Below are 72,089 nucleotides of genomic sequence, written 5' to 3' on the forward strand. Positions count from 1 at the left end.
TATTTTATAGAATTAAAACACTTTATACTCAAATGTCAAAACATTTACTCGAATCAATGAACAGCATTAATAAAGCCCCAGTATTACAGATCATTAACTAAAAAAAGTTGGTTTAGGGTTTAGTTACCCTTTAAACAAAGTTTAGTTTTCTTGTACGGAATGTTTAAATCTTCAGCCAATTTTGTAGAAATTACGGTAATTTCTGCACCTGTATCAAGCAAAAAATCAATCTCGTTCTCTTGTATGCTACCTTTCACAAAAATTCTTTGGTCATTGTGATGGATTACCGGGGAAAGGTAGCTACTCACAGCCCCAACAATTCGTTTTTTTCCTGGTCTTGTTGTGCTCTTAGAAGAGCCTGAACGAGCTGTCCTAAAGTTTCAGTGGACACTTGCGGAACTACATCAGGGTTGTAAGCCGGCTGAGAAGGAGCAGAATTATGCATTCTATTTCTTTTATTATCATGCCACTTCTTCCTACATTCTTTCTCCCAATGCCCTAATTTTCCACAGTAGTGGCATGTACTTTCGTTTTTAGTCCATCTATTGTCTTGTTTCGTTGGGTTAAACGTAGCTGCTGCTATTCTCACTTGGGTTTTAACATGAGCATCCCTTTCCCATGTAGCTAACCTGTCTAGGTTACTTCTGAGAGTTTCGTTAGCCCATGTAACATGTAGGAATGGCAAGGCTGATCTGTACTCAGCTATAAGACCATCTGCCCAAATACGGATTAGAGCTCCTCTATCATCTAGTACTTTTTCAGAATCCTCCACTATTCCACTGTAAGTTGCAGCTGCCTGACAAAATCTTTCAGTGTATTCACTTATAGTCTCTCCTTTCTTTTGTACACATCTAGTAATTTTCGACCAATCTATTTTGGGTCCTAAGAGATTTTTTAGGATTTTCACAACACCTTCTCTCAAATCACCCTTACTGGCATGTTGCAGTTCGGAAGTAACAGCAGACTCAAAACTGTTGAATTCAGATTCAGTTAGAATTTGTGACATCAGCTGTGTAACTTCCGGCAACGACATGTCGTAAAGATGCATTTTACTGATCAATGCCCTTCTAAATTCAGAAAATTCTGTGCGTGCTGAGGGTAAACTCTGGGATAGTCTCTCGATATCTTTGGGTCCTAGCGCTTTGGCAACAGCTTGTATTTGGACAACAGAAGAGTTGGGAGGAACACTTTCAGTTCCCTCAATTCCCTGAGACCTTCTCCTTGCCCCACACACCTTCACTGAATCTACTGGCTTATCAGTTACTGATTGGATGTCTACATCTGTTTCAAAGAAAGCTTTTAAGTCAGGATAAATGTTATCCGGCTGACTAAATTCTCCCTCATCAGTTTTTTCTGCATCTTTGTTGCGGTGTAATTTCTTAGTCAAAGAAGATATTCTAGCCCGGAGCTCATTGTTCTGTTTCTCCAGCTCTGAGTTGCGTTTAGACTGTTCTGTAGCTATTGCTAAAACAAATTCTCTGTGACAACAAATAATGCCTTTCACATTGTTCTTGCGAATACATGCTCCTAAAACTTTTTTACATTCATCAATCGACCAAGTCTTGTCTGGATGTATCTCATATTTCTGCATTAGTTCTTGCTTAACTTTCTCTGTGACAATTAAATCCATCTGCACTCCTAACTGTGATTTGAAATCACTTTCGGTCCACAAAGGAGCTGCGAGACCACCTTTTTCAGTTGTGGGGATGATTCTAGCACTTTTCCTAAACATTTTATGAATTTATTTGTTACCACACACTCACAAACACTGACTTCTCTGATAATTTCTTTGTTACCACACACTCACACACACTGACTTCTCTGATAATTTCTTTGTTACCACACACTCACAAACACTGATTTCTCTGGTCAACAAACTTGTTAACACAGCTCAACTATTGTTAACTTTCTTTGACAAAACAGAGGACAAACACAAATATTAACTAAATGTTAATCTTCCCTGCTTGAAACAGAGGGTGACTCATCTCTAAAAACAAACTTTTTTAGAGGGTAACACAAATATTAGCTAAATGATAATCTTCCCTATTTAAAACAGAACAATTATTAGCTTGTGAGGCTAATCTCTTCTGCCTGAAAATAGAGGATAACTTTCATCTCTAAACAAACTTTTTAGAGGGTAACACAAATATTAGCTAAATGCTAATCTTCCCTATTTAAAACAGAACAATTATTAGCTTGTGAGGCTAATCTCTTCTGCCTGAAAATAGAGGATAACTTTCATCTCTAAACAAACTTTTTAGAGGATAACTTAGTTAACCAAACCTTACAGCCGTCCGTTAACTCTTCCCTGGCAGCCAGAGGATAAACTCATTTGTACTGGTCTTTAAGGTTCTTTTGGATAGATCAGCACTCACCATAACCCTTGGTTGAAAGATTCAGTCTGGAAAATCTTTGCTCAGCTGGAAGTTTCGCTCTGGATTCCAGTCTGGAACGTAGGCAGATCTTTATCTTTGAGCTTGAAGTTTCAATCTGGATTTCAGGTGAGGAAGCTGGAAACTACTCACAACTCTGTTGTGAACTTCTGTTGTTTCTTGAAGTAGAGACCAGGAGACGTCGGGATCAAAACAGAAGTGATTCTTTTAATGAGAACTCTCTGTGCTGCAGGTCGTCCGAAAACAGTCTGATTTAACAGTACAAAATAATGCAATTTATCTACATTTCAGGGGGAGGGGTTATACCGCAGAGGAGGAGACACTCTGAACAATATAATGCAAATGTTGTATAGGTAAAAAAGACACACCCTACTATGAAATCCCTACCAGTCCCATTGAATCAGCATAACTATTCGCATGCTGGCCAGGAACTCCAATTCCAAGAGCCATCCCAGAGCCATTAAAGACAAAAGGGGCAACGTCTGGGCTCCGAAAGGTGGGATCTCAGTGATCTGACTCATTTAAAACACAATAGAGAAAACAGGTCTGGCAGGAAAGGAGACTCTTGCTAGAGCCTCTGAAATCAGTAAAACAGGTCTGGAAGATTTGCATAGCGGACTAATTCATCTGATATCATCATTTTGACCTAAAATGCTAAATGCAATGTACTTTCTAAAATTTGTAATCTCACAATAAGCACTCATAACTGATGCAAAACATGTAAAAGAACAGACAGAGCACGCTCTAAACGCTCTTCAGATCGCATAATTTAGTGGGAAATCAATAGAAATGGTTTTCTGTATGATGAAATATTTTTCAAACGTGAGAATAAATGTTATGACAAATAAGCCGCAGCAGACGTGAGTGAATTCATGTTGATATTCTATTCAAATGGTCAAACATTACAGATCGATTATATTGCACTCCTGGCATTAATTAAAAAATGAATGTCACTGCAACCTAGTTTTATCATAAACAATGGTCAAATATCGACTTTCTATATATATATATTAGTAAAAAGAATCATTGATGTGTGTTCAATAAATACACTATATTTAAAACGTTCATTTTAAAACTTAGGGAAAAAAATATTTGAAAGAAAAAAGTATAAAGTATGTATAATTAAAGTAAGTTATTCTTACCCTGTAACTGCACGGATAATTACCCCTTAATTAAAAAATACAGTATAAATAATATGTTAATTTTCCTGATAGTTGCCCCTTTATTCCCCCAATATTACATATTGTTCCCTTATACCTACTCGTACTTACTTTATAGTTACACTATAATTACCTAAAGTTATGCTGTAAATTCTCTTTACTTATGCAGTACTTTCCGGGCTGTAATCTAAAGCATTACCAAAAAAATATTTGAAAGAATAAAGATTGCTTGAAGTACATGGCTTTACTGTAGTTACAATAAATATGTGTTACTACAGTAAAATTGTTATTAAATTGTATTATTAAAGGGATAGTTCACCCAAAAATGAAAATTAGCCCATGATTTACTCACACTCAAGTCATCCGAGGTGTGTATGACATTCTTCTTTCAGACGAATAAAATCTGAGTTATATTAAAAATGTTCTGGCTAATCCAAGCATTATTATAGCAGTAATAGTTGCTCTGTTTTTGAAGTCCATAAAAATGCATCTGTCCGTCATATAACTGCTCCGTGCGACTCCGGGGTGTTAATAAAGGCCTTCTGAAGCGAATCGATGCGTTTGTGTAAGAAAAATATCCATATTTAAAAATGTATTAAATTTTTTTCTATGGCTCTGCATCAGCCGCGCCATCACTTCTGGCGAATAAGGTCAAAATACCGTCGCGATCATAGATATATACATAGATTCCTCATTAGTGCCTGCGGATCGGTCGAATGAGGCATCTACGTATATATATCTATGATCGCAGCAGTATTTTGACCTTATTCGCCGGAAGTTATGGCGCTGGGAATACTAGATGACATTCGTTTGATAAGAGGTAAAAAAATTACATAAATACTGTTGGGTTTCTCACAGAAACCGATAGTTTCGTGTCTTCAGACATCAATGTGTCGCAGGTTTAATAAGGATTCGTATGTCTGTGTGTTTTTACTCTCATTGCTCTCATACTCTAAAATATCCCGATTAACATCATTATACGACTATCACACTGCAACGGCTGGAGTTAAACATCTTCATCTGTGTTCTACTGAAGAAACAAACACACCTACATCTTGGATAAACATAAACATTTAGTTTTTGGGTGAAATATCCCTTTAATGTCATATTTTATGACGTCAGAAACTCACCTGAATTTTCTGAACTCTCCTCATTTGGGTCTTGTGAGCAATCGATTATATTTCACATCCAGCTGATGATTCATACAACATTCAGACATTTAAAAAATGCATCAATTAAAAAGTGACGTCAAGCTCATTTGTCATTGTTTATTTTTTATTATTTATGCACAAACAATAGAGAAAAATCACATGAATTATGACATTTACATGCTCTTAATAAATCATGTTTGTGAAAGGTACTTTTCAACTGAAAGGTAATTTTGACAGTAATAAAAATGATTGATGTGATTACAATACAAGCTGATTTCCATCAGCACAAGTAGAGGGAGAGAAAAGCACAGACACACACACCATCACACACACGGTTCTTACTGTCTGACCAAAGAAAGTTACAAATGCCAAATTTTAGCATTGATTATTGTAAATGAAAATCATATTTAGTCAGTTCTTTGTGAACAAAATCTGCTGTAAAAGGATGAGCTGTATAAGGCAGCCCACTGTAATGCTTGAATGCAGACATGCCCACATCACTCATCTCAATGTCCACAACATCTCAACAGGGTAAGTTTTAGGTTAAAAAAAAACAACAACCCCCAAAACATAACATTAAAATAACACAAATTAATGCCCATATATATTCCCTGCTGCTGTGGCCGTTCAAATGATTTAAAGCTTGTTTGCATATCGCTCTTCTTAAAATGTTATGCATTTAGCCTTATGTGACGTCTGTTCACACAAGACGTATTTAGTTTTTTCAATTTTTTAATATATATTTTGTTTGTTGGAGAGTATTTAAATGAATCATACAAGGTGATTTACTAAGGTTTGCGCTCGTCAATTTACTGGTGTTTGCGCCATTATTTACAGAGCAAAAAAAGCACCTTTTAAACCAGATGCTAACTGGTAGATTATGTTGGTCATTATGGAAATGATCCGGCTGTGTCTGTGTTCTTTAATTTGCATGTCGTCAGTAGATCACGCGCTGAACTTTCCACTTCCATCTGCGTTTTTTTTGGAATTTGCCTTAATTCGCTAATTTGCCCTGTTTAGTAAATCTGGCCCTTAATGATTTGATAGTGTAGTTTTGGTAGTAAAATGAAACGTTAATTTTCTTACTTGTAGATCAAGACAAATGTATCTGCATACACTAATCTTCCATACTGATTAGTGGTGGCTATACTTGACAATTCATAATGATGTCAGACCCAGTAAACCCCCCCTCCCCACTCCCAGTAGGATTATATAAAATATGTAATGTAAAATTAATATGAAAGTATATAAATTGACTAAATAAACATTCAATCGATCACTACTTTTTACTTTAAGTACATTAAAAATCAACTACTTTTATACTTTTAATTGAGAAAAATTTTAAAGGAGTACTTTTACGGGAGTAAAATATGATATGTGTACTTTGTCCACCACTGGAAAATATGAGACTGTTACTGACTTATCATGCAGCTCAAAGCATTATTGGTAGAATCCTGATTTTTGATTCTAAATAAACCCAAAACCCAGGATAGAGCGGCTGAGTGAATGTGGTCTGGACTGTGTGGAGGAGGCTCGTTGTGTCAGAGACGCTGTAGAAGGACAGAGTTCCTGCACTGTAATCCACATACACTCCTATTCTACGGTTTGCATCTAAACGGACATGAGTCTCTATGTTATTGTGTAAGAATCTGTATCTTTCAGGAGAGCAGAACAAAGTCCAGGACTGATCATTACGTCCAAACACACATTCATTACTCCGTCCCTTCCTGCTGATGCTCTTATATGACACTGATATAAACACTTGATTCCCACTCCACTCAACCTCCCAGTAACAGCGGCCACACATACTCTCTCTACACAACACCTCAAGATGTCCATCAAATCTGTCTGGATGATTAGGATACGGCTGGACCGTGTCAGTGTAAGTAACCACGGTGTTCCTCTCAGACAGACAGAGATTTTTAAATGCTGTGTTTTGATCCAGAGTGAACGGATGGAAATCTGATGGAGATAAAACAAACCACAATCAGGAATGATATTTTAATGTACACTGTAAAAAAAAAGTTTTGATGCTCGTTAAATGCACTTCAATTAAAATATTTTTTTGTCATGAGAACTCTCGGAGAGATCGGTATGGAAATAGAGATTGGCATGGCATCTTCCAAAATAAAAGCGTAAATTTACTAGGGCTGTAATCAACCAAAGAAAATCTTGGTCGACTGAAGTCCTGAAATTTTCGACTAAAAATCGACTAAAAATGACGTTAGGAAAAAAAAAAGTTAAATTAATTAGCTGCGCACTGTACGCAGTACTTGGTAGCCTTGTTGTCTGCATAAATGAATTATAAATAAACATATAAAACTAGTAGGCTATTTGCAGTATATTAAATCGTTTTTGAGCTGATTATTTTGGACTGAAGTGAGTCTGACACACGAGTCTTGTCAGCTCTGACAGCATCACGTGCACCTGCGCAATATCATAGCCTATGATTTCCCAAAATATAGTACTATTGTCAACTAGATATCATCACAAGAACTTTTGGGGAACATGCAACATAATTTAGACAATTGTTTTTGTCATATGTATTATAATAACTGACAGACAGTATAATTTCAGCCGCTCTGTGCAGCTCAAACGTTAGGAGCTCAGCTGAGCTCAGCTTCACGGCTGAGACACGAATAGACTATTAACTTAAAGCTTTTACTCTTTAACACAAAAGGCACGTCCACTTTAATAAAAAATGAATATTTATTAAACAAGCCAGATCAAGAGCAGAAAAAACGCTCTCACAATTAAATAAATAATATAAGTTACAGAAAACTAGCCTTCTTCAATCTGTCTCTCCTCCAGTGGGTTGGGCTAATCCAAAAGTGAAAACAATGGGGGTGTTTTGAAGACAGACTGTGACCTGTGAAACAGGGGTGCTCTGAAAACCCCCCCATTAGCAATTAGTGCTTTCCACCTGATCAAATGAACGCGGCGCGGCAAAACTGATGAAATGAACGCGGCAAAACGGACAGTACAGATCCACTTTTGCGGCACGACTGAAGCGTGGTGTTGTGACGCTTCCACTCATGTGTGTGTTCAGATGGGCGTTCCTCAAGTTTACCGCTATGGGCGTGCGTTTGAGCCAGCGGGGAATGAAAAACAAAGGATCCGCGAGAGACTTCTCTTCCCCAGTGGGTTGGGCCAATCCAAAAGAAGTGAAAACAATGGGGGTGTTCTGAAGGCAGACTGATACCTGTGAAACAGGGGTGCTCTGAAAACACCCCCATTAGCAATTAGTGCTTTCCACCTGATGAAATGAACGCGGCGCAGCAAAACTGATGAAATGAACGCGGCAAAAACTAATGAAATGAACGCTGGAAGAAATCGACCAATCAAAATTTTGGTCGAGCCAGAACGTATCGACCAATAATCGACTAATCGACTGGGAGATTACAGCCCTAAAATTTACAATCTTGAGCATGCTTTAAAGGCGTCATGAAATGGCTTTTTTCATCAACGTTCGCGTGGTTTTTACATTCAGAAACGCCATAATGAATGAGTAATAGGCTATTTTCTGCCTTGGTCTTGAGGCTCTCTGAAGAAACACTCGGTTTTGAAGACTTGAAAGTAAACGCCCACGGCTAGGATTGGATAAGATTTGTATATTTAATGAGCTTCTGCTCCCCTGTCAGTGACAGCGTGTGGCAAACGGCAACTGTAATGAATCGCCCAGCCAATATCTTTATCAAACAAACACAATGATTTATCTCTCATCCACCCGTCATTGATTGGAATGTTATTTCAGTGTAGATCATCAGTGAATATAACCGCGAACCGTACACACACATGCGCGCATTGGCTGGCCGGGGATAGCCCGTCTGAAAAGCACACAGCCCCGGGACGTTGGGCTTTGCGAACTGGCGTTACAAGTCTGAGTCTGATCCCGAATTAACCAATAACAGCTTTTCCAGCCTGTGACAGCGTGCTAAGGTGTGTCATCAATAGATATCAAACGATCTGTAACAATGCAATACTAACACATATGAAAACCTGCAAATCCCCCAGTGAGCCTTCTTGCACAGGTTCTGTGCAAGATCAGGGAGGACAGGGAGCAGGTCCTTTTGGTCGCCCTGTACTGGCTCGGCCGGACCTGGTTCTCAGAACTAGTACTCCTTGCGACAGCCCCTCCCTGGTCGATCCCTCTGAGGAAGGACCTCCTGACTCAGAGACGGGGCACCCTTTGGCACCCACGTCCCGATCTTTGGAACCTACACGTGTGGGACCTGGATGGGACGCGGCAGGTTTGAGTACCCTGCCACCTCAGGTGGCGGCTACCATCACTTCCGCTAGGGCCTCGTCTACCAGACAAGCCTATGCGTTGAAGTGGAACCTCTTCGTCACCTGGTGCTCTTCTCAGCGAGAAGACCCCAGGAAATGCCCTATCGGGTCCGTGCTCTCCTTCCTCCAAGAAGGGTTGGAGCGAAGGCTGTCTCCTTCCACCCTGAAGGTTTACGTAGCTGCTATTTTGGCTCACCATGACCTGGTGGACTCTAAAACGGTTGGACAGCACGACCTGGTTAGCAGGTTCCTGAGGGGGGCGTGGAGACTAAATCTGCCTCGCCCTCCTCAGATGCCCCCTTGGGATCTTGCAGTGGTTCTATCTGCCCTGCAGAAGGCTCCCTTTGAGCCCCTGCAGTCTATAGAGTTGAAGTTCCTTTCAATGAAAGTGGCGCTCTTGATTGCCCTGGCTTTCATCAAGAGGGTAGGGGATCTGCAGGCATTTTCGGTTGACAAAGTGTGCCTGGAATTCGGGCTGGCTAATTCTCACGTGATATTGAGACCCCGGTCTGGATATATGCCCAAGGTTCCCACCACTCCTTTCAGGGATCAGGTGGTGAACCTGCAAGCGCTGCCTGTGGAGGAGGCAGACCCAGCCTTGGCACTGATCTGTCCAGTACGCGCCCTTCGCGCTTACATAGACCGGACGCAGTGTTTCAGGACCTCAGACCAGCTCTTTGTCTGTTAAGGAGGGCAGCAGAAAAGGAAGGCTCTCTCCAAGCAGAGGTTGTCTCACTGGATAGTGGACGCCATTGTCCTGGCATACCAGGTTCAAGGCATGCCGTGCCCCCTTGGGGTAAGAGCACACTCCACCAGGAGTGTTGCTTCCTCTTGGGCTCTAGCGCATGGCGCCTCGCTGACAGACATTTGTAGAGCTGCAGGCTGGGCGACACCCAACACATTCGCGAGATTCTATAATCTCCTAGTAGAGCCTGTGTCCTCTCGTGTACTCGCCCCAAATGGCCAGTAACTGGACGGGTTCAGGTGTCATCGCTTGCTGCGCCATTCCACTCCTCGGACTGGATGCGTCTCCACTCAGGTGAGCTTCTCAGCAGGCCCTGAGCTCCTCCAGCACTGTTGATGCCGACACCAGAGTGCATGCCCGGTTGGTCAGCCCTCTTGTTCCGGCTAGGTGCCTCCATGTGCATGGTTCTCCCTTTGGGCAACCCCCACATGTGTATTTCCACGGTAAGTCTCTTGAGCACGTGTCTTCCCTTGGCAAGCCACCTTGCCACCCCTGGGGTTGAAATATTCCACCTGCGGCTGGATACCTCAGTGTTTTTCCACATGTAGTCCCTACGGGGGTCATATGTGTATTACTAAGTCCTCCCTTCGGGCAGGCATTGTGTTGCATTTCTCCACATGGGATATGCTTCCCAGTGTACCTTGGTATTGGCGTTGAGCCCAGTCCCTTGTTCGCGCACATGGGATATGCTTCCCAGTGTACCTTGGTATTGGCGTTGAGCCCAGTCCCTTGTTCGTGCTCAGATTTCACGCCCTTTATACCCACGCGGTGGGGCGGCGTTGCATTATGCAAATTCCGCAGACCCATGGCATTTTCATGCCATTGGCTCATTTTGTAGATCTAAAAGGCGATTGGCTTCTACAACCCCAAATCAGAAAAAGTTGGGACAGTATGGAAAACGCAAATAAAAAAAAGAAGTGATTTGTAAATTTACTTTGACTTGTATTTCATTGCAGACAATATGAACACAAAATATTTCATGTTTTGTCTGGTCAACTTCATTTCATTTGTAAATATGCATCCTTTCCTGTCATTCAGACCTGCAACACATTTCAAAAAAAGTTGGGACAGGAGCAATTTAGGGCTAGTAATGAGGTAAAATGGTTAAATAATGATGTGATTTGAAACAGGTGATGTCAACAGGTGATTGTAATTATGATTTGGTACAAAAGCAGCATCCCAGAAAGGTCTAATCCTTTAGGAGCAAAGATGGGCCGAGGATCGCCAGTTTGCCAACAAATGCGTGAGAAAATTATTGAAATGTTTAAAAACAATGTTCCTCAAAGAAAGATAGGAAGAGATTTGGATATTTCACATTCAACAGTGCATAACATAAATAAAAGATTCAAGGAATCTGGAGGAATTTCAGTGCGTAAAGGACAAGGGCGCAAGCGTAAGCTGAACAACCGTGATCTCCGATCCCTCAGGCGGCACTGCATCAAGAATCGTCATTCATCTATAAGCGATATCACCACATGGGCTCAGGACTACTTTGGCAAACCTTTGTCAAGTACCACAATACGTAGTTACATCCACAAATGCCAGGTAAAACTGTACTGTGCCAAAAGGAAGCCCTATGTTAATAGTGTCCAGAAGCGCCGTCGACTTCTCTGGTCTCGGAGGCATCTGGGATGGACCATCACACAGTGGAAACGTGTACTGTGGTCAGATGAATCAGTATTTGAGGTATTTTTTGGGAGGAATGGATGCCGTGTGCTCCGGACCAAAGAAGAAAAGGATCATCCAGACTGTTACCAGCAACAAGTCCAAAAGCCAGGGTCTGTCATGGTATGGGGTTGTGTCAGTGCCCTTGGCAAAGGTAACTTGCACTTCTGTGAAGGCACCATTAATGCTGAAAAGTACATAGAGATTTTGGAGCATAATATGCTGCCTTCAAGAAGACATCTTTTCCAGGGGCGTCCATGCATATTTTAACAAGACAATGCAAAACCACATTCTGCACACATTACAAAGTCCTGGCTGCGGAGGAAGGGGGTACGGGTACTTGACTGGCCTGCCTCAGTCCCGACCTGTCTCCAATAGAGAATGTGTGGAAGACCCCGTACTGTTGCCCACCTTAAGACTTGTTTGCTGGAAGAATGGGACAAAATTACACCTGAAACACTTCATCACTTGGTGTCTTCAGTCCCTAAACGTCTTTTAAGTGTTGTGAAGAGGAATGGCAACATTACAAAGTGGTAAATGCTTTACTGTCCCAACTTTTTTTGAAATGTGTTGCAGGTCTGAATGACAGGAAAGGATGCATATTTACAAATGACATGAAGTTGACCAGACAAAACATGAAATATTTTGTGTTCATATTGTCTGCAATGAAATACAAGTCAAAGTAAATTTAGAAATCACTTTTTTTTTTTTTTGCGTTTTCCATACTGTCCCAACTGTTTCTGATTTGGGGTTGTAAGCGAAACCCCCATTTCGTCAGTAACTGACGTAACGTCTCTGTTCCCTTCCTTCGGGGAACGAGGGTTATATACGTAACCGAGACGTTCTGTTGTGTTGCTTATTTTAATACTTTGTAGTCTTATTTGTAGCTTATTTGTAATTTATACTGTCATAGTAATTAGTTCAAGAATCTTGGGGTCTTGTTCACGAGTGAGGGAAGGATGGATCGGGAGATTTACAGACGGATTGGTGCAGCTTCTGCAGTAACGCGGTCAATGTACCGGTCTGTCATGGTGAAGAAAGAGCTGAGCTGTAATGCTGCGTTCACACCGAATGCAAATAGAGCATCTGGAGCGAGTGATTTCCATGTTACTGTAAAGACGCGTTGACGCAGGTCTGAAGGTCCTGCGGCGCGGAAAACGCGAAATGAAACGCACAAGTGATTTTATTTTTATTAAAATCTGAACTTTGGCGTCTGTTCGCGCCGTGTTAACCAATCAGGAGCGTACTCGCTGCTGTCACGTGATGAAGTGACATGATAAACTAATGGCAAGTCAATAGCGGATGTGAAAACCCAGCGTAATTTAAAAATACTACTGTCACAAAATGTAGTTTTAAGACTTTTTCAGGCGAAAATTTGTTGTTTAAAGCTCAAATCTGTGGTTTATTTATAAAGAGAGCGCCTATTTGAACATGTGATCTGGTGTTTTTGGAGTTGTGAGCTCCAGTGGATCAGCGGCACTCAGCGCTCATTAACCCCGGCGAGAGCAGCCTTTCCTCGGCCAGTCCTTCTGCCGTCTGCTGCTGGCTCTGATGTCCTGTAGTGGTTTAACATGAGATATAATTCGTCTTGTGTGGATCTAACGGCCGATCTTTGGTCTCATGAATCTATAATTTGTTGTCTGCCAAATCAATTTGACTGAGGGCAAAGTGAAGTTTCATAACTTTATTTTTTAGGATATTTAACTTTACCGGTGTAGCCGACTAGCGCTGACTTTGTTTGACTGAATTGTTTGCTTTATTTATTGTATAGCTTCTTATACCTTTTACTTATACTTTTACAATGGCTATTATTGATCACACATAAACTGACATTTCACAAAAAGAGACAGGGTTGTGTTTTATGTCATTTTTCATTTTATTACAGTAATAATCATATACAGCTCTGGAAAAAATTAAGAAACCACTTAACATTGATTTCTCAATGTTAAGTGGTCTCTTAATTTTTTCCAGAGTTGTACACACCTCCTGATGCTAATGAGTTAAATGACTGAAAGAGCTCCTCCTGTGTTAATCAGGTTAATTATCTGATCGTGCTCCTCCCGAACTTTGTTAATAAAACAATTTATTGTGGTGTAACAGAGGTCCAGTATATTACTGTCTATGGGTGGACATGTAATGTTCTGTCTGTATTTAGCAGTTCATTGGAGAGATTTGTTTTATTAAAGTCCCGAGAATGATTTTAACAGAGTCTGTGTATTGTTGCTTTGTGTTTGTGATTTGATCAGCCAGTTGTTGCAGTGCAGCACTCAGGCACGCTTGAGGTGCGGTGTAAACACTCACGAGAATGAACAAGGAAAACTCCCGCTGAAAGTAGAATGGCTTACAGCGTTTCACCCCTCCAAACTACTGAGTTCAGGTGTTCAATCCCTTCATGGCCACAGGTGTATAAATCAAGCACTAGGCCTGCAGACGCTTCTACACACATTAGTGAAAGAATGGGCCGCTCTCAGGAGCTCAGTGAACTCAAGTGTGGTACCGTGATCGGTGGCCACCAGTGAAATAAGTCCATTCGGGACATTTCCTCACTACTAAATATTCCACGCTAAACTGTTAGTGGTGTTATAACAAAGTGGAAGCGATTGGGAACAACAGCAACTCAGCCCTACGAAGTGAAATCATGCTTCTCTGTCTGACAATCCCATGGATGAGTCTGGGTTTGGCGGTTGCCAGGAGAACGGGACTTGCCTGACTGCATTGTGCCAAGTGTAAAGTTTGGTGGAGGGGGGGTTATGGGGTGGGGTTGTTTTTCAGGGGTTGGCCCCTTAGTTCCAGTGAAAGGAACTCTTAATGCTTCACCAAGATATTTTGGATAATTTCATGCTCCCAACTTTGTGGGACCAGTTTGGGAACGACCCCTTCCTGTCCCAACATGACTGACCAGTGCACAAAGCGCCGCTTCATAAAGACACGGATGAGCGAGTTTGGTGTGGAGGAACTGGAGTCCTGACCTCAACCCGATAGAACACCTTTGGGGTGAATTAGAGCGGAGACTGTGAGCCAGACCTTCTCGTCCAACATCAGTGTCTGACCTCACAAATGCGCTTCTAGAAGATTTCCCATAAACACACTCCTAAACCTTGTGGAAAGCCTTCCCAGTAGAGCTGAAGCTGTTAGAGCTGCAAAGGGTGGCCGACTCCATATTAAACACAGATTAAGAATGGGATGTTTGTTTGTGTGATTGGATCGCTTATTGTGTGCTTGTTTGTGTGTGAGGTTAATCTAGGACTGCACGATTAACCGAAATTACACTGAAATCGTGATTTGGCTTGGTTTTAGTTAAATAAATATATGCGCAGCATATTTCATGGTGAAATGCACTATGAATGTTCAGAGCGGATCGATTGGTTTGCTGTAAACGCTGCTCCATCTCTGCAAGCACTGCAAGCTGGAGTCACATAACGTGCATTTGAAAAAGCAACACGCATCAAACATCTTTCCAAACATGTAATGAGATGCGTTTACAAACCTGTTGTCCAACAAAAGAGATAATTCAATGACTTTTTACTCCAAACTCACTTCATAGCGTCAGTCATGTGTTTGAAATAACTTCCTTTTGTGATCTGATGTGGCTTCATATCATAGAATGAGGCAGAAATTTTATTATTTTATAGTATTATAGTTCAGTGATGAAGGCTATGTTGACTAGCATTGGCTAAATACACTTTATAGAATACAGATAAACCATATATTGTCACAGTTGTAGGTTTCATCAGTCAAAACAGTCAAAAACCCCATGCAATCTTATTCATAAATGACAACGATTCCGCTATGTGCATTACGCCTGTGTTACATCAGATAAGGAATGAGTGGGTCAGCTGTCACACTTCCGATGTGAACGCTCTCACAGTGCATGTCCACTGGCTTTTCAATTTAGAAATGTGTACGTTGGGTAGTACACGTATGCTCAGTATCAGCTGCTCGTGCTCAACAGTTCTCTCAGCAGAACATGTTCAGAGAACTGTTGGAGTTACTAGAGCAGCATATTATACTTCAGGATATTGGTTTATTTCGAGTTGGAGGGACTGTCAGGCATGTCCGAAAGTGAGTAACTTTAGTAACTTGTGGAAAAGCGCTCACTCGAGACACGACTGTTTAGAACGATTCTGGTCTGATTTGGTTAACGGGTAAAAAGCATTTGCATGAGAAGGTGATCATATAATGTAAAGGGAAAAACGGATGCTGCATTAATTGTGTTTAAATAAATGCATTAAACTGAAAGAAATTAATTGTATACATTAACACGTTAATTTTGACAGCACTAATCTAAATATGTGTGTGTGCGTGTGTGGGTGTGTGTGTGTGTGTGTGTTTACACATACATTTGTTCAGTCCTGCTGTAATCCTGATCACTCCTCCATGATTCACACTATAAAAAACATACACGTGTCAGTAAATACACACTTAATCAGTAAACAAACACACACACACACACACACTAACACACAGATTCACACACAGATTTACTAACATATTCACATATACTAACTATATACTCATCCACACACACACACACACACACACTCACATTCATTACACATTCACACACTCTCTCACACACTCACACACAGATTTACTAACACGTTCACATATACTCACTATATACACACAGACACACACTCACATTCACTCACTACACACTCACATTCACTCTCTCTCTCTCTCTCACACACACACACAGACACACACAGACAGATTTACTAACACATTCACATATACTCACTATATACTCATCTACACACACACACACACACACACACACACACACACACACACACACACACACACACACACACACACACACACACACACACACACACACACACACACACACACACACACACACACACTCACACTCACATTCACTCAATACACACTCACATTCTCTCTCTCTCTCTCTCTCTCTCTCTCTCTCTCTCTCTCTCTCTCTCACACACACACACACACACACACACACCATTACTACACACTCACATTCACACACTCTCTCTTTCTCTCTCTCACACACACACACACACACACAGTTTTACTCACACATTCACATATACTCACTATATACTCATCTACACACACTTACTACACACTCACATTCACTCACTACAAACTCACATTCACACACACATATGCGTTTTGATTATCAGTGGACTATAGACAAGACTTGACAATTCTGATTCGACTATGTAAATCCTTAGTTGGGGACACCTCTATTGTTATTATTATTATTATATATTGCATAAATGTTAATTAGAATTCAGTAAACTTGCACTAAAACATAATAAAACGTATTCACTTATACACTCTTCCTGCTTAACATACTTGAGATTGTCCAGTCTGCTGTTTGAATGGTTGAGTGTATCACGGAGCAGCTTGATTCCTGAATTTCCTGGGTGATTGTAGCTCAGATCAAGCTCTCTCAGGTGTGAGGAGTTTGAACTCAGGGCTGAAGACACATGATGACAGCCTTCCTCTGTCACCATACAGCCAGACAACCTACAAACACACACAGCAACAGTCCACATAACATTAGTTTGGCAGTTAGACGTCACTAACACACAGTCATTTGAGTGGTAGCTGTTATTTTCTGTATATTTTCATTATATTTATAATGCAATGCTACTCGAGCTTTTATAATTATGCAGAATATTGTAAAATATATTTTCTGTCTGATTTTTTGATCCAAAGCCAAATGAGATCACATAAGGTTATTTAAAACATTTGACTTGTGATATAAAGTAAGTTTGGAGTAAAAACATGGTTTTAATCTCATTAGCTAATTGTTGTGTTTTAAGAAATTGGTGTTATAAATCATAAATTATAGTTTAATAAATCATAAATTGTTGTGGCAGATAATATAGATTGTTTTAAGTTATCTGGTCTACCTTTATGAAGCAACTCTGCACTGTGCCCAAGCAGAATTTCCCCTTGGGGACAATAAAGTTAACTAACTAACTAACTAAGCAAAAACTCACTTCATTTTGATTTCCCCCCAGAAATTTGTACTTATCTAGTAAATTAATCTTGATTTAAGAATTTTAAATATTTGAACTGGAAACAAGAAAAAATACCAAATAAGAAGAGCATTTTTTGCAGTGTAGTCAAATCTTCTGATCATTTAAAATATAACAGGCCTTTGTTGATTACATTCCAAATAAAATAAACTACAAAAAAAATATATTTCCTTTGCTCTGTTCCTCTCTGTCACATAGGCCTACCTGAAGCTCATTCATTATGCAGCTCATTAATGCAAGTCCTTTGTTATCTCAGGTGCTATCTCATCATTATTCATTAGATATCACGCCTCCTCGCATATTGCCTTTGTGAAGAGAAACTGTCTTACAAATTTTAAATCAGTGTATTGTTTTATGTGAATGAGTAGGCTCAATGATTCTCACATCAGTTTAAAGAAAAAACTCTATACAAATACAGACAGGAGTCAAAAGTCGTGGGAACAGATATCTATTGTGTGTTTTGAGGCCTTAATTTTAAAACAAATTTTTTTGTTTTTTCAAAATCCGTGCATAAACATTTTTCTCTCAAAAATACAAGCATGTACATACATGTTGCTCACATATTCTTTGTAGCCCAGTTTGTGCTGAATACAGTGTAATTACACTTTTGCTATTAATGTGTTTATAAGCAACTGAAAAAAAACCACAAATGTAAGAGCATGTCAAAACTTCTAAAGGGCCCCAAAATAGCTCAGACTCCAGAGGGTTAAACGCACGGTTACCTGACAAATATTTTTATATTCGGTTTTATAAATGGTTCTGGTGCAAAGTGTGTGCGAAGCGCTGGGAGCGTATCCTTTGATAGCGAGCAACAGCTCACCTCATCATGAATATTAATTACATGGCCTGCCGCTTCCAGGAGTGCAACCAATTAACACAGTTCAGCACTGAAAGCCCTCGCGCTACACATTTACGATTTTGCGTAAGATATTTTCTCGTTGACCACCAGCATGGCGAAGAGAAAGTCACAAGTATAGATTCATTCCCAAAGAATGAATGATAATGAAGCAAAATGTAACACATGTGAAAAGTTAATAACATGCAAAGGAGGCTGCACTAGCAATTTGACAAAACATTTGCTTCAGCACAGAATCAACCTCAAAACATGCAATATTTTCAACTGTTTAAAGAAGACTACTGCACTTTGCACGTCCCCATCGCCAGGTAGGAATTCATACATGGGTAAATATGTTATTTCAATAGTAATAAACTATAGACTATCAATATATATATAGAAATATTATTTATATTTTTTCAGATGTTAAACAATGCGCCACTCCCACACCCCCTCTTGGAACTTCGGAGACGGTAAATCCGTTTACTTTAGCGAGTAAAGGGAAAATGACAACAGAGAATAGATGAGTGTCACAGGGCTGTTACCATATTTATAGTGAAAGGCCTATATCCTTTGTCAACCGTTGAGTCACCATGGTTTAGGCAAGCGTTTAGGCACAATTACCTTTGTAATGCTGAATTACCATTTATTATTTACAAGTTCCCTGAATAACTGAATTACTATTAAATTAATATACAACTAATTCATAAATATAACTAATAAATATAATTTATAACTTGGTTTTATTTAGAGAGAGAGAAAATGTAATAAGACAATTTCATTAGGTGTTCATTTGAAAAAAAAAGAATGGCTTAATTAATACTGTAATATATGTACAGTACAGGACTTTTTTTGACATTGCCAACCTGTAAAATAATTTTAGAGCAAGTAATAAACACAAAAGAATTGTTTGAGTTGCGTATTGTGCCTTTTTCCTTTACCATTATTTGTTTAATAATTTGAATGGAACCGGAATCGGAACCGGAATCGTTAGGCGATTCCCAACCCTACTACTAATGAACCATTTATTTATTTATTTTTGTTTTCCTTTTTTTTAAACAATGAGAACAAAAAACAAACAACAACAACAACAACAACAAAGCTTCTCAGTATTTTATATTGGTATTCAATACCACCTCTTTTCTTAGTCTTCTATTGACACCTTTCCAACTCCACCATGTTTTAAGAATGATCTGAAAGGTCCCCAAACTCCATCAAAAACTGTAACTGTATTCCTTAAAATATAAGTTATCTTTTCCATTGACATATTTGTTACCATTTCTTTTAGCCAACGTCCAATACTTGGAGCACAAATACTTTTCCAATTTAAAGAAATAAGCCGTTTTGCTTGAAGAATACCTATATTTATAAATATATAATCTTTCTTTTTTAACTTGATCTCTTTAGGATATAAATGAAATAAAAAAAGTAAAGGTGACAAGGGGATGTTAACATCCAGGATCTTCTCTATCATTTCTTTCACACCTTTCCAAAAATGTGTAACTTCTTCACACTCCCATATGCAATGATATAATGTATCTTTAAATTTGCTACATCTTAAGCAAGTGTCAGGGACATTTCCATTATATTTATGCAATACCACTGGAGTTATATAAATCCGCATCAACCACTTATATTGTAGCAGTTTCAGACGTGTGTTCATTGTCTGTGATTGAGCTTTTTTACATGCTTCCATCCAGTCCTACATCTGAATATCCTCATTGATATCCAATTTCCAGGCTTCCAGTTTATATATTGAAGATTCCTTTGATCCTGACACCAGCATATTGTATAATGATGAAATTAAACCTTGACTAGACCAATTTCTTGTCATTTCTTTTTCTAAGATAGACAATGTTGGCATACCCAGATAATTATTTTGTGATTTGAGTATGACATTTCTTATTTGTAAATATTTAAAGAAATGTTTTGTAGGAATATTGTATGTATTAACTATTTCTTCAAATCAGGGCTTAAAAACGGAAAAAAAATATAAATCGGTTCACTCCGAGCAGAATCGATATTTTAACGTTTCCGTTTTTGCGTTCCTCATTAAACATTACTGTTCCGAAAACGGTTTGATTTGAAAAAATAACGGTTAATAACGTTATTTTAATTTAGCCTATACTTTAAACAAATATGTATAAATAAATACTTATTTTCACTCAATAATAATATAACGCATGATAATTAAACTTGAATATTTATTTCATAACATTTTTAAAACCACAACAGAAATACATGCATTAATTACAAAGCATAAACAGCGGGACAAATATTGACCTGTTTTAATGGTCTATATGCCCTCTATATGCCTATTCTTTTCAGAAGAGTGATAACATTCTTTGTACATAACCTTTTTTTCAACATGACTTGTTTTAAAAATTGCATGAATAAAGAATAAATAAACTGGATAACCATTGCTCTTTTAATGCACTGTCAACTGGTATTTTCAAAGCAAACACTGCACAACACGTCCTTGCATCACATAATCAAATTCAGTCAGCTAATAAAGCTTGATCATTTAATGCAATATAACGTACCATTTAATACGAAGCATCAACCATCTATATAGAAAACATTGACCTGTCCTGTATTGGCAATCTGAAAGACTATAGGAAAAATGTTTGATAGATGCTAGTAACCTACTTGGATAGGCTTAAACAAAATCCACAAACTAGCCTAAATCAGACTATTTGAGCTTAAAGTCCGTACTGCTTATTTAAACGTACGAAAATAATGTCCTCCAATACCTGCGCTTTCATTGTAGACCTCAGCGGGGAAAGAAATGTCTACTTGAGGCATGAAAATGCGCGATCTATACTGACTTGCGTTACCGGTAGATTCATAGATGACTGGTGCACGGCATTTCACTCACGCTTGATCCGTCACATCACATGCTGTAGCTACTCTATTCATTATTGGTCACTGCCAAATTAAAATATTAAAGAGAACGATAAAATAACGTTATTAACCGGTTAATGGTCATTTCAAATTAACGTTTCTGTTCAGAACGATTCAAATTGATTTTGATTTCGTTTTTGTTTTTGTTCCTCTTAAAATTTCGTCCGTTTCCAGTTTTCGTTTTCGTTCCTTGAACCGGTTCAGAGCCCTGATTCAAATGTCATAAGAGTATTGTTAACATATAGATCTGCTATCTTATGGATGCCCTTGTTGGCCCAAATCTTGAAACCTGCTTCCAACCTGCCTGGTTTAAACTTTTTATTGCCCCAAATGGGACTATGAACAATTTCTTTACCTGAACTCTAAATAATTGATATGTATCATCTCTTATAGGTGCTAGAATAGCATTCCATTCTCGTGCAGCCTTAACAGAGAAAGCAGACTGCTACTATTACTCCGTCTGAATGGTATAATACAATCTCCTCTTAACACACCTCTTGTGGAGCGATACGCATTTGTTCTAATACTAACTAACTGACTAAGAGGTGGAAAAGTTTATAAAATGTATAGACAATCTTATACATCAGGCATACATTTGCATTTATGTCAGGACCACTATCGTCAAAGATGATTAATTGACTATTAGCACACAGTTTGGATTGGCAGTATGATTCTGTTCTGGGCAAGATGGGTAAACAGAACAGAACCAACATAATGTATTGCAGATATCATTAATGTCAATATTAAATGTACAAAATAATTCGGGAATTTAGTCTGATTCAAGGGGAATCAGAATACCAGACTGAAATATTATTACAATATAAAATAATGAGACATGCAGACATCACACAGAGACATGCAGAATATGGATATTTAAACAGTCGTTTTGCTGTTTCACTCTTTCCCCGCCAGCATTTTTTTAAAAAGTTGCCAGCCACGACCAGGGTTTTTGATCTTTTTCACAAAAATGTAATGGCCCATAGAATATTTTGTTGTATGAATATCTGAGCATGCAATATATCAAAAGAAAGAACAGACCCTCTGCTTTAAAAAACAAAACAAAAAAAAACGTTTTTTTCAAGCTTCAAGCATTCCTTTTTTATCAACACTTAAATATGGGTATGTTTAATAAAAAAGCAACATTTTGAACAAAAAGCTGAGAAAATCCCATTTTCGTCAAAGACTACATCCAGATCAGATTCAGAGCGATGATCAAACACAGATGGAGTTGACTAAACTTGAATCTGACTAAACTTATGAGTTGACTAAACTTGTGACTTTTTTGAGTTGATGCAGGTGTTGACTCTGTTTGCATGGATCACCTCAGAATTTGCCTTTGAATAGTGCATGCTCTCCAGGGGTGTGGCCACATTAGCGAACCCGCGAACAAATAACATCTCTCTCTTTTCAAACATATTACATAAACAGAGAATATTTATTTTCGATTTGACTTACATTATTTAAAACCTGACATTTTAATGTTTCTTCAGGCATATGTCTCATGTTTGTGTGACAAGTATTCGCTAAGTTACAGTTTATTTTATGACAAGTATCAGAATGGATTTCATTGAGAGACGGTAGATCACACATCATGTTTGTTTGCATGTATTTAGCAAAAAGCAGAACATTTTGTTTTTACTGTGAGTGTACACAAATAAAGGAAGACATTTCACAGTTTTGAATGATGTATAACACTCATTTGAATGATTAAAATTGATGGAGTATTTTGAGTCTCTTTCGCACTAAGAAAAAAAGCGAGCGTGACCACCGACCCCAGGAGGTTAAGGAAAACCATTTACCTCAGAATCTTCAGGTTACAGTTTCTCTTCAGTCCATCAGAAAGAACCTGTACTCCAGAATCCTGCAGGTCATTGTTACTCAGGTCCAGCTCTCTCAGGACACAGTTTGAGGATTGTAAAACAGATGACAAACTCTCACAAGACTGAGCATTGAGATTACATATGGATAATCTGAACAAGAAAAACAGTAATTTCATACAAAATAAATTCAGCAGTGTGATTTTCAGTAATTAATGAAAAAAATATATTGAAAGTATTTGGAACTCAAACCTCAGTATCTCCAGCGAACAGCTCTTTAATCCATCCGAGAGCAGATTGACTCCTGAATCCTGCAGATCATTGTTACTCAGGTCCAGCTCTCTCAGGACACAGTTTGAGGATTGTAGAGTTGAAGACAAACTCTCACAAGACTGAGCATTGAGATTACAGGTGGAAAATCTGAACAAGAAAAACAGCAATTGAATACAGATATTCAGAAGTGTGATTTTCAGATATTACCTTAATGAAGGAAAATAAAACATTCTGAGTTTTTGAAACTCAAACCTCAGTATCTGCAGTTTACAGCTCTTCAGTACATCAGAGAGCAACTTCACTCCTGAATCCTGTAGGTCATTGTTACTCAGGTCCAGCTCTCTCAGGACAGAGTCTGAGGATTGTAGAGCTGAAGACAAACTTTGACAGGACTGAGCAGTGAGATAACACCCAGAGAGCCTGTGTAGAGAACGAAACAAACAGTGATATCAATGTGTCAGATCAGGAGGGGTTTATAATCTGAACTGCATGTTTGTACTAAATACAATGTAATGATACTTTAAAATATTATGAGGAACCGAAATAAGCACAAATGTCAGGGCATCAAAACATCTCCAAGTGCCAAAAAATGCCCCAGGGTCCACTCCTGAAGGTTAATTTTATAACTCTTCTGTGAATTTGTGCTCAACAATACAGCAAATCGTACATGAATGCAACTGATACAGTTAATCTCAAGTCAAGTCACCTTCATTTATATAACCCTTTTTACAATATAGATTGTTTAAAAGCAGCTTTACCGTGATAAAAGGAAATTAATGGAAGAGAGATTGTTTGGGCTGTATGTCACAGGGTGACTATTTTCGAACAGGGAGGAACTGGAAACGGAGCTCGAGTTTCCGTGGGGAGTGTTTTCGGCGAGGAACTGAGGAAGCTGCCGGTTCCCGGTGTATGGATGAATGACGGGATTGATGACAGGAATTGCGATCAGGTGTGTGAGCAGGAAGAACAGAGCGGTGATTGGGGCGTGTATTGCAATAGGAGAGTATAAAAGGGCATTGTGATTGAGTTTAAAAAAGGCAGACGGAAGGAGAAGACGGATGGGGAAGACAGAGGGGGGAGAGGGAACAAAAAGGAGTGGAGGAGAAGGAGGAGGAAGGAGAAGAAATGTTTGGACCCGGGCCAGGAAAAAGGACAGACTGAAGGAGGAAGTGAGGAACTGGAGTGAGGACGATCGGAATCTGTTGTGGAGGACTGTAACTGCATCGAGTGGTTTGCGCTTCACAGCCGCTGTCTATATCACCTCTGTATCAGCGAGTGGCGGACGAGACCCCATGTCTTCACTTTTTCTGTGAGTTGTGAGATTTGCAGTGCTTTATGTATACATGTGCACGTGTGATTACTTGTGTGGGTTGCGGTGAAACACGAGTGTGGGATTGAATTACGGAAGGCATCGGCGGTTCCTGTGAAAGCCTTTAATGTGATTGCAAATACTCATCTCTCTCTTCGTTGAATTCAGCTGTAGGAAAAACGCTAAAAGCTGTGAAAGCCCGTTGATGTGGTTGAAAATACTCCCCTCTCTCCCTGTTTGATTCAAGTTGCAGGACATGCTAAGGGCTGTGGAGGCCCATTGATGTGGTTGAAAATACTCGCTTCTCTCCCTGTTGAATCCAGTGGCAGGAAATGCTAAAAGCCGTGAAGTATACGTATCTTCTTTCTGTCTGAGTCCAGTGAAGGGCCTGCTACAAGCTGTGAGTAAGGAGCCTGCTAAAAGCTGGGAAGTATACGTATCTTCTCTCTGCCTGAGTCCAGTAAAGAACCTGCCAAAGCCGTGAAGTATCCATGTTCCTCCTCTCTGTCCAAGTCCAGTGAAGAGCCTGCTAAAGCCGTGAGTCAAGAGCCGGCCAAAGCCGTGAAGTATGCATACCCTTCTCACTGCCTGAGTCTAGTAAAGAGCCTGCTAATGCTGTGAAGTAAACGTCTCTCTCTGCCTGAGTCTAGTAAAGAGCCTGCTAATGCTGTGAAGTAAAAGCTTCTCTCTGTCTGAGTCCAGCGAAGAGCCTGCTAAAGCTGTGAGGTAAACGTCTCTCTCTGCCCAAGTCCAGTGAAGAGCCTGCTAAAGCTGTGAGCTTTTAAACTTAAAATAAAAAATGTGAATCTGCGAGAACAGTGAAGGCATGCACATAAGCATTAAGTGTTTAGTCTATAGGCAAGCTCGTTTGAATGCGTATTTCCACAGGCGCATAGTTTTTCTTTACAAAATGACTGTCAAATTACTTGTCTGGCATGCATAAAACAGCGTTTTTAGTCGTTTCCGATCATTTCGATAAAGTTTTCATCTGTACAGAGGGGAAGGGAAGTGAAGGAGACCTTCACAGGGGAGAGTCTAGAGTCTAATATCACTGACAGCAGTTCTCAAGTTATAAACACACTGAATCTGTCTTACTAAAATAAGGCAAGAACTGGGAGTAATATGGTTCTCTGAGCATGCTGTGCAGAGGATTTGACTAATGAATTGAAAATAAAGCTACTGTAATAACCAAATTCACAAGGAAAGGAAACATGTTTTTAAATTGTTTTTATGACATGTTCATAAGAATCCCTTAATGAAAACCAAAAATTAGGGTATTATTTCATTGGAAATAATTGGAATTTGAAAAAAAAAATCCAGATTTTTCAATAGAGGTGTGAATCTTAACTTTCCTTACAATTTGATTCAGTTAAAATTCAGATGGTAACGATTTGATTATAAAGTGATTCATAATACTGTCACATTTTGACTTTGTTTAGTCTTTTTTAGAGTTTGTTTTTTATTTGTTTTCAACATGTTTTCTACGGAGCCCCACACATGACGTGCAAGAAAAAAAGTAAATTGTTCTCACTTTACTAATTAGTTCCCTCGATTTATAAATCATGCACACATTTTACTATTTAGTTCCCTCAACTTGTTAAACCGTCCACATGATTTACTAATTAGTTTCCTCGATTTATAAATCGTGGACACGATTTAGCAAATTGCAGGAACAAATTAGTATATCGTGGGCACAATCTATAAATTGAGGGAACAAATTAGTAAATCATGTGGACGATTTAGCAAGTTGAGGGAACCTTCTTGTGTGTTGATTAGTATCAGGTCTCTTTTTACCCACATGTTTGCCTCCTAGGTTACTGATTAATTAGAGTCCTCGTATCAGGTGTGTCTTGTTAATTAGCTCCTCAGTTTTCTGTGTATATAAGCCCTCTGTTTCTGTTTCCTCTTCTAGTATTATTTTAGGTTGATGTGATTGCGTTTTTCCTTGCTATTATTCTGTTTATAGACTGACTGACTGAGACATATATATATACACTCACCTAAAGGATTATTAGGAACACCTGTTCAATTTTTCATTAATGCAATTATCTTATCAACCAATCACATGGCAGTTGCTTCAATGCATTAAGGGGTGTGGTCCTGGTCAAGACAATCTCCTGAACTCCAAACTGAATGTCAGAATGGGAAAGAAAGGTGATTTAAGCTATTTTGAGCGTGGCATGGTTGGTGGTGCCAGACGGGTCGGTCTGAGTATTTCACAATCTGCTCAGTTACTGGGATTTTCACGCACAACCATTTCTATGGTTTACAAAGAATGGTGTGAAAAGGGAAAAACCGAGATATGCAGCAAAGCATTTGTGAAGCCACAAAACGCACAACCTTGAGGCGGATGGGCTACAACAGCAGAAGACCCCACCGGGTACCACTCATCTCCACTACAAATAGGAAAAAGAGGCTACAATTTGCACAAGCTCACCAAAATTGGACAGTTGAAGACTGGAAAAATGTTGCTTCGTCTGATGAGTCTCAATTTCTGTTGAGACATTCAGATGGTAGAGTCAGAATTTGGCATAAACAGAATGAGAACATGGATCCATCATGCCTTGTTACCACTGTGCAGGCTGGTGGTGGTGGTGTAATGGTGTGGGGGATGTTTTCTTGGCACACTTTAGGCCCCTTAGTGCCAATTGGGCATCGGTTAAATGCCACAGCCTACCTGAGCATTGTTTCTGACCATGTCCATCCCTTTATGACCACCATGTACCCATCCTCTGATGGCTACTTCCAGCAGGATAATACACCATGTCACAAAGCTCGAATCATTTCAAATTGGTTTCTTGAACATGACAATGAGTTCACTGTACTAAAATGGCCCCCACAGTCACCAGATCTCAACCCAATAGAGCATCTTTGGGATGTGGTGGAACGGGAGCTTCGTGCCCTGGATGTGCATCCCACAAATCTCCATCAACTGCAAGATGCTATCCTATCAATATGGGCCAACATTTCTAAAGAATGCTTTCAGCACCTTGTTGAATCAATGCCACGTAGAATTAAGGCAGTTCTGAAGGCAAAAGGGGGTCAAACACAGTATTAGTATTGTGTTCTTAATAATCCTTTAGGTGGATTAATCCCTGCTGCTCAAAACATCATGTTCCTCACCAAATCAATGAGAAGGGTTTTAATAAAAATAAAGGGAAATAGGATTATAAAATGAGTCGATATGATTGATTATTTAATTAAATTACTTATTTAATAATCAAATATAACCTCTAATACAATGCGTCACCAACGCCGCCTCAGATGCGTGTTATTCAGAATGGACAAATAAACCCAATGAATTCATAACGATTTATTAAAATAGTGTTCTCATTAATGTTATGTAATATGACAGTCCTAATCATAGTTATAATTAATTGTACATTGCTATATGAGCGTGTGCTGAATGAACACCGGTACACTGAAGCTCTTTGCTAGTGTGTTATTTAGCTCAAAGAAACACATCCTATATGATATTGATCAGATATATACAAAATAAGCATAATATTACAAATTAAATCTCTACACAATATTATGCAAATGTTACATGCTTTTCGTGTTGTGCACACATTCTTTTTGGAGCAATGCGATGAAACAGGCAACTAAACCCAAAGAATTCACAACAATTTATTACAATATTGCTCTCTTTATAATGTTATGTAACATGACAGTCCCAATTATAGTCATTATTATATGAGCTGCGCGCTCTGAAGCTGATCACCAGCACACTTTACTACCTCTCTAATTCTTAACCAAATGCATCCTATATGAGATAAATCACATATAGATAGGCCTACACAAAATAAACACAAAATATTACAACTTGCATTTGCAGAAAATAAAAGGCTGTGAATGCACACGCAAACTTATAGTCATGATGAAGGTGCAACTCCAGCTGTATAATGGTCCCAAACATAACTCTGGCGCGCTCGCTTCATTTTGTTTTGCGGTTGAGCTGCACGCACTCACATGACCCTGCTTAATCGATGATTGATAAGTTTTATCGATTAAATGTATTATCGACAATTAATTGATCATCGATTAATCATTAACATCCCTAGTTTGAAGCGACGGGTGAGTACATGATGACAGAATTCACATTTTTGATTGAATTATAGGCCTACCTTATAAATACAGGAAGCTGAGCCTTGGTGAAAACTAACTCTATACCGCGAATCATATCTTTTACATTAACAATATATATTGTCGCATTTTAATATTGTGATATCTTGATATACGATGTATCGTTACATCCCTACCCCAGAGCAATATACGCCTCATTCTCTGTACATAGGGGCTGCTACAACAGCAGCTTCCTCCACTCCTGTCTCTACATTGAAGGCCATGGGCGCCTTCTGTATTCAACTTACAAAAAAAGCGAAACATGTTAAATATGGATATTTTTCTTACAAAAACCCATCGATTCGCTTCAGAAGGCCTTTATTAACCCCAGGAGCCATGTGGAGCACTTTTATAATGGATGGATACACTTTTTTGGTCTTAAAATTTTGGGCTACCATTCACTGCCATTATAAAGCTTGGAAGAGCCAAGACATTTTTAAATATAACTCAGATTGTATTTGTCTGAAAGAAGAATGTCAAATACATCTAGGATGGCTTGAGGGTGAGTCAGTTGTCTATCCCTTTAATAACTCTGTTTAACATCAAGCATGTCATGCACTTTATTTTCACATTCATGCATGTTTTTTTTGTGAAAACCGAAACTGGGTTGTCTGCCTTGTGTGATTTGAGAAAAATCCACTGATACATTCTTACTGCAAAATAAACGGGGAAATGTCTACTAGTCATAGTTATGAAACAGCTATTCATCCACATATTTGAACATAGTAAATGAGTGAATGTGAATGTCAAACCTCAGTATGTTCAGTTGACAGTGTGGACTCTTCAGTCCATCAGATAGATGCCTCACTGCTGAGTCATTCAGGGGATTTGCACTAAGGTCCAGCGCTGTCAGATTGGACTCTGATTGTAGAACTGAATATACAGTTTCACAGCATGTTTCATCGAGACCACAGCTGTCAAATCTGCCAAAACAGAACGTTTACTCAGAATATTTTCTGATGTTCAGTGTTTTGCAAATAGCACATTGTAACCTTCATAATCAGGACAGCAAGATATTTCACACAGTATTTTGACATTCAGTTGTTTAGTGATGTAGAATAAAAATGTCTAGGTTACTAATGTAACCCCTGTTCCCTAAAGGAAGGAATGGAGACTTTAATCATCAGTGAATTATGAATTGGGTTCTTTCCCTAGAGCCCATTCACCTTCACGTGGTAACAGAAGGAGCAATGCACGTTGGCTAGTGAGATTTTCAAATACAATACTCAAGTTTTTACTGAGGAGCTGAGACAGGAGGTACAGGAGATTCAGGTGACGGGTATTAACCTCTCCGTTCCCTACTTCAGATCTCTGAAGTAGATCCCGCCTATTCCAGAAGTGGATTCCATACTATAGAGAGATGGCAGGGAACTCTACCAAGGGAAAGAAACAGGCTCGCCAACAGGGAAGCTGTTACCATGGAGTTTCATATGGGATCACCTAAAGAGGGGAGTCACAACATATGGGCATCTACTCTAATACAGGGGCTGACCAACTGGACATACACACGAGTACTAGACATGGCGTCTGATGTCTCCGCCATATCTGACTACCGAGGATGCTGGAGGAACTCCAACAGGGTTCGCCATCAAATGCTACCTCAGCGTGCTTCTGGTCCAGACATGTGAGGCAGAGAGTGTGGCTGTCAGACGGGGCCAGAAAATTACCACATCCAGAAGTACAAGGGTGGAAAATACGTAACATCACACACCCAGCATTTGCTCTTTATTTGCTCTTTAATCTGAAATTCAAGCTCTTTAGTGTTGAAGCACCCAGGGGAAAGATGCTTGCAGTAGCCATGCACACTGAGCAGTCGCAACCTCCGCTGGAACATACCATCACACCAACATCCGTTGACCACAACTTTGATTGTAGAGCAGAGTGAAACAAATGTCCGCTCGGCGCCGAAGCGAAAGATTGATGTGAGTATTGCGCGCAGACCCTTATATACCCTGAAACGCGGGTGTGGTTTACGTTACAAATCTTACTAGCCAACGTGCATTGGCTCATTCTGTTACCACTTGAAGGTGAATGGGCTCTAAGGCGAGATCCCTATTCTTCAGTCACTGACAATTAACGTTGAACGCGACTGACTGATAGGAAACTTGAATTAAACAGGGGTCAGTTACTCACAGGGCCTTTCTGCAACATCTCACAGCTGGAACAAGTTTCGTGTAGCCGGCTTGTGATGATGTGAACCTCTTTGGGTCGAACTCATCAAGCACCTTCTCTGACATCAGCAGTACGTAGCTCAGCACTGTGCACATTGAAGATGAGAGTTTTCTTCTTGATTGTGCATCTGAACTGAGGTATCTCTGGATTTCCTCAAATAATGAATGATCCTTGAGCTCAAGTAAGCAGTAGAATAGGTTGACTGAAGCTTCATCTGCTTCATCTGGGATGTCCCTGTGTAGTTGTTCTTTAATATATTCAATTGTGTTTGTGATGCTCTTTGTGGTATCTTCGGTGTCTTCGGTGTCTTCTGTGTCTTCGGTGTCTTCGGTGTCTACGGTGTCTTGGAACAGGCCTTCGAGCAGGTTTTGACTGGATTCCAGTGAAATTCCCAGCAGAAACCGCAGGAAGAGATCCAGATGTCCTCTCCCACTAGTCATGGCTTTATCAACAGCCTTCTCTAGTAGCTCCTGCATTGTGATATTTTCTTCATGCTCATCAAAGAAAAACTGAAGCTCCTTCATGTTCTTGTTCAGGTAGCAGAGGAACACATACACTGCAGCGAGGAACTCTTGAACACTCAGATGCACAAAGCAGAAGACCTTTACTTCGTGAAGTCCATCTTCCGTCTTAAAGAGCTCAGCAATCATTCCTGTGAACTCAGTGTCTACATTCACATTAATACCACATTCTCTCAGATCTTTCTCATAGAACACAATGTTTTCCTTCTTCAGCTGTTTAAACGCTAGCTTGGCTAATTTCCTAATCATTGTGCAGTTTGATTTTAAGAGCTTTGTCCGTTCTCTTTCTTCTTGTTCATCGTACTTCTGGCTCTTCATGTTCATCTGTATCAGCAGGAAGTGAATGTACATTTCAGTGAGTGTTGGGCTGATGTTCTCTTCATTGTTCCCTACGAGAATATTCTGAAGTACTCCGGCCGTGATCCAGCAGAACACAGGAATGTGGCACATGATGAAGAGACTACGAGACCTCTTAATGTGTGAGATGATTCTGTCGGCTTGCTTCTCATCTTTGATTCTCTTTCTGAAGTACTCCTCCTTCTGTTGGTCAGTGAATCCTCGCACCTCTGTGGACAAACCTACATACTGAGGATGGATCATCTTATTGGCTGCTGCTGGTCGTGAGGTCACCCAGACGAGAGCTGATGGAAGCAGATTCCCCTTGACCAGATTTGTGAACAGCACATCTACAGATGATGTTTCCTCAACATTGCTCAATGTTTCGCATTTAAAATTCAAAGGCAGGCGACTCTCATCAAGTCCATCAAATATAAACGCAAGTTTACATTCCTCATATAACTTTGATTTTTCCATTCCTTTAAGTTCAGGATAAAATACCTGTAGAAATTCATGGAGATTGACCCGTCTGTCTTTAATGCTGTTAATCTCTCGGAATGGAAGCAGGAAAACACAGTCTATATCCTGATTGGCTGTTTCTTCTGCCCAGTCCAGGATGAACTTGTACACAGAAACAGTTTTTCCAATGCCAGCGACTCCCTTGGTCAGCGCAATCTTTTTTTCATTTTTTTTCTTTAGTGATTTAAATATATCATTGCAATTGATTGGTTTGTCCTGTATTGGTTTTTTCTTGAAAGCATCATCAATCTTCAGAATCTCATGTTCATGATTGACATCTTTCATATCTCCCTCTGTGATGAACAGTTCTGTGTAAACCTCCTTGAGATGTACTTCATTTTCTTTCTTGCACTCAAAAATACGTTCTGCTATTTTCTTCATGTTGGTTTTGTGAGTTCCCAAGAAGTTTTTCAGAATCAAATCCTCTGTTATAAAAGATTGGTGTAAGTAAATAAAACATGAGGGAAAGCAAAAACATATTTCATTTTTTCATATTTTCATATTACAACAACTTTCACACCAGAATCTGATGAGAATTAATTCAACATATTGTAATTCAATTATTGTTAAGATTATTACAGCCCAGATGCCTCAGATCTTCCATTTAATTCACTACATTTTGATAAATATATTACACTCATGCAAGGGAATACCCTTAAGCATTCAAATCAGAAATCAGTTATCCTGGCATATATACTTTTTAATGCCTAATTAGTAAACTCAGTACAGAAGATAGGGTTTGAGGAACAACTGGCAGTGATTACTCTAGTTCTTGTATGCAAGGTTTCCTGGTCATTGCCAGTCATATCTTGGGGTTGACTGGAGTATTTGGCTTTTGAAAAGGTCAGTGATTCTGTGTGGTTAGTTCCGGTGATACAGTACATCATCCCTCACAGTTCAACTCCATCCTAATATTAATAGGGAGTATCTATTTACACCAAGTGCAAATAGCGTACCTTGTTGGCAAGTGCTATTCACACTAGTTCCGTCTAACAATGCCTGGTTGGGCCAAACAAGAATAAAAAAAAAGATGCACATGGTTCAATGGCTTCAGTGGCGTAATCAGTAAAGTGTAGGCTTAAGAATCTTGGTTTTGACACGATCAACCCAGGTTCGAATCCGGAATATTCTTCCATTATCCAGAATGGCACCACATTTATACCTCAGCCTGAGGCTTATTATTTCAATTTTGGTATGAAGAGGTCTTTACATTTGCACAAAAAAGGACTTTTTTTTGCTATTAAAAAACAAAACTAAAAAGCAAGCCCAGCCCAGGTGAGAAAAAGTAACGCAAAAGTAACGCAAAAGTAACGTAACACATTACTTTTCTTAAAAAGTAACTAAGTAACTCAATTAGTTACTTTTTATGGGAGTAACGCAATATTGTAATGCATTACTTTTCAAAGTAACTTTCCCCAACACTGGCCGCTGCCATATTAATAGCCCTGACCTGTCCAAGCACTGCATGGCAGCATTTAGATTTAAAAAGTCATAAATAATTTTACACTAACTCTGATTTATAAAGTGAAAATAGGGAAAAACATCCATTCATAGACTCCGCCTTTTGTGTGCACACAGACATTTAGGATGAACCAGGCCCCTGGATTGGTGTCCAAATTCAAAATACACCTGACATGTTTAAATCACTTCTGAAACACTTTAAAAAGGCTGACAAACACAATGTTTACATCTGTCTGTGCAGCGTAGCCTTAATAGAGTACAACTGTTAAGACTGTACCTTGCTCTTTTGTGCATCTCTCTGTTGTCCCTGGGATTGTGACGAGAGAGAAAAAAAGGGAAGTAAAAAAATATGAGAAAAAAAATATACAGATACACAAAAGAAAACACTGTAGCATTTCTGCCTTTGAACAATATGACCATAAAATGAACTGTGAGATTTAGAGGCCTCCTACAGCCCTTCCTTTTGTTCTCTTCCTGAATGTAATATAAGTCACCATTCACTTCCATTATGTTCAGTCACCAAAAGAGAATGAAGTGAAGAAATGTCACATAGCCTCTTTTGTATTTTTCCATAACTTAAAAAAAACAACTCCTTATACGTTTCTTTTCCTCTTGTTTCTAGACACTTTGTTTCCATTTGTTTACTCGCACAGTAACTACTAGCTGGCCTCTGTTACACTCACCCCCATCTGGGTCATGGCACCAATGTAACGTAACCCCTCCTGTTCGAACCACCCGCTCCAAGCGAGGTGCGAACCCGGGTCCGCCGGTATGAGAGTCGGACGCTCTAACTAGGAGGCTAAAGGCTGCAACCTCTAGTGTCAGTCACTAGAGCACCTCTTGAGATCAGATGAGTGAGGTTTACTCGCACAGCAACTACTAGCGGGCCTCCATTACACATATTTGTTATTTCCAGCTGTGAAATGATTCCTTTTATGGTTTTATCTTTGTGCACGCTCTGGAGGGCAACATCCAGGATGGAGTTTCACTTTTTTTATGGAATATAAATTGTGTAAACGGCTCATTAAAGATTGAAGATTTGGGACATGATTCTGTTCATGTGAAGATTGTTCCCACAGCCGCAAAACATTGATGATTGAGAGGGGGTGAAAAGCAATCTTGCTAATCTAATTCTTACATGAACCGTTACTGGAAAAGGGTTCACAATCACTGAGCATTATTTCACTTATCAAGCTACTAACCGACTGCTACTAAGCAGTGTGTCTCAGTGAGCACAGCTATAGTGATAGTACCGTTTCCTGCAGTGTTGTAGTTGATGGTCACTGGGCCTTTGATGGTGTTTCCAGCAAGTACAGTAGCATTTACAGATGCTCCCGTCTGAGCATTAACACTGACTCCAGTGTAAGCACTGCTGCTCACCTGGACTGGAATAGAGACAGAGATTACTGACATTCCCTAAATTTTTATAACTGATGACAATACCAATTATTTGCATGTTTATGTGCCTGATAACCGATATACTGAAGCTATATGTATTTACTGGTTAATTTCTGTTTTTGACAATTATAACAACAACACTGAATTGAACAAACTGTTCTCTTTCAAAAGCTACATTTAATGCTGCGCTTGATTTTAAGCGCTATGGGGAAACAAGTCTTCGCTTGAGTGGTAAACACACCAAGGAATTTGGCTTAAATAACCTCCGATGATGACGTCATTGTAATGGTCACATCAGAGGTTATAAATAGATGCGTGACAGGTGCACTCATCTAGACTGGGTAAACCCAGCCGATTTGATTTCGCCCTACAGCTCAGGCTGGAAATCTGGACATATTTCTGTCCTGCTTCTGTTACAAATTTGCGAGAAACAATCACAAAACAGCTTATCCACCTGGCGCGCTATTGGCGAGTTTAACACAATGACGGAGAGAGACACGATGGATCGTTGGTCTGATTGGTTGAAGGACTTTCCAATTGCGTACAGAGTCATTTGAACTATTCCCGTTGATCACGCCTCTTGTGCAGGAGAAAATACGGAGCAGACGCCCCAGACCAATGTTCACTCTTTAAAGATTAAAGTGGATCTGGTGATAGCCAGACAAGCGCTCATCAGGTCTTTTTGTCTTCAGACCTATATTGTGACTGTGTGTGCTGAACAAACTTTCTTCTCTAACTTTCCCTTTGTTAGGGGTTAGTTTTGCCAGGCAGGATCAAGCGTTTTCATGCTCTCTTTCTCTTTCTCTCTCTCAACGAAAAGACCCGCATGATTACTGCATTTTGTGTCTGGGGAAACGTCATGCCATGGCAGCCCTTGAGAACGCAGTGTGAGCACTGTGAGATTTTTTCTGTTAAAGCGCTCCGCTCCAGGCTCGCATTACTGCAGGAAGAACGAGCATGTGCGTCCTCTATGTCATGGGACTAGCGTGTCGATCTGCATGATGAGCAAGAGACGGGTCCATCCCTTTCTCTTGCTCGTTCACCAGATCGAGAGGTCCTTCAGTCTGCTTCTAGAGTGCATTTAGGCACTTCTTCAGACCGGGCTGGGGACGCTGGTTCTCTTGTTGACAGGGATACTGAGTGTACTGCCTCTGAGCACTCATCGGAAAAAAAATATGATGAGTTACTCGAGGTGGTCACTCGTGCTGTGGACAGTCTTCAGTTAGACTAGCCACAGGAACAAGAGACAATGAAAATTAGACAACAGATTTATGTTGGTTGGCCAGGGGGAGGCATCAGAGAGGCAATCCCTTCCCTTCTTTCCAGATTTACACACAGAGCTATCTAAATCTTGGAATTAACCCTATTCTTCTCGTGTCTTCGTGCCTAATACGTGAATTTATTTGATTATCATGGGTGCGAAGGCACAAGGTTATACGATGATGCCCCAGGTTGAAGAGACACTCGCAGGTTAAATCTCTCTAAGGCTATTTTGCACCTTCACCCTGACTATCTTCCAAAAGTCCTGTTTTCGACCATACATCTGGTTGTCTTTGAAGCCTTCTGTCCTCCGCCGTTCACGTCGCCAGAGCAGGAAAAACTCCAATTACTGTGTCCAGTTCGTGCTCTTCAGGTTTACGTCCACCGCAATAGCCAGTGGCGTAAGTCAGATGCTGTGCTTCATTCCTGCACTGAGGGCGTGTCCAGGACATTCTTCAGACAAAAAGACCTGATGAGTGCACCTGTCACATGTCTATTTATAGCCTCTGAACATTTTGAAGACATTTTTCCCCATAGCGCTCAAAATCAAGTGAAGCATCTCGTTCCAGCTTTTTCAGGGAACAGGGTTACAATCAAGTAACCTGAGACGCTTTATTTAACACTTATTAAATAGGCTACTGTAATTTCTGCTGTTTCACTCCCTCAAAGCAAACAAAACAAAACACATCTATCAACTCCCCATTAATATAAGAATAAATATAAGCATTCGTTTTAAACTACAGTTTTAAACAAGTTTACTTAATGTTTGATAGGCTAGTAAAGAGAATGGATCACGCAGGAATATGCAAACATTGTCAGAAAAATGTACAAAACAGCGAATACATCATCACAATGAGTGATTCCATCTCATCTGGCATGTTATCAGATTTATTAATAATGTTTTTGTCTGTCTCTATACCTGCTGACAGAGCATGTTTTTATCAAGCCTATGCGTTTACACATAACTTTTCTTGCGGAGATGATAATTATTTTCCACAGAGCTGTAATTTAAATGAGTGGATCTTGTTAAAAGCTGCATACGGCAGCCATGCTGAAGCATTTCCTGAGCATCAGTCGGCACTATGCGCGACTTCACAAGACTAATGATGAGAAAAGACAACAGAGAGAGAAAATTAAATTCAGCGCTTTTATTTCCAACATGCACTCATTCATGGCTGTTTTATTTAATTAATGTAAAGTTGGGACATGACTTGATGGATTATGTGACTCTGTGAGTTTGTCTATGTTTTAGTGCAAAGTTTAAACTACATATCAAGCATTTATGTAACATATCTAATTTGTGCATTAATGGCTGTTTAATAATTTAATAAAAATAAGTTTAATAAAAATAAAAGGGATGTCACTTTTTTTACCCTTGAACACCATTGTTGACTCATCTCCCCTCAGATGCTTTGCTTTAATGGCGGTCTCAAAACTGCCTATTAGATGGCCATTTATCGGTGAATCCGATATTACTAGACTGATACTCAATTATGGGAAATGCGGACCCACTTTATATTAGGTGGCCTTAACTACTATGTACTAACATTTTAATTAATCATTTGATACATTGCAAACATTTAAAAAAAATTTTTTTAAATACCTGCATGTAATTATATCTGTAATTAATTTCTGTAGTTACATTTGTAATTACACTGCTAAACCTTCCCTTACACCTAACCCTACCCTTAAACTTACCCATACCACCATACCTTTCCCTAACCCTACCCTTAAACTTACCCATACCACCACACCTGTCCCTAACCCTACCCTTAAACTGACCCATACCACCACACCTGTCCCTAACCCTACCCTTAAACTTACCCATACCACCACACCTGTCCCTAACCCTACCCTTAAACTGACCCATACCACCACACCTGTCCCTAACCCTACCCTTAAACTTACCCATACCACCACACCTGTCCCTAACCCTACCCTTAAACTGACCCATACCACCACACCTGTCCCTAACCCTACCCTTAAACTTACCCATACCACCACACCTTTCCCTAACCCTACCCTTAAACTGACCCTTACCACCACACCTGTCCCTAACCCTACCCTTAAACTGACCCATATCACCACACCTGTCCCTAACCCTACCCTTAAACTTAACCATACCACCACACCTGTCCCTAACCCTACCCTTAAACTTACCCATAACACCACACCTGTCCCTAACCCTACCCTTAAACTTAACCATACCACCACACCTGTCCCTAATCCTACCCTTAAACTTACCCATACCACCACACCTGTCCCTAACCCTACCCTTAAACTTACCCATACCACCACACCTGTCCCTAACCCTACCCTTAAACTGACCCATACCACCACACCTGTCCCTGACCCTACCCTTAAACTGACCCATACAACCACACCTGTCCCTGACCCTACCCTTAAACTGACCCATACCACCACACCTGTCCCTAACCCTACCCTTAAACTGACCCATACCACCACACCTGTCCCTGACCCTACCCTTAAACTGACCCATACCACCACACCTGTACTTAACCATACCACCACACCTGTCCCTAACCCTACCCTTAAACTTACCCATACCACCACACCTGTCCCTGACCCTACCCTTAAACTAACCCATACCACCACACCTGTCCCTAACCCTACCCTTAAACTGACCCATACCACTACACCTGTCCCTAACCCTACTTTTAAACTGACCCCAACCACCACACCTGTCCCTGACCCTACCCTTAAACTGACCCATACCACCACACCTGTCCCTAACCCTACCCTTAAACTGACCCATACCACCACACCTGTCCCAAACCCTACCCTTAAACTGACCCTTACCACCACACCGGTCCCTAACCCTACCCTTAAACTGACCCATACCACCACACCTGTCCCTAACCCTACCCTTAAACTTACCCATACCACCACACCTGTCCCTAACCCTAGCCTTAAACTTACCCACACCACCACACCTGTCCCTAACCCTACCCTTAAACTTCCCCACACCACCACACCTGTCCCTAACCCTACCCTTAAACTTAACCATACCACCACAACTGTCCCTAACCCTACCCTTAAACTTAACCATACCACCACACCTGTCCCTAACCCTACCCTTAAATTTACCCATACCACCACACCTGTCCCTAACCCTACCCTTAAACTTACCCATACCACCACACCGGTCCCTGACCCTACCCTTAAACTGACCCATACCACCACACCTGTCCCTAAACCTACCCTTAAACTTAACCATACCACCACACCTGTCCCTAACCCTACCCTAAAACTTACCATACCACCACACCTGTCCCTAACCGTACCCTTAAACTTACCCATACCACCACACCTGTCCCTAACCCTACCCTTAAATTTACCTATACAACCACACCTGTCCCTAACCCTACCCTTAAACTTACCCATACCACCACACCTGTCCCTAACCCTACCCTTAAACTTACCCATACCACCACACCTGTCCCTAACCCTACCCTTAAACTGACACATACCACCACACCTGTCCCTAACCCTACCCTTAAACTTAACCATACCACCACACCTGTCCCTAACCCTACCCTTAAACTGACCCATACCACTACACCTGTCCCTAACCCTACTTTTAAACTGACCCCAACCACCACACCTGTCCCTGACCCTACCCTTAAACTGACCCATACCACCACACCTGTCCCTAACCCTACCCTTAAACTGACCCATACCACCACACCTGTCCCTAACCCTACCCTTAAACTGACCCTTACCACCACACCGGTCCCTAACCCTACCCTTAAACTGACCCATACCACCACACCTGTCCCTAACCCTACCCTTAAACTTACCCATACCACCACACCTGTCCCTAACCCTACCCTTAAACTTACCCACACCACCACACCTGTCCCCAACCCTACCCTTAAACTTACCCACACCACCACACCTGTCCCTAACCCTACCCTTAAACTTAACCATACCACCACACCTGTCCCTAACCCTACCCTTAAACTTAACCATACCACCACACCTGTCCCTAACCCTACCCTTAAATTTACCCATACAACCACACCTGTCCCTAACCCTACCCTTAAACTTAACCATACCACCACACCGGTCCCTGACCCTACCCTTAAACTGACCCATACCACCACACCTGTCCCTAACCCTACCCTTAAACTTAACCATACCACCACACCTGTCCCTAACCCTACCCTAAAACTTACCATACCACCACACCTGTCCCTAGCCCTACCCTTAAACTTACCCATACCACCACACCTGTCCCTAACCCTACCCTTAAATTTACCCATACAACCACACCTGTCCCTAACCCTACCCTTAAACTTACCCATACCACCACACCTGTCCCTAACCCTACCCTTAAACTTACCCATACCACCAAACCTGTCCCTGACCCTACCCTTAAACTGACCCATACCACCACACCTGTCCCTGACCCTACCCTTAAACTGACCCATACCACCACACCTGTCCCTAACCCTACCCTTAAACTGGCCCTTACCACCACACCTGTCCCTAACCCTACCCTTAAACTGACCCATACCACCACACCTGTCCCTAACCCTACCCTTAAACTTAACCATACCACCACACCTGTCCCTAACCCTACCCTTAAACTTACCCATAACACCACACCTGTCCCTGACCCTACCCTTAAACTGACCCATACCACCACACCTGTCCCTGACCCTACCCTTAAACTGACCCATACCACCACACCTGTCCCTGACCCTACCCTTAAACTGACCCATACCACCACACCTGTCCCTAACCCTACCCTTAAACTGACCCTTACCACCACACCTGTCCCTAACCCTACCCTTAAACTGACCCATACCACCACACCTGTCCCTAACCCTACCCTTAGACTTAACCATACCACCACACCTGTCCCTAACCCTACCCTTAAACTTACCCATAACACCACACCTGTCCCTGACCCTACCCTTAAACTGACCCTTACCACCACACCTGTCCCTAACCCTACCCTTAAACTGACCCATACCACCACACCTGTCCCTAACCCTACCCTTAAACTTAACCATACCACCACACCTGTCCCTAACCCTACCCTTAAACTTACCCATAACACCACACCTGTCCCTGACCCTACCCTTAAACTGACCCATACCACCACACCTGTCCCTAACCCTACCCTTAAACTTAACCATACCACCACACCTGTCCCTAACCCTACCCTTAAACTGACCCATACCACCACACCTGTCCCTGACCCTACCCTTAAACTGACCCATACCACCACACCTGTCCCTGACCTACCCTTAAACTGACCCATACCACCACACCTGTCCCTGACCCTACCCTTAAACTGACCCATACCACCACACCTGTCCCTGACCCTTCCCTTAAACTGACCCATACCACCACACCTGTACTTAACCATACCACCACACCTGTCCCTAACCCTACCCTTAAACTTACCCATACCACCACACCTGTCCCTAACCCTACCCTTAAATTTACCCATACAACCACACCTGTCCCTAACCCTACCCTTAAACTTACCCATACCACCACACCTGTACCTAACCCTACTCTTAAACTTAACCATACCACCAAACCTGTCCCTAACCCTACCCTTAAACTTACCCATACAACCACACCTGTCCCTAACCCTACCCTTAAACTTACCCATACCACCACACCTGTCCCTGACCCTACCCTTAAACTGACCCATACCACCACACCTGTCCCTGACCCTACCCTTAAACTGACCCATACCACCACACCTGTCCCTAACCCTACCCTTAAACTGACCCATACCACCACACCTGTCCCTAACCCTACCCTTAAACTTAACCATACCACCACACCTGTCCCTAACCCTACCCTTAAACTTACCCATAACACCACACCTGTCCCTGACCCTACCCTTAAACTGACCCATACCACCACACCTGTCCCTGACCCTACCCTTAAACTGACCCATACCACCACACCTGTCCCTGACCTACCCTTAAACTGACCCATACCACCACACCTGTCCCTGACCCTACCCTTAAACTGACCCATACCACCACACCTGTCCCTGACCCTACCCTTAAACTGACCCATACCACCACACCTGTACTTAACCATACCACCACACCTGTCCCCAACCCTACCCTTAAACTTACCCACACCACCACACCTGTCCCTAACCCTACCCTTAAACTTAACCATACCACCACACCTGTCCCTAACCCTACCCTTAAACTTAACCATACCACCACACCTGTCCCTAACCCTACCCTTAAATTTACCCATACAACCACACCTGTCCCTAACCCTACCCTTAAACTTAACCATACCACCACACCGGTCCCTGACCCTACCCTTAAACTGACCCATACCACCACACCTGTCCCTAACCCTACCCTTAAACTTAACCATACCACCACACCTGTCCTTAACCCTACCCTAAAACTTACCATACCACCAAACCTGTCCCTAGCCCTACCCTTAAACTTACCCATACCACCACACCTGTCCCTAACCCTACCCTTAAACTTACCCATACCACCACACCTGTCCCTAACCCTACCCTTAAACTTACCCATACCACCAAACCTGTCCCTGACCCTACCCTTAAACTGACCCATACCACCACACCTGTCCCTGACCCTACCCTTAAACTGACCCATACCACCACACCTGTCCCTAACCCTACCCTTAAACTGGCCCTTACCACCACACCTGTCCCTAACCCTACCCTTAAACTGACCCATACCACCACACCTGTCCCTAACCCTACCCTTAAACTTAACCATACCACCACACCTGTCCCTAACCCTACCCTTAAACTTACCCATAACACCACACCTGTCCCTGACCCTACCCTTAAACTGACCCATACCACCACACCTGTCCCTGACCCTACCCTTAAACTGACCCATACCACCACACCTGTCCCTGACCCTCCCCTTAAACTGACCCATACCACCACACCTGTCCCTAACCCTACCCTTAAACTGACCCTTACCACCACACCTGTCCCTAACCCTACCCTTAAACTGACCCATACCACCACACCTGTCCCTAACCCTACCCTTAAACTTAACCATACCACCACACCTGTCCCTAACCCTACCCTTAAACTTACCCATAACACCACACCTGTCCCTGACCCTACCCTTAAACTGACCCTTACCACCACACCTGTCCCTAACCCTACCCTTAAACTGACCCATACCACCACACCTGTCCCTAACCCTACCCTTAAACTTAACCATACCACCACACCTGTCCCTAACCCTACCCTTAAACTTACCCATAACACCACACCTGTCCCTGACCCTACCCTTAAACTGACCCATACCACCACACCTGTCCCTAACCCTACCCTTAAAGTTAACCATACCACCACACCTGTCCCTAACCCTACCCTTAAACTTACCCATAACACCACACCTGTCCTTGACCCTACCCTTAAACTGACCCATATCACCACACCTGTCCCTGACCCTACCCTTAAACTGACCCATACCACCACACCTGTCCCTGACCTACCCTTAAACTGACCCATACCACCACACCTGTCCCTGACCCTACCCTTAAACTGACCCATACCACCACACCTGTCCCTGACCCTTCCCTTAAACTGACCCATACCACCACACCTGTACTTAACCATACCACCACACCTGTCCCTAACCCTACCCTTAAACTTACCCATACCACCACACCTGTCCCTAACCCTACCCTTAAATTTACCCATACAACCACACCTGTCCCTAACCCTACCCTTAAACTTACCCATACCACCACACCTGTACCTAACCCTACTCTTAAAATTAACCATACCACCAAACCTGTCCCTAACCCTACCCTTAAACTTACCCATACAACCACACCTGTCCCTAACCCTACCCTTAAACTTACCCATACCACCACACCTGTCCCTGACCCTACCCTTAAACTGACCCATACCACCACACCTGTCCCTGACCCTACCCTTAAACTGACCCATACACCAAACCTGTCCCTAACCCTACCCTTAAACTGACCCATACCACCACACCTGTCCCTAACCCTACCCTTAAACTTAACCATACCACCACACCTGTCCCTAACCCTACCCTTAAACTTACCCATAACACCACACCTGTCCCTGACCCTACCCTTAAACTGACCCATACCACCACACCTGTCCCTGACCCTACCCTTAAACTGACCCATACCACCACACCTGTCCCTGACCTACCCTTAAACTGACCCATACCACCACACCTGTCCCTAACCCTACCCTTAAACTTACCCATACCACCACACCTGTCCCTGACCCTACCCTTAAACTGACCCATACCACCACACCTGTCCCTAACCCTACCCATAAACTGACCCATACCACCACCACACCTGTCTCTAACCCTACCCTTAAACTGACCCATACCACCACACCTGTCCCTAACCCTACGCTTAAACTGACCCATAGCACCACACCTGTCCCTAACCCTACCCTTAAACTTAACCATACCACCACACCTGTCCCTAACCCTACCCTTAAACTTAACCATACCACCACACCTGTCCCTAATCCTACCCTTAAACTTACCCATACCACCACACCTGTCCCTAACCCTACCCTTAAACTTACCCATACCACCACACCTGTCCCTAACCCTACCCTTAAACTGACCCATACCACCACACCTGTCCCTGACCCTACCCTTAAACTGACCCATACCACCACACCTGTCCCTGACCCTACCCTTAAACTGACCCATACCACCACACCTGTCCCTAACCCTACCCTTAAACTGACCCATACCACCACACCTGTCCCTGACCCTACCCTTAAACTGACCCATACCACCACACCTGTACTTAACCATACCACCACACCTGTCCCTAACCCTACCCTTAAACTCACCCATACCACCACACCTGTCCCTGACCCTACCCTTAAACTAACCCATACCACCACACCTGTCCCTAACCCTACCCTTAAACTGACCCATACCACTACACCTGTCCCTAACCCTACTTTTAAACTGACCCCAACCACCACACCTGTCCCTGACCCTACCCTTAAACTGACCCATACCACCACACCTGTCCCTAACCCTACCCTTAAACTGACCCATACCACCACACCTGTCCCAAACCCTACCCTTAAACTGACCCTTACCACCACACCGGTCCCTAACCCTACCCTTAAACTGACCCATACCACCACACCTGTCCCTAACCCTACCCTTAAACTTACCCATACCACCACACCTGTCCCTAACCCTACCCTTAAACTTACCCACACCACCACACCTGTCCCTAACCCTACCCTTAAACTTACCCACACCACCACACCTGTCCCTAACCCTACCCTTAAACTTAACCATACCACCACACCTGTCCCTAACCCTACCCTTAAACTTAACCATACCACCACACCTGTCCCTAACCCTACCCTTAAATTTACCCATACAACCACACCTGTCCCTAACCCTACCCTTAAACTTACCCATACCATCACACCGGTCCCTGACCCTACCCTTAAACTGACCCATACCACCACACCTGTCCCTAAACCTACCCTTAAACTTAACCATACCACCACACCTGTCCCTAACCCTACCCTAAAACTTACCATACCACCACACCTGTCCCTAACCCTACCCTTAAACTTACCCATACCACCACACCTGTCCCTAACCCTACCCTTAAATTTACCCATACAACCACACCTGTCCCTAACCCTACCCTTAAACTTACCCATACCACCACACCTGTCCCTAACCCTACCCTTAAACTTACCCATATCACCACACCTGTCCCTGACCCTACCCTTAAACTGACCCCTACCACCACACCTGTCCCTGACCCTACCCTTAAACTGACCCATACCACCACACCTGTCCCTAACCCTACCCTTAAACTGACCCTTACCACCACAACTGTCCCTAACCCTACCCTTAAACTGACCCATACCACCACACCTGTCCCTAACCCTACCCTTAAACTTAACCATACCACCACACCTGTCCCTAACCCTACCCTTAAACTTACCCATAACACCACACCTGTCCCTGACCCTACCCTTAAACTGATCCATACCACCACACCTGTCCCTGACCCTACCCTTAAACTGACCCATACAACCACACCTGTCCCTAACCCTACCCTTAAACTGACCCATACCACCACACCTGTCCCTAACCCTACCCTTAAACTTAACCATACCACCACACCTGTCCCTAACCCTACCCTTAAACTTACCCATAACACCACACCTGTCCTTGACCCTACCCTTAAACTGACCCATACCACCACACCTGTCCCTGACCCTACCCTTAAACTGACCCATACCACCACACCTGTCCCTGACCTACCCTTAAACTGACCCATACCACCACACCTGTCCCTGACCCTACCCTTAAACTGACCCATACCACCACACCTGTCCCTGACCCTTCCCTTAAACTGACCCATACCACCACACCTGTACTTAACCATACCACCACACCTGTCCCTAACCCTACCCTTAAACTTACCCATACCACCACACCTGTCCCTAACCCTACCCTTAAATTTACCCATACAACCACACCTGTCCCTAACCCTACCCTTAAACTTACCCATACCACCACACCTGTACCTAACCTTACTCTTAAACTTAACCATACCACCAAACCTGTCCCTAACCCTACCCTTAAACTTACCCATACAACCACACCTGTCCCTAACCCTACCCTTAAACTTACCCATACCACCACACCTGTCCCTGACCCTACCCTTAAACTGACCCATACCACCACACCTGTCCCTGACCCTACCCTTAAACTGACCCATACCACCACACCTGTCCCTAACCCTACCCTTAAACTGACCCATACCACCACACCTGTCCCTAACCCTACCCTTAAACTTAACCATACCACCACACCTGTCCCTAACCCTACCCTTAAACTTACCCATAACACCACACCTGTCCCTGACCCTACCCTTAAACTGACCCATACCACCACACCTGTCCCTGACCCTACCCTTAAACTGACCCATACCACCACACCTGTCCCTGACCTACCCTTAAACTGACCCATACCACCACACCTGTCCCTGACCCTACCCTTAAACTGACCCATACCACCACACCTGTCCCTGACCCTACCCTTAAACTGACCCATACCACCACACCTGTACTTAACCATACCACCACACCTGTCCCTAACCCTACCCTTAAACTTACCCATACCACCACACCTGTCCCTGACCCTACCCTTAAACTGACCCATACCACCACACCTGTCCCTAACCCTACCCATAAACTGACCCATACCATCACCACACCTGTCTCTAACCCTACCCTTAAACTGACCCATACCACCACACCTGTCCCTAACCCTACGCTTAAACTGACCCATAGCACCACACCTGTCCCTAACCCTACCCTTAAACTTAACCATACCACCACACCTGTCCCTAAACCTACCCTTAAACTTAACCATACCACCACACCTGTCCCTAACCCTACCCTAAAACTTACCATACCACCATACCTGTCCCTAACCGTACCCTTAAACTTACCCATACCACCACACCTGTCCCTAACCCTACCCTTAAATTTACCTATACAACCACACCTGTCCCTAACCCTACCCTTAAACTTACCCATACCACCACACCTGTCCCTAACCCTACCCTTAAACTTACCCATACCACCACACCTGTCCCTAACCCTACCCTTAAACTGACCCATACCACCACACCTGTCCCTAACCCTACCCTTAAACTTAACCATACCACCACACCTGTCCCTAACCCTACCCTTAAACTGACCCATACCACTACACCTGTCCCTAACCCTACTTTTAAACTGACCCCAACCACCACACCTGTCCCTGACCCTACCCTTAAACTGACCCATACCACCACACCTGTCCCTAACCCTACGCTTAAACTGACCCATACCACCACACCTGTCCCTAACCCTACCCTTAAACTTAACCATACCACCACACCTGTCCGTAACCCTACCCTTAAACTTACCCATAACACCACACCTGTCCCTAACCCTACCCTTAAACTTAACCATACCATCACACCTATCCCTAAACCTACCCTTAAACTTACCCATACCACCACACCTGTCCCTAACCCTACCCTTAAACTTAACCATACCACCACACCTGTCCCTAACCCTACCCTTAAACTTACCCATACCACCACACCTGTCCCTAACCCTACCCTTAAACTTACCCATACCACCACACCTGTCCCTAACCCTACCCTTAAACCGACCCATACCACCACACCTGTCCCTAACCCTACCCTTAAACCGACCCATACCACCACACCTGTCCCTAACCCTACCCTTAAACTTACCCATACCACCACACCTGTCCCTAACCCTACCCTTAAACTTAACCATACCACCACACCTGTCCCTAACCCTACCCTTAAACTTACCCATACCACCACACCTGTCCCTAACCCTACCCTTAAACTTACCCATACCACCACACCTGTCCCTAACCCTACCCTTAAACCGACCCATACCACCACACCTGTCCCTAACCCTACCCTTAAGCTTAACCATACCACCACACCTGTCCCTAACCCTACCCTTAAACTTACCCTTACCACCACACCTGTCCCTAACCCTACCCTTAAACTTACCCATACCACCACACCTGTCCCTAACCCTACCCTTAAACTTACCCATACCACCACACCTGTCCCTAACCCTACCCTTAAACTTACCCATACCACCACACCTGTCCCTGACCTACCCTTAAACTTACCCATACCACCACACCTGTCCCTAACCCTACCCTTAAACTTACCCATACCACCACACCTGTCCCTAACCCTACCCTTAAACTTACCCATACCACCACACCTGTCCCTAACTTTACCCGTATCCCACCTCAATATCAGCAAAAGGGCTTTGCAATACAATATGAACACAGTAAGTGCATTGTACTTATTTTTTGATGTAAGTACATAGTAGTTAAGGCCACCTAATATAAAGTGGGGCCGGAAATGCTAAAATATCAAATTATTGGTCAATCTCTAATTGCTGAAATTCTTTTCTTCATTACCTTCATTGTGTTTCAGCTTGTCTTCTTCCAGCTCATCTTGTGTGTCACAATGCTGCTGAGCAGATGCCATCGTCCTTCACTGACTCACTGCTATTGGACATGAAGAAAAATGTTTGTAATAGCTCTACTGTTACCAGGCACTTTCCAAAAATAAATAAGGCACTATTTGAAAATAAAAAAATAAATAAAATATAGATTTAATATGCTGGCATCAATGAGTTTGAATTAAGATATTTGAAAAAAAGCGCAAACGGAAAGAGAACGGGCAATCTTTATTATTATTTCTCTATATGAATGAGGCATTTAGGCCTATATATAGTGCTTTACTCTGTGCTGCTGTACACCCAAAACACTTTACAATCATATCAGGGCTCTCTCCTCAACCATTGTGCAGTCCACTTGGATGAAGCAACAGCAGCCACAGTACAACGGCACCAGTGAACTCACCACACACCAGCTATAAGAGGAGATGTGATGGATATGGGGATATGTGCATTTACACTTTACATGTATATCATATACAGTGTGTTTACATTGCAAAACAATCATTGCCATCTTTGTGCTCTTGAAAACTGGATGCTCCAACCAGTAGAGGTGTGCCCATGTAGATGAGCTCATAAATCTGCATTTTGACGCGTGACTGTAACGTTAGTGAAATGTGGAATGACTTTAGTGAGAGTTCATGCAGAGAACTTAGATCGCTATACTGTGTAGCTACTGTTTATACTGTGAATTGAGAGGAGAATGTGTTGTAAAGAGAGGAATTGTGTCGTTGCCTATAATGGTTAAACAAATCAGTGAAGAGTAATGTGAGCTCAGTGAAGCACATGGGGTTCACTAATGTCCGCCATTTTGTGTGAATTGCGTCGTATGGTCGTAATGGAGTTAACAAAAGTGCAAATTAGTTTCTTTTCATGTGTATAGGACAGAAAGAGTCACGAAATGCAGCACGTGAGAACATGATAATTATCAGGACTGATTCAAAGCATGTAATCTATGCTGTAACTGAAAATGTACATAGCTACTCTAAAAGGGTTTAACAGGCAAAAAAAGTTGATGTGCTTGATTAGGAAAATTCAAGTGAATGTTTATTGTGACAATTGATGAGTTTAAGACATGTTTAAAAAAAAGAGAGTTCATGCAGAAATGATCAGAGAAACACAAGAACTGAGAAGCTCCATATGACTCATTTTTTCCCACATTAATTGCACACACATCTAGTACAATTATGTGGTTTTGTTTCATTAATACAGTGTATACTTTTTTCTCGATTTACCCCGAAAGAATGGTAGTGAAATGTGACAACATGCCCCATAGGTGGGGTACATTGTAACATGACCAAATAACAGCTTAAAATGTTACCTGATATAATCAAAAAAATATACAAGACAAAATAAAATACAATTATTAACTTTTTAAAATAAAATAATGGCATTTTTGAATCATTAAAAATAGAAAAAAAATTGAGTTTGACAACAAACACATCGCTAAATACAGCTAAACAGTATAGTTCAAAACATAATAATAATTAATAATTTCTGAACATTAACTCTCAGTCATTATTCACCCTCATGGTTTCTCAAAAGAATTCATGAAAGTATAGAATATAATGGCATATTTCTAATAGGGGCTCATTGTAACGCAGTGTTAACACACACCCCATCTGCACAACTGGGATGTAAACTGCGGCTCGTTTCTTCTGCTGTTAGATCAGCATTAAATAACCATTTCAACTGTTAAATAACAGATATAAGATTATAATAATATCGGATTTGTCTTATTTTAAATAAACACAAAAAACAGAGATGAAAACTAAACTTAAGTAAGAAATGTACTTTTGCTATGGTTAAATACATGTTCAGTAATATCTTCCAGAGATTTTTTAATTTTGGTGCTATTTTTTATCTAAATAATGTTGATATGGCAACTACTAAGTTTAGTCATTCTGGTATGTGTGGAAAGGGTTAAAACATGCGTGTTACAACTTACCCCGCATAAAATAATAATAATAATAATAATAATAATAATAATTGCATGCATATTTAAATCTGTTGCATTTCTCAGGTAGTTTAAGAATGGATTTAGATTTTTAAAAATTGACTGTAAGGAAATCCTAATATTTTTTATATTTTATAAGCTATTACAATAATGAAAATATAAAATGTTTATAATGTAATAATTTCTCATAATGTAAAAATTATTATGAGCTCAAGATTTTATTACGTTTTGAGATAATTATTAGGCTACATTATGAACATTATATTACAATAATAATGTAATACTTATTAATACTTATTCTCTCTCAAAGATTGAAGAGCACATGATGAGAAATACTCTTTGAGAATCACAGACTCGCTAATAAAGAGTAAAATGAGAAACCGTGATTTCACACCATGTGACAACCATATCAGAAACATGCAGCTTTCTGTGATTTCACTTACAAAGACACACTTGATCATCTGTTCGATCATGATATCAGGAGGTTTAAATCAATCAAAATGACTTCAGCACAGCATTAAAGTCTCTGAAGCATAAAATGACCGATGACACTTCATAACACAACACGCATACATGAAAAACAACCAAAGAAAGATGAAACATTCACCTTAATATTTGCACATCTGTCTTTTTCTTCCTCTGATACTGTCGTGTTGAACAGCAGCTCTGAAATATTTCACCTCTACCAGGAAGAGATGTGAGAATGAGAAGAAAGACCTTCAGTCAGTTAAACTCTCATCTGATTTGTTCTTCAGTCATTTACAATATGGGCTACAACCCGCAGCCCCTGCGGTGCATGGGGACCCCGCCCTGTCCCTTTGGTGGGCCCCATAGGGACATTCTAAAAGGAAGCTTTTTTGCTTTTAAAATGCAACGTTAACGTTGGCAATTTTCCCACTGATTAATTAACTTGTGACAACACCATAACTTGTGTTATCCATACATTTATCAAGAAAAGATATTTGTCAATGACGTTCAGCATCTGTAGTGGTTATGTTGATCTTCCTCTACTCTTTGAACAAACAAACAAATATATAGGCCTATTATTAACATTATTCGTTATTCACAAAACGAATAAGCAAATTAGGCTATAATAGCCTACCATGAATTTCCCCCTCAAACAAGTGCTTTTTTGTTCATTACTATTTTTAATGAAAACTCAACTACAAAAAAAACTGTGTACAAAAAAATAAAAATAAAAACCGGCGTAGGCTATATTAAACTTTTATTAAAAAACGAATAATACGGTTGACACAAAATCGTCACATTAATAAATAAAAGATCTTTGGAAATTCCCCTTTATAACGAATGCTCCGTTTGTGGTTCACTATTAATTGATGGAAAACAACAACAGTAAAACAAAGACAAACTCTTACATTAAACAAATAAATATTTTTTATTAACAAAAGTTATCTTGCGTTTGCCTCCGCTATCCTGTCCTGTCAATCATCTCGCTTGCTGTCTAGCTCTCTCTCGCTCTCGGCTGTGTTGCAGTCCTTGCTCTGTGCACAAGCACCCTTTTGAGATATCAATTATAATCAGTTTTAATAAAACACAAGGCATAAATCATAAAATAAAATAGTATGTCTTTTAATATCTCTGTAGTTCTTCGGTTGTCTGGTTGCAACGCATTATTCTTTCCTTTTTGTAGCCTATTAGTGTTTCAAAATATTTATATATATTTTAAATGATATACTTAACCAAAGTAGGCTATGACAGCCTTCATATATCCAGCTGAGATGCGGTGAATTTATATCTACACAGAAGAAAGCCCTGTCTTATGGTGCGTTCACACCGGACGCGAATGACGCGATTCATGCAAGTGATTTACATGTTAAAGGGATAGTTCACCCAAAAAAGAAAATTCTGTCATCATTTACTCACCCTCAAGTTGTTCCTGTGTGAGTTTCTTTGTTCTGCTGTACACAAAAGAAGATAGAGTGAAGAATGATTGTAACAAAGCAGATATGTATATATATATATATGCCCGCGATGCCCGCCCCTGCCACGCCTACCGGGAGGGGGGAGTAATGTCACATGTTAGTCTGTTTTGGTTGCGTTTCTGATTTGTCACATGTTCCTTTGTTCTCTTTCCCGCCATTTCTGTGTTTCCCTGATTACCCTCATTAGTTCATTCATCCCAGCTGTGTCTTGTTCATTATCTCGTTTCTGTCCACTAAGTTCTCTTACGAGAGGTTCTCTCATATTGCGTAAGTTCCTTACGCTACGGGAAAGTATTCTTTCTTCGAGATTTCTGAAAAACCCCAAATTATCCTTAATTTTGTAACATTGTCAACGCAGTGCGGCAGCCTGGCAGACCATAGCAGGCTATACCAGCGTGCTATTGGCTGCTTTGCTGGCAACTGCAGCAGCCTATCGGTGAGCCCGCGTGACGTGGCGACCAATGAGGGTGCTTCGCGCCCACCTGGCTTCATTTGCCTACAGGTGGGGCGTGGCCACGTGTATATAAGCAGGGCTCACGGGCTGCATATTCGATTTCTTTTCTTCAGCGAAGCCCTTCGCATCGCTGGATCTGGAACCCGCCGCCGTGATCGTGCAGACGAGCAAGCAGAGGACAGCGCCTGAAGAAGCCGGCAGCATCGCGCCACCTTCAGCCATCCGTGCCTGCTCTGCTATCCGGCAGCCTATATCCTTTCTTGCTCAAGTGTTGTCGCCGCTGCGTCACACTTTTCACAAAAAGAGCCGAGCATTTTTCTAAAAATGTCTCGTTCCACCTGCGGCTCGTGTCACGCGCAGCTCAGTTCCGGGGACCGCCATGTGATCTGCGCTCTCTGCCTGGGCCGTGATCACGCCGCCGCCGCACTTCTCGCCGGCGGATGCCCGGAGTGCGAGGAACTGACGATGTCGACCCTGCGGGCTTGACTCGATCAGTTCGAGGACGACATCCCTTCAGTCTCTGCTAAGCCGCGCAGAAAAAAGCGCAGCTCGCAGCGGACTCCGGAGTTTGCCGAGAGAAGCTCGCCGGAACTCCTCCCGCCCGCTTCGCTCTCGCCTTCCCCGCCCCCACCCCAGGCCGCCATTTCTGTTGCCGCCTCCGGGGATGAGGCGGATGCGGCCGCGGAACGCGCCGACAGCTGCTCCATCATGGCTTCCGACAGCGAGGACTGGTCTTCCGCGACCTCTTCAGTCCGAGCCTCCGGACGCTCTCGAACGGGTGAGGACGCCGAACTGTTGCGCCTTCTCACCCGGGCTGTCGAGCAGCTAGGCCTCGAATGGGCCCCGCCCAAGGTGGCAGCGCCGAACCGACTCGACGGATGCTTCCTGAACAGTCGCCGCCGTGCGCCCGCCGCCAGGACTGCACCTTTTCTGCCAGAGCTTCACGAGGAGCTCGCGAAGTCCTGGAACGCGCCATTCTCCGTGAGGGTCTCGTCTCAGGCTTCTTCGACGCTCTCACAAGTTGACGGCGCGGCTGAGAAAGGCTACAACGCTATCCCTCCGGTGGAAAATGCTGTTGCAGCGCACCTTTGCCCGCCTTCTGGTTGGCGTTCAAAGGCTGCCCTCCCGTCTAAGGCCTGCAGAGTGACGTCATCGCTGATCGGCCGCGCTTTCGCTGCCTCCGGTCAAGCTGCGTCTGCTCTGCACTCTATGGCCGTGCTGCAAATCCTCCAAGCCAATCTCCTCCGCGACCTGGACGAGAGGAGCTGTGACGCTGAGTTGATCACGGATTTGCGAAGCGCGACGGATCTCTCCCTCCGCGCTACCAAGACCGCAGCACAAGCCATCGGACGCTCTATGGCCTCCCTCACAGTAGCTGAGCGCCACCTCTGGCTCACGCTCGCGGACATGCGAGAAACAGAGCGCGCGGCCTTCCTAAACGCCCCGCTCTCCCCGTCTGGGCTCTTTGGACCAGCGGTCAAGGGGATCGTCGACCGCTTCTCTGAAGTGCAGAAAACGACGCAGGCCATGAACCTCTTCCTGCCTCGACGCCCCGGCACTGGCAATAGCTCCGTTGCTCGCCGTCATCGCGACCAGCCAGCACCGAGCTCCACGCAGCGCCCAGCGCGGCCCCCTTCGTCTCAGCGAAGACCGAGCGGCCGCCCCAGATCGTGCTCTTCCAGCCGTGGTAAGCCGCCTCCCCCTCGGGGCCCCCGGCCTAGGATCGTGCTGAAGTCCGAGCCTCCAAAGCCCTCCTAGCCAGAGGCAAGAAACGACGGTTAAGTCCCGCCGCGGCCGGACCACCGTCAAAACTCTCTTTCCTGTCAGCCCCCACCACTGTGGCTGCTGCAGATGGATTTCACGCAGCCAACGAGCCGGCAAAAACGCCCTCTAGTCTGTCAATAACCGCCGTTTTTACGGCGAACCAGAGAAATCACAAAAGTTGCATTTTTTCTGGTTGCACGGCTCACGCCGTATGTGTTTCAAATGCAGTAAATGTGCCCACTTTTCTGTGTTCACCCCTGCACACAAGCACTATAAACCCCGTGTCCCCCACTCACATAAAGCGGCCTCCGGCCGCTCGAGTGCTAGAGTTAGGTCACGTGTCCGCTTGTTTGCGTCCACGCCTAGCCACCACACGCGCTGTCACACAGCCACTCTTAACCGGTCATGTTCCACGCGTAAGAGTTGTGCCCGCTCAAACGCGCTCACACATTTTCGCGAACATTATGCCTCAGGCGCTACGCGCCACGCCACACACTATTTGTTCTCCGCCCAGGGTGGCCGAAGCAATGAGTGTAGGGCCACACACAAGCCAGTCCCCGCTCAAAGCGGCAGAGATACAGTGTGTAAGGCGGCCAGCCATCGAGAGCGATCGGCTGGCCCACAGCACAGAGAGCGCGCGCACCGCGCCCGCCCCTCCTATACTGGCCGTCAAACCCGCGAAGCGCGGCGTTTCGAGCCCGGAGGCCGTTCTATCCCGCGTGGCACACGCGAAAACGTGGGAAGCCATTCCAGGTGTATCAGAATGGGTGCTGAGAACAGTGAAGCACGGCTACACTCTGCAGTTCGCTCGCCGCCCTCCGCGCTTCTGTGCGCGTACAGAGACGAGAGTGAGCGAGGAAGTAGCACATCTACTTCGAGCGGAGATAGCCACACTGCTGTGCAAAGGGGCTATAGAACCGGTTCCCCATTCTATGAGCGAGTCAGGCTTTTACAGCCGGTATTTTCTCGTGCCAAAAAGGGACGGGTCGCTCAGACCGATTCTGGATCTGAGGCGTCTGAACAAAGCTCTTATGAGGAGATCGTTCAAGATGCTCACGACCAAGCAGATCCTCGCGCATATTCGCCCGAGAGACTGGCTAATTTCCCTAGATTTGAAAGACGCATATTTTCAAATCAAGATAACGCCGCGTCACAGGCCATTCTTACGATTCGCCTTCGACGGCCAGGCTTATCAATACACCGTCCTTCCGTTCGGCCTGTCACTAGCACCCCGTACATTTACGAAGTGCATGGACGCGGCCCTCGCTCCCCTAAGAAACCAGGGGATGCGAATATTGAACTACCTGGACGATTGGCTCATCCTGGCGCAGTCAGAGGCCGAGCTCCTCGCCCACAAGGCAATGCTGCTCAGCCATCTGGACAGCTTGGGGCTCACGGTCAATTGGACCAAGAGCTCATTAGTGCCCACGCAATCAACCTCATTTCTGGGTTTGAATCTGGACACTGTGACTATGTCTGCCCGCCTGTCACCCCAACACGCGCGCCAAGTTCGGCGCATGGCTGCGTACTTCTGGCCGGGCAAAATCGCACCTCTCAAGCTTTTTCAGAGGATGCTGGGACGTATGGCCTCAGCTGCAGCTGTGCTCCAGCTGGGCTTAATGCGCATGCGCCCGCTGCAACGCTGGTTAAACGCCCGAGTGCCTCACAGAGCCTGGGCTTCCGGAGGCTTCAGGATCAGAGTGACTCAGGGCTGCGTTGCAGCCCTAGAGCCCTGGTTAGTAGCCGACTGGTACCAGCGTGGAGTGACAATGGGAGCCATCTCACACCGCAAAGTCATCTCGACGGACGCCTCCACCTCGGGTTGGGGCGCCGTTTTCGAGGGCAGACCGGCCTCGGGCCTCTGGTCGAGCGGAGAAAAACTCCTACACATAAACTGTTTGCAGATGATAGCGGTAGAGAACGCGCTCAAGCAGTTTCTCCCGTTTATACGAGGACACCACGTGTTGGTCCGGTCGGACAATACCACGGTGGTGTCCTACGTGAACCGGCAGGGCGGTGTCAGGTCCAGGTGTCTGGGCAATCTGACGGAACGCCTGCACGTGTGGGCACACAGCTCGCTGCGCTCGCTGAGGGCTGCGCACGTACCGGGCCACCTCAATGTGGGCCCGGACAAGCTGTCCAGGGGCCTCATTCTCCCAGGAGAATGGTCCCTGCACCCCCAGACAGTCCAGCTGGTATGGCGCCTATTCGGCAGAGCGGAGCTCGACCTCTTTGCAACAAAAGAGAACGCCCGCTGCCCGACGTTTCTGTCCAAAAGCGAGGATGCGCTGTCCCAACCTTGGCCCAGCCTCCCGCTGTATGCTTTCCCGCCGATTTCCCTATTGACCCAGGTCATAGCGAAAATCAGGGAGACGCGCCGCCCGGTGCTCCTTATAGCGCCGCGCTGGGAGAACCAGATTTGGTACCCAGAGCTGGTGAAGCTGTCGCACTCACCCCCCTGGCCAGTTCCGCTGAGAGCAGACCTCCTCTCTCAAGCAGGAGGGTCAGTTTGGCATCCCCATCCAGAGCGATGGTCTCTGCATGTATGGGTGACCAACGGATACCCGTTGACCTGCCCAAAGGGGTTATGAGCACGATTTCACACTCTAGAGCCCCCTCGACGAGGCGGTTATATAGTTCTAAGTGGTCGGTGTTCACTGAGTGGTGTGCTTCCAAGGGATTGGATCCACAGCAATGTGGGGTCCAGCGGGTGCTCCCCTTCCTCCAGGAGCTGTTGGAACTGGGCAGGTCCCCTTCCACGCTCAAAGTGTATGTAGCGGCTATAGCAGCGTTCGCTCAGACGACGCTAGGCAGCACGCTAGGAAGGAACGAGCTCATCATCCGTTTCCTCAGAGGAGCCAGACGGATGAATCCCCCGCGGCCCCCATCGGTTCCTATTTGGGATCTGGCCTTGGTCCTAGAGGCCATGAAGGCTCATCCTTTCGAACCGCTCGAGACTGTGGAACCGAGGTTCCTTTCGCTAAAAACCGCGTTCCTGATAGCTCTGGCTTCAGTAAAACGCGTGGGGGATCTATACGCGCTCTCAGTGAGCCCGACGTGTATGGAGTTCGGCCCAAATGACTCCAAGGTCATTCTTAGGCCGAGGCATGGTTATATCCCCAAAGTGATCGGCACTCCCTTCAGGGCGCAGATTGTCTCCCTCTCGGCTCTGCCAGCACCCGACGAGGGGGACGGTGGCAATGTCCTCTGCCCTGTCAGGGCATTGAGGGTTTACGTCACACGCTCCGCCGCCTTCAGGCGTTCTGAGCAGCTATTTGTTTCATTTGGAGGGCGCACTAAAGGTCTCGCCTCCTCGAAACAGACCCTATCCAGGTGGATAGTGGACGCGATTGCAGTAGCTTACGCTTCCAAACACCTGCAGTGCCCGCTAGGTGTCAGAGCACACTCCACTAGAGGCATGGCCTCTTCGTGGGCTTGGGCCAGAGGGATTTCCATCCACGATATTTGCATGGCGGCAGGCTGGGCCTCCCCGTCTACGTTCGTGAGATTTTACAATCTGGAAGTTCCTGCCTTACAGGCGAAAGTGTTATCAGTTCAATAAGGCTGTTGGTTCTGCCCAGTGATTCTGCGCAGACATAGCTCACATACTGGTAGTAAGTTCGGTACGAGGCTTACTTGAATTTGAAGGAGATCGGCGGTGCCGTTCCCTCATTTACGAAAAGAGCTGTCGTGAGTTTGAAGGTGACCGGCGGTGCCGTTACCTCACTCATATGACTAGATATTGTGAATTTGAAGGAGACCGGCGGTGCCGTTCCCTCATTTACGAAAAGAGCTGTTGTGAGTTTGAAGGTGACCGGCGGTGCCGTTACCTCACTTATATGACAAGATATTGTGAATTTGAAGGCGACCGGCGTTGCCGTTCCCTCATTCATGAGACAAGGTGTGGTGAATTTGAAGGCGACCGGCAGGTGCCGTTCCCTCATTCATAAGACAGGGTGTTGTAACCACCCGTTGTAACCACCCGTCAGTTCGAACGAAGTGTCTGTATATGTGGTGGCCCGTTTTCCTTACCGGCCACCCTGCCCGAGCAGTGTTTTTTTTCCCCGGTTCCCTGGGATACATATGCTGTATGCGAGGCGCGCACGGCGTTGACAATATGTTCCCGTAGCGTAAGGAACTTACGCAATACGAGAGAACCTCTCGTAAGAGAACGATACTCGGTTACTTAACGTAACCTCGGTTCTCTCTAGAAGAGGGAACGAGTATTGCGTTCCTTGCCGTGTGCCCCGCGGGCTTTTACGCTTCAGAACTACGAAAACCGAATATGCAGCCCGTGAGCCCTGCTTATATACACGTGGCCACGCCCCACCTGTAGGCAAATGAAGCCAGGTGGGCGCGAAGCGCCCTCATTGGTCGCCACGTCACGCGGGCTCACCGATAGGCTGCTGCAGTTGCCAGCAGAGCAGCCAATAGCACGCTGGTATAGCCTGCTATGGTCTGCCAGGCTGCCGCACTGCGTTGACAATGTTACAAAATTAAGGATAATTTTGGGTTTTTCAGAAATCTCGAAGAAAGAATACTTTCCCGTAGCGTAAGGAACTTACGCAATACTCGTTCCCTCTTCTAGAGAGAACCGAGGTTACGTTAAGTAACCGAGTATCGTTCCTCTTGTTCATTCACTCCTTGTCTAGTCTCTGTTGTGTTATGTTGGAGTGTGTTCCCTGTACTGGTTTCTGAAGCTTTATTAAAGTTTTAGTTTGCATTCAGAGCTTTGGAGTCTACAGTCTGTTCCTGGTACACTAGCCTGTGACAGAAGACTAGACCTAAACAGTAGAACAGTGAATGGTGAAAACAGAGCATAATGGATTTGCCTGCTGTTCAACTTCTATGTTTGGAACAAGAAGACCGCTCCCTCGAGGACCACACCATGTACTTTTTAGATCTGGCCTTCCTGACGCACTACCCAGACAGCTGCCTTTGCACATTTTACTACGTTGGACTGAACACCTCGACGAAGGCTAAGCTGTCTGGGGAAGGTCCTTGAGGGAGCTTTGCTGCTTATGTGGAGTGGGTGCTTGACTGTAACAGCTCACCTCTCACCATCAGCCATTCTGATGAGGACACCATCGCCACTCAGACACAGTCACAGTCACCCCATTCCACACTGGCCAAGATGGCAGCTGTCATGCCAGAGCCAGTATACCCGGCCAAGATGGTCGCTGCCACACCAGAGCCAGTGGAAGTCGGGTGGCTAATCTTTGGGAATCTTTCTAAGACTTTGGGAACGATCCTGCTGCCCCAAGTCTCTATGAACCCACTCCAAGTCGCCTGGATTCCGCTCCAGGCTTCCGAGACTCAGCTCCAGGCTTCCGAGACACCGCTCCTAGTCTCTTGTACTCCGCTTCTAGTCTCCTGGATTCCGCTCCAGTCTGCCAAGAGCCCGCTCCAGCCTGCCAAGAGCCCGCTCCAGCCTTCTACGAGCCCGCTCCAGCCTTCCACGAGCCCGCTCCAGCCTTCACGAGCCCGCTCCAAGCCTTCCACGAACCCGCTCCAGCCTTCCACGAACCCGCTCCAGCCTTCCACGAACCCGCTCCAGCCTTCACGAGCCCGCTCCAAGCCTTCCACGAACCCGCTCCAGCCTTCACGAGCCCGCTTCAAGCCTTCCACGAACCCGCTCCAGCCTTCCACGAACCCGCTCCAGCCTTCACGAGCCCGCTCCAAGCCTTCCACGAGCCCGCTCCAGCCTTCCACGAGCCCGCTCCAGCCTTCCACGAGCCCGCTCCAGCCTTCACGAGCCCGCTCCAAGCCTTCCACGAACCCGCTCCAGCCTTCACGAGCCCGCTCCAAGCCTTCCACGAGCCCGCTCCAGCCTTCCACGAGCCCGCTCCAGCCTTCACGAGCCCGCTCCAAGCCTTCCACGAACCCGCTCCAGCCTTCACGAGCCCGCTCCAAGCCTTCCACGAACCCGCTCCAGCCTTCCACGAGCCCGCTCCAGCCTTCACGAGCCCGCTCCAAGCCTTCCACGAGCCCGCTCCAGCCTTCCACGAGCCCGCTCCAGCCTTCACGAGCCCGCTCCAAGCCTTCCACGAACCCGCTCCAGCTTTCCACGAACCCGCTCCAGCCTTCCATGAGCCCGCTCCAGCCTTCCACGAACCCGCTCCAGCCTTCCACGAGCCCGCTCCAGCCATCCACAAGCCCGCTCCAGCCTTCACGAGCCCGCTCCAGCCTTCCACGAACCCGCTCCAGCCTTCCACGAACCCGCTCCAGTCTTCCACGAGCCCGCTCCAAGCCTTCACGAGCCCGCTCCAGCCTTCACGAGCCCGCTCCAAGCCTTCACAAGCCCGCTCCAAGCCTTCCACGAGCCGGCTCCAAGCCTTCACGAGCCCACTCCAAGCCTTCCACGAGCCCGCTCCAGCCTTCACGAGTCCGCTCCAAGACTTCCACGAGCCCGCTCCAGCCTTCACGAGCCCGCTCCAGCCTTCACGAGCCCGCTCCAAGCCTTCCACGAGCCCGCTCCAGCCAGTCCTCTGGGGATGAAGATCCGACTGTACTGCCTCCCTCTGGGAGAGTGGCAACGGTCGAGTCGGACCTGGAGTTGACGGCTATGCTTTCCCGGGCCGCCGAAAAGGTCGGGCTTGAGTGGAACCCTCCACCACGTCCCGAGCCTTCTAGGCTGGATGATTGGTTTCTCAGGGTGGGTCGCGCTGGTTCTCAGCATCCCGCCCCAGTGCCTTTCTTCCCGGAGGTGCATGAGGAGCTTACCAGGTCGTGGTCGCTTCAGGTGCACCAAATACCAAGCACTCATGGACATGCACGAGGGTAGGCCTGACCCAGAGCTCCTTCAGGAGCTCCGCACGGCAACGGACCTCGCCCTACGAGAGCTTTGCTCAGCAGCCCAGAAGCAGACGGAGGCGATTAAACACATCCTGCCCGGCGGCCCGCTGCTGCCTCCGCTCCCGCCAAAGCCCAGCAGATGCTAAATTTCTTTTAAATTATTCACCATCCTGGCAAAAATGGGTACAAGTAGTACCTGTTCTTAATAATCAAGACATTCTATTCATAGTTTTGTTATTGTTTCAAGAATAAAAAAAAATACCATGATGGAATAAGGGACATATACTATCCAAGAAAAACTTGTTATTGTTTAACATTTGCATTATTAACATTTTGTGATAACTGCATATGTCCCTAACAGGGTGGAACACCTTCACGCCAGTGTCTGAACAATGAATCTACTCATAATTATTTTTTTTTAGTCCCTGAGCTTGACCAATATGTATTCCTACTAGTTAAACGTCACCATTTTGGTAGAATGCTAAAAACATAAAAATCGTGTGCTTTTTTTCCAACATTTATGAAAATGATACCGCATACCAGGAATGATCCAGTTAATAATAGCTGGTGCTTTTGCAACCGCTGCAGAAATATGTTCATCTTCAGAACAAGTTAAATAGGGCCATTTCAGGAAAACAAATGAAACTGATATGACCATTTGTGCTGAAAGTCTGTTTACAGCCTTAGGGGGTTTCAGAAAACAGATGAATATCTCTGGATCATGTTTCAGGGTTATTTTACTTCAGATAAACATCTCTCCAGAGGTCTTCAGGTCCATAAGGTATAATTCCCCCAAACTTGTCAATTCTGTAATCATGTGCTCACTAATGCCGCTTTGACTGCCGGGAAGACTTTACTCACATTCAGCTGTACACTAGTACACTCTACTCACATGTAACTGTACACTAGTACACTCTCACATGTAGCTGTACACTAGTACACTTTACTCACATGTAGCTGTACACTAGTACACTTTACTCACATACAGCTGTACACTAGTACACTCTACTCACATACAGCTGTACACTAGTACACTTTACTCACATGCAGCTTTACACTAGTACACTTTACTCACATGCAGCTGTACACTAGTACACTTTACTCACATGCAGCTGTACACTAGTACACTTTACTCACATACAGCTGTACACTAGTGCACTTGACGGAGACGATTAAACACATCCTGCCCCGGCGGCCCGCTGCTGCCTCCACCCCGCTGCCGGCCGCAGCACCTCCGGCTGCTCGTCGCCGAGGACGTCCTCCCGCCACTGCCTCCACTCCCGCCAAAGCCCAGCAGCAGCCTCCACCCGGGCGTCGGCGTGGAGCCGGTCGTGGGAAGGACGTCCAGCCCGCTCAGGCCGCTGCCAAGCCAGGTGGCAAGCGCCGTCGAAAAGCGACCCTGAGACGGGCCGCCAAGAGATGCCGGAAACTGCTCTCCAGGCGATGGCCGCAGCTCCACTCTTTCCCCCAGAGGAGGGCCGGGAGAGAATCCTGATTTCTTCTGTTGTTTCTGTTCACCCAAATTTTCAATAAAAGAGCAGTTTCCAATATCTCTGGGCCCCAAGAGAGCGTGCTTGGCGGTGTTTGATGCTCCCATGCCTTGTCACCCTCAAGTGTCTCTCCAATCGCCAGCAGGGGGTGCCAGCTGTGGGGACGCACACAAGCAGCCTTCCCACACTCGCACACTCCCTCAGCGGAAGCAGGTAAGTGTTGCACAGCACACTCAGACCCCACTTCGGGCCGCTCCCACGCTGTTCAAGTCGGGTCCCTGCATGCCGCTACGCTGCCCCGCTCCGGGTACAGGCTACCGTTCAGAATGCTAACGCAGAAACGCATCTTCAGGTGCATCCGTCCCCCAGAGTGGTTTGCAGCGATCGTCCTGACAAAGTACTCCTGACTGCATTGGCCTCTATCAAGAGGGTAGGGGACCTGCAGGCATTTTCAGTCGACGATTTGTGCCTGGAGTTCGGGCCTGGTAACTGTCATGTAATCCTGAGACCCCGGCCTGGATATGTGCCCATGGTTCCCACCACTCCCTTCCAGGACCAGGTGGTGAGCCTGCAAGCGCTGCCTTCGGAGGAGGCAGACCCAGCCCTAGCTTTTCTCTGCCCCGTCTGCGCCCTGCGGACTTACGTGGACAGAATGCGAAGCTTCAGGATCTCAGAGCAGCTCTTCATCTGTTACGGAGGCCAGCAGAAGGGAAAGGCTGTCTCCAAGCAGAGGATGGCCCACTGGATAGTGGATGCCATTGTCTTGGCGTATGAAAGGCAAGACGTGCCCTGCCCGCTCAGGTTAAGAGCCCACTCCACTAGGGGTGTAGCTTCTTCCTGGGCGCTGGCTCGTGGCGCCTCACTGACAGATATTTGTAGAGCTGCGGGCAGGGCGACACCTAACACGTTGCTAGATTCTATAGCCTCTGTGTAGAGCCGGTAGCTTCCTGTGTGCTCACTTCCCATAGTTAGTAACCCTGAAGTGCCCGTTCTAGTGTCAGCTTGCTGCGCCACTCCCTTCCCCATGGAACGGATACGTGCGCTTATTTGTTCCCGTCGAGTTCCCCAGATCGACAAACCCTGTCGAGTCCTCCGCAACCCGCGGCAGTCGGACGTGGTGGAGCGTCCAACGCCAGGTTTAACACTTGTATGCATTGGTGGAACTTGTGTTAGGCTGGGTTCCATATGTTGTGACCCCCACGGCAGTCCCATATGTGTATTCTTCCACGGTACGGCTCTCTACGGCTAGCCTGTGTCTTTCCCTTGGCAGAGTTTCCTCTGCTGTCTCAGTGCGGTGTTGTTCCCCCGCATACACTGGCCGGGGCCACCCCTGGGACATCCGTATGTTGTACTGCCCAAGGCCAGTCCATACGTGTATTCTCCACATGGTAACTCCCTCCGGGCATGATGTGGCTTCCGCAGCGGCCCTCCCGGGCACGCTTTCCCAGCGTTATCCAATAGTCTGCTGAGTGGGTCTTGCGGAACAGCAGCAGTGACTCTCCCTGCATGAGTTTTCCCGCCCGGAACAGACGTGGTCTGAGGGGCTCTTCGCTGGGCGCTGGAAGCGGTAGTAACTGTGGCTTTTTCCAAAGGGATCCCAATTCGTCGGTGACTTCCGACGTACGTCTCCGTTCCCTCCGTCAGGGAACGAGGGTTAACATATGTAACCGAGACGTTTTACTTTGGGAGGTGAAGATCATTAACAGCATGTACAATATATGTTTTTGAACACTTTTTTAAATTATTTACCATCCTGTTGGGAAAAATGTGTACAAGAAGTACCTGTTCTTAATAATCAAGACATTCTATTCATAGTTTTGTTATTGTTTCAAGAATAAAAAAAAATACCATGATGGCATAAGGGACATATACTATCCAAGAAAAACTTGTTATTATTTAACATTTGCATTATTAACATTTTGTGATAACTATATATATGACCCTAACAGGGTGGAACACCTTCACGGCCAGTGTCTGAACAATGAATCTACTCATAATAATTTTTTTTTAGTCCCTGAGCTTGACCAATATGTATTCCTACTAGTTAAACATGTCACCATTTTGGTAGAATGCTAAAAACATAAAAATCGTGTGCTTTTTTTCCAACATTTATGAAAGTGATACCGCATACCAGAAATGACCCAGTTAATAATAGCTGGTGATTTTGCAACCACTGCAGAAATATGTTCATCTTCAGAACAAGTTAAACAGGGCCATTTCAGAAAAACAAATGAAACAGATATGACCATATGTGCTGAAAGTCTGTTTACAGCCTTAGGGGGTTTCAGAAAACAGATGAATGTCTCTGAATCATCACTCACATTCCGGGCCTGCTCAACCGTGCGGCCGACGAGCTGCCGATGAGCTGTCGCGGTTGCCAGTGCTCCTGGGAGAGTGGAGACTCCATCCCCAGTCGGTCCAGCTGATCTGGAGTCACTTCGGGGCCGCACAGCTAGACCTGTTTGCCGCCTCGGACACGACCCACTGCCAGTTGTTCTATTCCCTGACCGAGGGGACCCTCGCCTTGGATGCCCTGGCACACAGCTGGCCCCGGGGCCTGCTCAAATATGCGTTTCCCCCAGTGAGCCTTCTCGCACAGACACTGTGCAAATTCAGGGAGGACGAGGAGCAGGTCCTGTTGGTCGCTCCGTATTGGCCCAACAGGACTTGGTTCCCGGAACTAGTGCTCCTCGCGACAGCACCTCCTTGGCCCATTCCTCTGAGGAAGGACCTCCTGACTCAGAGACGGGGCACCCTTTGGCACCCGCGTCCGGACCTTTGGAAACTCCATGTCTGGTCCCTGGACGGGATGCGGAGGTTCTAGGTGGCCTGCCACAGAATGAGATAGACACCATCACTTCCGCTAGAGCTCCCTCTACGAGGCTCCTCTATGCGTTGAAGTGGAACCTGTTTGTCGACTGGTGTTCTTCTCGCCAAGAAAAGACCCCTGGAGATGCTCGATCGGCTCTGTGCTTTCCTTCCTAAAAGGTGGGTTGGAGTGAAGGCTGTCTCCCTCCACCCTCAAAGTTTTTGTTGCCGCTATAGCCGCAAACCATGACATGGTAGATGGTAAGTCTGTTGGGAAGCACGATCTGATCGTGTCAGGAGCCACTCATCGCCATAATCATACTTTAGACCTAATATTGTCACATGGAATAAATGTTGATACCATTGAAATTCTGCAGCAGAGCGATGACATCTCAGATCATTACTTAGTATCATGTATACTTAATTTAGCTAAGGTTGCAAAGCCGCCCCCTCGCTTTAAAAATGGCAGGACAATCACTGCCGCTACTAAAGATTGCTTTTTAAATAATCTCCCTCATCAGTATCATCTGCTCAGCATCCCAGATAGTATAGAAGAACTCGATGTTGCAACAGAAACTATTGACTCTCTCTTTTGCAGTACTTTAGACACAGTTGCTCCTCTGCGCTTAAAGAAGATTAAAGAAAATAGTCCAACGCCGTGGTACAACGAGCACACCCGGGCCCTTAAAACAGCAGCCAGAAAAATGGAGCGCAGCTGGAAGAAAACAAAATTAGAGGTATTTTGTAATTCGTGGAAAGAGCACATGATCACATACAGAAAGGCTGTAAAAACTGCTAGATCTGCTTATTTCTCAACTCTCTTGGAAGAAAACAAACACAACCCAAGGTATTTATTCGATACAGTGGCTAAATTAACCAAAAATAAAGCTTCAACTTCTGATGATTGTAAACAGCACAGCAGTAATGACTTTATGAACTTCTTCACATGTAAGATTGATAATATTAGGAAAAATGTTTTAACCATGCAGCCGTCTAATACAGCATCACATCAGACAGAGCATTGTAGTGTCACTGAGGAAAAATTACACTCATTCACTGCTATAGGAGAAGAAGAATTGGCTAAACTCGTTAAATCATCAAAATCGACAACATGTATGCTCGACCCTATACCAACTAGGCTATTAAAAGAGATGCTACCAGAGGTCATAGATCCTCTTCTTAATATCATTAATTCATCTTTGTCATTAGGATATGTACCGAAAACTTTTAAGTTGGCTATTATTAAACCACTTATTAAAAAACCGCAACTTGATCCTACAGATTTAGTCAATTATAGACCAATCTCAAATCTACCCTTTCTGTCAAAAATACTTGAAAAGGCAGTGTCTTCACAATTATGTTCCTTTTTAGAAAGAAATGGTATCTGTGAGGATTTCCAGTCAGGATTTAGACCGTATCATAGCACTGAGACTGCTCTCGTCAGAGTTACAAATGATTTGCTCTTATCATCCGATCGTGGCTGTATCTCTCTATTAGTGTTACTCGATCTTAGCGCTGCATTTGATACTATCGACCACAACATTCTTTTGAATAGACTCGAAAATTATGTAGGTATTAGTGGAATTGCATTATCATGGTTTAAATCATACCTATGCGACCGTTATCAGTTTGTAGTAGTAAATGAAGATATGTCACACCGATCGCAAGTTCAGTATGGAGTACCACAAGGCTCAGTGCTAGGACCGCTACTCTTCACCCTGTACATGCTACCACTGGGAGATATCATTAGGAAGCATGGCGTTAGTTTTCATTGTTATGCTGACGATACTCAGCTCTATATTTCTTCACGCCCTAAAGAAACTTACCAATTCACAAGATTAACGGAATGCATAGCTGATATAAAACATTGGATGACTGGTAATTTCCTGCAACTCAATTCAGAAAAAACTGAATTTTTAATTATTGGACAAAAAAGCTCCACAAGTAGTAACCTAGAATACTGTCTAACACTTGATGGCTGTTCTGTCAAGTCCTCGTCGTCAGTGAGGAACCTGGGTGTGCTCTTTGATACCAATCTTTCGTTTGAAAGACACGTTTCTAGCATCTGTAAAACTGCTTTCTACCATCTTAAAAATATATCTAAATTACGGCACATGCTCTCAATGCAAAATGCTGAACAATTAGTTCATGCGTTCATGACCTCAAGGTTAGATTATTGTAATGCTCTACTGGGTGGTTGCCCTGCTCGCTTAATAAATAAACTCCAGCTGGTCCAAAACGCAGTAGCTCGAGTTCTTACTAGAACCAGGAAGTATGACCATATTAGCCCAGTTCTGTCAACACTGCACTGGCTGCCTATTAAACATCGCATACATTTTAAAATCTTACTTATTACTTACAAAGCACTAAATGGTTTAGCTCCCCAATACTTGAGCGAGCTCTTAACATATTATACTCCATCACGTCTACTGCGGTCTCAAAATTCTGTCCAGTTGATCATACCGAGAATATCCAAATCAACTGCAGGCGGTCGATCGTTTTCCTATTTAGCACCTAAACTCTGGAACAGTCTTCCTAACATTGTTCGGGAAGCAGACACACTCTGTCAGTTTAAATCTAGACTAAAAACACATCTCTTTACTGTGGCATACACATAAAACACTTTTTCAATGAAATGATTGTTAGGCTGCATTAACTAGGTCAGCCGGAACCGGGAACACTTCCCATAACACCTGATGTACTCGTTACATCATCAGAAGAATGGCATCTACGCTAATGTTAGTCTCTCTGTTTTATCCCGAGGTTTACTGCAGTCAGCTGGATCCGGGCCGTATCCAGATCAGATGGTGGACCTGCGCCCAGAGAAGACCAACACAGGACCCCGAAGTGTCTGGGAGACCGTGATTAGACTCCCCCTGAAACTGCCTCATCGACACGGCATCTCAATAAACCCGTCTCCAGCGTGTTGCCTCCGATCATTCGAATATTGCACTTTAATAATTATTTAATCAACATCATCCTCAATAAACCCGTCTCCAGCATGTTGCCCCCGGCCCCTCGAATATTCTGATCTATTATGACCTCCGAGCTGTAAAACTGCCAGAATAATAATAATAATACGCTGTTTGTTAATTGGCCAGAGGAGAACTGGCACCCCGACTGAGCCTGGTTTCTCCCAAGGTTTATTTTTCTCCATTAGGTCACCTAATGGGGTTTTGGTTTCCTTGCCACTGTTGCCTCTGGCTTGGCGTGCTCAGTTGGGGACACTAAATTTTTCAACTAAACATCGAAATACATCTAAATAATAAACTAAATTAACCATTTAAACTAAATTACTGATCAAATTATTGATCTAAAGCCCACACTGTCACTGTATGATACTTGAAATTTTTCCAGAATGGCTATACAGCTGAATAAAATTATGCTGCATTATTTTCCTGTTTAACACTGTAAAGCTGCTTTGAAACAATCTACATTGTTAAAAGCGCTATATAAATAAAGTTGACTTGACTTGACTTGACTTGATCGTCAAGTTCCTGAGGGGGGCGAGGAGACTAAATCCGCCTCGCCCTCCCTCTATACCCTCTTGGACTTAACTCTGGTGCTAACCGCACTACAGAGAGCGCCCTTTGAGCCTTTGCAGTAAGCAGAGTTGAAAATTCTGTCTCTGAAGACAGTACTCCTGACTGCATTGCCCTCTATCAAGAGGGTAGGGGACCTGCAGGCATTTTTGGTCGACGATTCGTGCCTGGAGTTCGGGCCTGGTGACTGTCATGTAATCCTGAGACCCCGGCCTGGATATGTGCCCAAGGTTCCCACCACTCCCTTCCGGGACCAGGTGGTGAGCCTGCAAGCGCTGCCTTCGGAGGAGGCAGACCCAGCCCTAGCTTTTCTCTGCCCCGTCTGCGCCCTGCGGACATACGTGGACAGAACGCAAAGCTTCAGGATCTCAGAGCAGCTCTTCATCTGTTACGGAGGACAGCAGAAGGGAAAGGCTGTCTCCAAGCAGAGGATGGCCCACTGGATAGTGGATTCCATCGTCTTGGCGTATGAAACGCAAGACGTGCCCTGCCCACTCAGGTTAAGAGCCCACTCCACTAGGGGTGTAGCTTCTTCCTGGGCGCTGGCTCGTGGCGCCTCACTGACAGATATTTGTAGAGCTGCGGGCTGGGTGACACCTAACACGTTGCTAGATTCTATAGCCTCTGTGTAGAGCCGGTAGCTTCCTGTGTGCTCACTTCCCATAGTCAGTAACCCTGAAGTGCCCGTTCTAGTGTCAGCTTGCTGCGCCACTCCCTTCCCCATGGAACGGATACGTGCGCTTATTTGTTCCCGTCGAGTTCCCCAGATCGACGAACCCTGTCGAGTCCTCCGCAACCCGCGGCAGTCGGACGTGGTGGAGCGTCCAACGCCAGGTTTAACACTTGTATGCATTGGTGGAACTTGTGTTAGGCTGGGTTCCATATGTTGTGACCCCCACGGCAGTCCCATATGTGTATTCTTCCACGGTACGGCTCCCTACGGCTAGCCTGTGTCTTTCCCTTGGCAGAGTTTCCTCTGCCGTCTCAGTGCGGTGTTGTTCCCCCGCATACACTGGCCGGGGCCACCCCTGGGACTTCCGTATGTTGTACTGCCCAAGGCCAGTCCATAAGTGTATTCTCCACATGGTAACTCCCTCCGGGCATGATGTGGCTTCCGCAGCGGCCCTCCCGGGCACGTTTTCCCAGCGTTATCCAATAGTCTGCTGAGTGGGTCTTGCGGAACAGCAGCAGTGACTCTCCCTGCATGAGTTTTCCCACCCGGAACAGACGGGGTCTGAGGGGCTCTCCCGACGTACGTCTCCGTTCCCTCCTTCAGGGAACGAGGGTTAACATATGTAACCGAGACGTTTTACTTTGGGAGGTGAGGATCATTAACAGCATGTACAATATATGTTTTATAACACTTTTTTTAATTATTTACCATCCTGTTGGCAAAAATGGGTACAAGAAGTACCTGTTCTTAATAATCAAGACATTCTATTCATAGTTTTGTTATTGTTTCAAGAATAAAAAAAAATACCATGATGGCATAAGGGACATATACTATCCAAGAAAAACTTGTTATTGTTTAACATTTGCATTATTAACATTTTGTCATAACTATATATATGACCCTAACAGGGTGGAACACCTTCACGGCCAGTGTCTGAACAATGAATCTTCTCATAATTATTTTTTTTTTTAGTCCCTGAGCTTGACCAATATGTATTCCTACTAGTTAAACATGTCACCATTTTGGTAGAATGCTAAAGACAAAAAAATCATGTGCTTTTTTTCCAACATTTATGAAAATGATACCTCATACCAGGAATGACCCAGTTAATAATAGCTGGTGATATTGCAACCACTGCAGAAATATGTTAATCTTCAGAACAAATTAAACAGGGCCATTTCAGGAAAACAAATAAAACTGATATGACCATTTGTGCGGAAAGTCTGTTTAC

The 72,089-nt window shown here is 44.2% G+C and overlaps 1 protein-coding gene across 1 annotated transcript; it reads right to left on the reverse strand.

Moving 5' to 3' along the window:
- Positions 1–5,457: 5,457 nt before the first annotated feature.
- LOC307142568 (NACHT, LRR and PYD domains-containing protein 3-like) lies at positions 5,458–36,787 on the reverse strand. Its single transcript, XM_079843539.1, has 9 exons — positions 34,950–36,787; positions 33,974–34,003; positions 30,821–32,660; positions 23,509–23,676; positions 23,236–23,403; positions 22,966–23,136; positions 16,736–16,909; positions 15,742–15,788; positions 5,458–6,666 (listed from the first exon to the last, which is right to left on the reverse strand). Exons 1-9 carry the CDS (start codon positions 35,107–35,109, stop codon positions 6,137–6,139), a joined length of 3,288 nt encoding a protein of 1,095 aa, XP_079699665.1. The 5' UTR covers positions 35,110–36,787; the 3' UTR covers positions 5,458–6,136.
- Positions 36,788–72,089: the final 35,302 nt, after the last annotated feature.

Source organism: Gobio gobio (genome assembly GCF_949357685.1).
Source record: "Gobio gobio genome assembly, chromosome: 18".
In the NCBI taxonomy this organism is placed as follows: domain Eukaryota; kingdom Metazoa; phylum Chordata; class Actinopteri; order Cypriniformes; family Gobionidae; genus Gobio; species Gobio gobio.

Coding starts and splice junctions, on each gene's coding strand:
- LOC307142568 (XM_079843539.1), bottom strand. CDS start 35,109: ATGTCAGTAATCTCTGTCTCTATTCCAGTCCAGGTGAGCAGCAGTGCT. Junction 32,661..33,973: donor GAGATGCACAAAAGAGCAAG/GTACAGTCTTAA, acceptor CTTTTATAACAG/AGGATTTGATTCTGAAAAAC. Junction 6,667..15,741: donor TACAGCAGGACTGAACAAAT/GTATGTGTAAAC, acceptor TATCTCCATCAG/ATTTCCATCCGTTCACTCTG.